This window comes from Lepisosteus platostomus, chromosome 13 (genome assembly GCF_059453375.1).
Source record: "Lepisosteus platostomus isolate fLepPlt1 chromosome 13, fLepPlt1.hap1, whole genome shotgun sequence".
NCBI lineage: Eukaryota > Metazoa > Chordata > Actinopteri > Semionotiformes > Lepisosteidae > Lepisosteus > Lepisosteus platostomus.
In genome coordinates this window covers 27153680-27225768 of record NC_142623.1, presented here as the reverse complement: position 1 = coordinate 27225768, position 72089 = coordinate 27153680, and the positions used below count along the sequence as shown (strand labels likewise).

The 72089-nt window shown below is 35.7% G+C and overlaps 2 protein-coding genes and 2 long non-coding RNA genes across 4 annotated transcripts; 1 reads left to right on the top strand and 3 right to left on the bottom strand.

Moving 5' to 3' along the window:
* Positions 1-32815: 32815 nt before the first annotated feature.
* On the bottom strand, positions 32816-40452 carry c13h5orf15 (chromosome 13 C5orf15 homolog). The gene is made up of 3 exons (XM_088603915.1): positions 40037-40452; positions 36092-36699; positions 32816-35342 (listed from the first exon to the last, which is right to left on the bottom strand). Exons 1-3 carry the CDS (start codon positions 40128-40130, stop codon positions 35211-35213), a joined length of 834 nt encoding a protein of 277 aa, XP_088460041.1. The 5' UTR covers positions 40131-40452; the 3' UTR covers positions 32816-35210.
* A 1223-nt stretch (positions 40453-41675) lies between these two features.
* On the bottom strand, positions 41676-54480 carry vdac1 (voltage-dependent anion channel 1). Its single transcript, XM_088603914.1, has 9 exons — positions 54333-54480; positions 49210-49279; positions 48699-48748; positions 47293-47445; positions 47140-47192; positions 45816-46043; positions 43750-43900; positions 43418-43475; positions 41676-42720 (listed from the first exon to the last, which is right to left on the bottom strand). The coding sequence occupies exons 2-9, from the start codon at positions 49274-49276 to the stop codon at positions 42629-42631; spliced, it is 852 nt and encodes a 283-aa protein (XP_088460040.1). The 5' UTR covers positions 49277-49279; positions 54333-54480; the 3' UTR covers positions 41676-42628.
* Positions 54481-59342: 4862 nt separating this feature from the next.
* Positions 59343-62431, bottom strand: LOC148650281 (uncharacterized). Its single transcript, XR_015926070.1, has 2 exons — positions 62331-62431; positions 59343-60074 (listed from the first exon to the last, which is right to left on the bottom strand). It is a non-coding gene; the product is annotated as an uncharacterized LOC148650281 (long non-coding RNA).
* Positions 61699-63640, top strand: LOC148650280 (uncharacterized). Its single transcript, XR_015926069.1, has 2 exons — positions 61699-62298; positions 63150-63640. It is a non-coding gene; the product is annotated as an uncharacterized LOC148650280 (long non-coding RNA).
* The last annotated feature ends 8449 nt before the right edge of the window (positions 63641-72089 follow it).

Here is a 72089-nt window from a genome sequence, read left to right as displayed (position 1 = left end):
CCCATGGAACCTCAAGGTGAATAATGAATTGAACTTCAAATCTAGAGAAAAAAAACAGGTATAAAATACCATAAAATACAAAAGGACATGTTGGGGAATCTAGCAGGGGCTTTAATATCGCAATAACTAATCTGCAACACTACGAGTAAGGTTCATTTTACGCGTGCATGGAAGTATGTGCAAGATTGTACAAAAAATCATATACTGTATAGGAACAAGTAATAGGTTTATTCCATGCTGAAAAAAAGAAGAAAGAGAACACAACGTTTCGGCCGTGGAGCCTTCTTCAGGTGTGAGAGAGACAGGGCAGTAGGCAAAGGTAAAGTAGCGGGAGAACAAAGGTTGGGAGGGAGGAGGAGTGAGAGGCGGGAGCAGGGGACAGAAAGAGAGGCCAATCAAGAGGTGTGAAGTCAGAATGGGTGCAGAGAGGTGTGAAATGAAACTTCCAATGAATGGAGAAAATTTAAAAGAACAGAGAAGGGAGAATGTGTGATCCTAGCTGCAGAATAATTTTGGTTTCGGTGGTCTTTCTGATGTATGAGTTCAGAAAACCGTCTTTGAGAACACAGACGGAGAGATTAGAGTGGTCGTGGCCGTCAGAGGTGAAATGAGAAACAATGGGCTTGGAGAGATCTTTAATCTTCACAGCCCTAACATGTTCTCTGAAGCTGTCTCCGAGTCTCCTTCCTGTTTCTCCAATGTAGATGGCTGGGCATTTACTGCAAGAGATACAGTAAATAAGGTTGCTAGAGGTACAAGATGCTGTCTGGGTGATCCGGAATTGTCCTGAGGGGCCTTGAATGAGTGTGGGCCTTGAATGAGTGTGTGAGAGAGACAGGCCTACTGCCCTGTCTCTCTCACACCTGAAGAATGCTCCATAGCCGAAACATTGTGTTCTCTTTCTTCTTTTTTTCAGCATGGAATAAACCTATTACTTGTTCCTTTGCAGCCTACACATGCTGACGCAGCTACCCACCTGATATACTGTATACAGGTACATCTCCCAGATACACAGATTGCCAGAGAGAACAAAACGCCCAAAATAATTGACTAAAGCCTGGAATGGCAACGGTTTGGTAAAAACAGCCAAGGAAATGGTTTCAAACTCTCTTTCCAAACCACAGCAAAAAAGAGCTGCAGCCTAAAAAAGTGTGGAGGAAAGCACCTTTTTTAAAGAGCTCTTGCCCACAAGGAAACAGCGCCAGATGCCTGAAGCTGTTTACAATTATTAAAGTACGTGTATAACTCCAAAAATCAGGTTTTAAAAATGCTATCCACCAACCATGTATAATCATAAGAGCTACTGTTGAATAATTTGACTGTACAATGCTGCTCTGAATGCAAAAATAAATTCATTTTCATTGCAACAATCACAGTAGCCTGAGAATTCCATTTTGTATGGAATATACAAAGCTATTTGTGAAGAGATTTGTAAAGCAATTTGCTGAACAGTGATAGGTTTTTTTGTTTTCCTATGTAAGCTCTGGCTGAAAAATGAAAGTACTCATTTGATGTGTTACAGTCTATTCACTTGAAACTGTTCCCTGGCTTCTTGACTTGGCACAACACTTTCAATAATATCCTAATTTTGAGCAATTGAAGAGCTCCAGAGCTCTGCTTAGCACTAAAATATATTCGGATTAGTAACTCACTATCACAAGTAAGTACCATAAAGTGATCTTGTTCTTGGCAGATAGTTTTGAAATTATATCTGAAGCTTCTCTCACTTTATCCAGTATGTACTCTGACCTGAATTCAGGTCTAAATGAAAGTTCAATATTAGAGTGAGATTTGAAGGACAAAGTAATAAACTATTGGACCTTTAACATGAAGTAATTTTTCTTTCAGAAACACTGGAGTAAAAATAAATACCTTAATCTCACTTTATTCTGTAAAATAAATATGCAGCCACCCATGGTTTGGCACACCAACATAACAAACAGGGAACTATCCCCATGGATATTAAAAGACTTTAGATTAATGGCAGCAATATTTTTTTGCAGCGATAACCAAAAACAAAACTGTGATCTAAGGATTATCATGAATCATTAAGTGTGATAATATGCAGATAAGCAATATTTTAATTTTTGTAAATGAAGAATATTTTTTACCAAAACAAAATTTTGTACTTTTTGTAGATGTTCCTTCTTCATTACTTCAGAGTATATATTATATGCTATACTACTGAGCTTAAGTATGTTATATACTCTGTTTTATATATTATAGTATTTTGCAATCTTACTTTATGTCTTCAATAGTATTAGCATCCAACTGTCAGTATTTTTAATGGTGGTCCTAAGGCTAAACATGCCCATGGCATCCCATTGCTATTGCTTCTGTTCTGCATATGCTTTAGTATGCATGATGTACAAAGCATATTATAAGTGACACTGCCCTTTGGTTTCATTACTTTCAAAAGACTGTTAAATAAAATCAGCTTCTTAAAATCCATTTTCTGTCTATTGTTCTCAAATCACAGATGAAAGCAATAAAAATGGAAATAAATTAAAGCATTAAAAAGACATGGCATGTTTTACTAGTCTACACAGCGACTGAAAACATATAAATAATAAAGAAATGGCATAAATTATATGCAAATACCCTCATAAAATGTTTGAGCTAAAACCAATCTGTATCTCCTGTGTGCACAAGATGACGCACATGCATATTAAAAGCAACCTCACAGTGAACGGCTAAATAGTGGCAAATACTTCTGAGCCTAACTTAACAAAATAGCTCAAAACATTTACATCAAAGAAAAAGTATAAAAGTTTAAAAGCCAAAATGAGCAATCTACCAACTGGTGAACTGTTGCACAGGTCCATACCGTACAGTAGCTGGTCTAGCAGAGAAACAACTGGAAAGGAGTTGATATACTGTAGACACACAAGGAGAGGTGTGGATGAATTCATGACTGCTTTTAGGGAAAAATGAATAAAGTAGAGCCTTTTAATTCAGTGGTCAAGCAAATTTTAGATTAAATGAAGAAATATAATTTAACTCAAGAAACAGGAGGACTTTAAGATGCACGCTTAGCTGTTTGCAAACTTACAAATCACTCCTTTACAGGTATTTTTTACTTTTAACAAAGAACTGTGCTTTAGTCCGGGAGAATGCTGGATTTCAAATGCATTTTTCATCTTAAGTGTTCCCTGCAGAAACAGGCCTGTTGTACAGTGTATAAGAATGAAATGCATGCATTAAAGCTTTAATGCACCCATATTACGAGTGTGAGGTAATGGAAAATGCCATGTTCAAAATTAATGGCTTGGTTAGGCTGATTGAAATTTGACGGTAAAGAAATAAATATTATGCATAACCCATCCCCCCATTTCATAAAAGGGACAATAACCAGCGACATTAAACTGTTATCACCTAATGCGCCCTCCTGCTGCACTTCAGTGAGAGCAAGCAAAAATGGGTTTTACAACATCACAGGCTTCCATCAGTGATTGGGGCTATTGATTGAATGCACTTAGTATTAGGAGCACCATAGGGAGTCAATGCAGCACACTCAGTATTGATGCAAAAGGCTGTAAATATACAGATTTGCTGCAACCTGAAGCAGTCAATTTGCTACATATATTATGAAAATCGAGACATTGGAAATTCACTGCTTGGTATCCACGGCTCATGATACTGCAGTGAAAACATGACAGATAATTTGCACTGCTGCCACTTTATGTGGTTCTAGAGCCATTCCCATATTGTTGTGCTGGAAACATTTACCGTCTTGTGGGGGCGTGCGTTAACAATAATATGATTATGCACAATGCATTGTAATAAAACCTGGTATCCCTTCTCATGGGAAGCATCATAACCCCCCTGAAAAAGGGTAGTTTGGGATATACCTCCTCACATGACCATTTCTGACGTCTCACATAAGTCCTCATTATTTACTTACCAAATTCATCATTTTTTTACAGATATATAATGTCCTTTGTTTGTATATATTTAGATTTATTTCAGTTATTGTGAATAGTCATTGTTCATTTAATCTGCATATTTCTATTTTTGTCTTACCTGTTGCAGGTACACCCTGTTGTCCTTGTTTGTTTGTTCTGCCGTTTTGTATCGGATGCTGACTCACTTCCCATTTAAAAGGAGTCTTACCTTTCCTTTAGGAGAAGCACTACAGTATGGGGTAGCACTCTGATTTTGGTTTACTCTTTGAAGAGTATCCTTGTCTGTGTGTTAATGTATAGCTTGGGTGATTTTATGCCCTCTTATTTGAAACTGCTAGCAGAAAATTCTTTGGGTGAACTGCAATATACTATTTTTTGAATGTTTTGTCTTTTTCTTTTGTAAATATTTTTGTTTTGTCTGGATTATATTTTTCATGTCTTCCCTGACCACCCCTGGACATACTGTCAGGGGCTTTAGTCACAACTCCTTTTTATCACTTCGAACACACCTAATGATCAAGATTAATTTTTAAAAGAACTTGAAAAACCGAATTTAGATCTGTATAGATCATTTGTTGAATCTGCTGATTTTCTACTGATTTGATGAATTAACATATTGGATGACATATTTTTTGGAGTTTTTGTTAAAAACTCAAACCTCACCACTTTCAGTTTTCAGTACACCTTAATAATATTGACTCACTAAGAATCTCCAGCAGGGATTTTTAGTTGCAGTATAGGTAAATGTATCAATGCTTTTATTAGAACTAAGACACAAAAAGATCAATAACTTATTATTTTGCTATAAATTACTTCAAGTAAGAATGTCTTTTAAATTCTTCTAACAGCTAATTCAATGAAAACTGGATTTAGTGTATCTAAAGACACTCCCACTGTTGGTAAATATGCCATTTTTGTCTCCCTTTCATTTCAATCCCATGAAAGAATTACTTGGAAAACAGATTAAAATTTAACAATCAGTTTCCACAGAAATCATCAAATACGTGGTTATCTTAAAATGCCAGGCACAATGGCAGATGATGACTGTGGGATTTTAAATGCTCCTTATCAAATATAAATAATAGTCAACTACCATTAAGGACTATTTCTGATTTAGATAGATGGGCCTATTAAAAAGGGAACTTAATGAAGTGTCTTTTTCTGTTCTCCCAAGACTCGGCAATAAAGTTAAATGAGGAACAATTTCTTTCCGTCCATTACATTAAATTACTTACTTCATTCTCTTATATTCTGTTTCAAGGTTCAGTGAGCTTTCAAGAAATTCACATGAGTGTTTTATAGCTCTTAAGAGAATGGAATTAAACTATTTTTAGAGAAAGATATATAAACATTATATTTATATTTGTTTTTCATTTCCTTTTTCCAAAGAAGGAATTAATTATGCTCGTCAGTTTTTTTACCAGTATACATTTTTCCAATTACACTAATGTCCATTGCTCTCTCTATAAGTTTAGTCCAGGCATGTGTTTATGGAAACTGTAGCTGATGGCTACATTTTATAGTAGTCCCATGCACGTGAGGTCATCACCGTCAAACAGCTTTTCCTGTCAATATACTGTATCATGCTGGAAATTATTTAAACTTTTTAATCCCCATCTGTATGGGCCATGCAAATATTTAAAGATAGATTTCTATTACTCAACATTTTAAAGTCACATTTCACTGTTATTAAGTTGAATCTGCTTAGATCTCCTTATATCACAAATCTTTTCCTAGAAATGCAAACTGTAATGATTAACTGAGTATACTGTAATAGTGAACAACATTCACAGTAGGTGTTCCTTACTAATCACCATACTTATTTCCAACCTCTGTTCTTTGTTAGGGTTAGAGCTTAAGTCAAATGAAGCTGGTAATGATATGTTTGGTATGTATAGGGACATCAATTTTTATAGGAATTCTAGGCAATAGCTTCTTGATTATTATCATTAATATTACAATTAGTATTATTCCCAGTATATGAAGTGTGATTAGTATTTTATTTGCTGTTGAGTCTGTGAAATATGAAGTTTTCTTATCAAGCGTGACCCTGTGGGTCTGGGTTTCACTTCATAAGAAGTGAGCATGAAAGCATGGACAAAGATCCAGTTTCTGGTCTCCATTATGGCTTTGCAACATTTTATATTAAATAAAAATTAGAAACATTTTGTGTGAATGTCAAATCATACTCATCAGATTACATGGCTGTGTTCTCTTCTGCTGTACATATTTAAAATAGATACCCTCCCTGGACTTTTAATTGTAATGTAGGGATGAAATCAAGGCATTATTCATACTACATCCATTATCAAACATTGCTTATTCCTGATAAGTGTCACAGCAACTTAGAATCTATCCTAGAAGCATTGGGTGTAAAAAGAAACTAAATCCTGAATGGAACACCAGTCTATCAGCAGTGCTACCCTCCAATCTATGGCCTCCTCCCTGCCATAAGAGTTCTAGGAAATGATCCTGCCTTTCAGAAATGCCAACATTTTTATTAAACTATGCATGAAAATGTCAAGCAAGTTTCTGTTTGTGAACTGTTACAGAATATAATCTCAAAGATCCAATCTTCCAAACACGTGTGGATTAATAACCTGCTGGCATTTGAAAAGTTGGGAATGAGATGTGGAGCAATTATGCCTCTCTTTCTCCCCAGTGCAGTTAGAAGAGACACAGCTTCCAGAAAGCTTTGTTCGGTGGGTAACAGGTCTTTATTGTATGTTAAACTACGCATCTAGGTACAATAACTGCAAGGAATAAACACCACAATGAAGTAATTGGATGTGTGTATCTTGGTGTGAGCGTGAAAAAAACAGGCATGGATTCATTCAGAACAATGCCTATATATTGTGACTAAAATGGAATAAAGGCCTATACCCTTTATATTTGAATTTCCTGCAAGATCTGTTGTGCACCCTCAGGACACAGAAACCAATAAGGAATGCCTTAGTGAGGGGTTTTAAACCACTGCTGTATTTAGATTTGTAGTGATTAGAATCAGTTAAATATACTGTACCCTGGAGAGTCACCACTTCATTAAACTAAAAGAAAAGGCCCAGGGACCTCATGGGGAAATGTTATATAAAAGATCTAAATCATTGTACTGTTGAAAGGGAGTGGACATTCTTCAAATCATCGATATGGAGCATCTGTGGATCAGCTTCAATCTGGAAACTCCGTGTTTCTCTAGACAGCCATGGATTTACAGCCACCTGCATGTGAAAAGGGGATAAAGGAGAAGTGAGTGCTGTGAAGCAGTATGTATGCAATACGATCCCAAGTAGACTTATCGTATTACATGAATCCTCTAAACTCAGCAACTCAGTCAGCACTGCGGCAAATTCCAGAAAGTCAATAGGTAGTGAAGTTATACAGTACATTTACTAATAATTAATTATGAGGATGACATAGTGCGTTCCGTTTAGGAGATATTCAATCATGTGAAAAAGCAGTATGTAAGTATGATATTAATCCAGGAGCAATTACTTTTTATATCAACACAAATGCAATATTTTATGTGTACAAATTAATAAGAGATAGAAATTTGGGTGGCCTGAATAAAGGATAAAGTCTAGGTTTTCAGAACAGAATATCCCCCTCATGAGACGGCTGTAATGGATTTGACAAAGACACTGCATTCTGAGAGGAGTTACACTGTTATCATTTCTTTGAATTTGACTTTAATGGCAATAGAGGAGGTGGTCAGAGGGGAGGGAATTCTAAGAAGCTATACCACTAAATGATTTATCCTGTCTGTGCGCTCTCCAGGCCAGTCTTGGCTGAACGCTTTTCCACATCTTCAAATAGCTCATCACATGTAATTGGTTTTAAATCAAGAGGAAGCAACAGTTACCCAGAGGGGAAGATCAATCATAGAAATCAATGACAAAAATGATAAGGGCCCCACAAAAATAATTGGCAGCAAATGGGATTCTGCTCAAAGATGGAAAAAGGAGTTATTTTTAATGAAAGAAGTGATTTTGTTGTGAGGTATTATTATTTTTTCTTTGATTCTTTTTCATTCAGAAGAGTAAATTAAATTTTGTGATCGATATACATGTAAGAGAGTGAACCCGAAATAAAAAATGACTTGTCCTGACTCAAATATGTTAATTCACAGCCTTTACCATTGAATTACCATGACATGTGTAATTCCATGACTTGGAGGGGAAAGACAGTAATTAGCACGTTGCCATCTATCTCAAAGAGCACAGAACATGATATAACTGAATGTGTCCAATGTACATTATGTAGCATGTGAACATAAAATATAATAAATGCCCTTGTATTATGAAGAGCAACATCAGATTTTTTTTTATTCAAAGCTGGGCTGTAATTGCTTTGATATCTGTAGCCAAGCCCATATGTAGAAGGAGGTTCTGTTGATATCAAGAAATTTGCTAAAGAATGTCAAAGACCAGGTGAAAATATCAGTGATGGCACATCCATGAGGCAAACACCTGTCTTTGTCTTTTTATAACATCTGTGTTATTGATGCCGTGGCAGATGGGAAGGAAGGATGTGAAGCCATAATTGTGCACAGCACTTAATGCCAGTCTTCCTTATTTTGAAACACTGTTTTGTCCACTGCATTTAACAATATGGAAATAGTGCTATTATGTTTTCCTCATGATGAAGTTTGGCTAACCACCCTCCAAAAGCATTAATGTTTGTGTCTAGCTCTTCTGTTGCGCTCTGGCCCAGCTGGGGCTTCTAAATCGGAACAAAGATTTGGTCATGAGTGAGCGAGGAAATCATTTTACAAGCACGTTAGTCAGTCCCTGTTAAATCTCCCTGTAACATTTTAAAATCTAATCTAATAATAAAAACAAACAATCATTAATTAGAAACCTTTCAAGCACAAAATTGAAATTGCTTACTTTAAGAAAATTGTAAAAAGTTATTGATTATTAGTTCAGGCTTGTTAACTGTTGTAATGCACCAATATGTTGTTGATCTTCACCTTGTAACTTTTACAGAATCCTGAATGTTTCTCACTCAAGCAAAACAGGAAAATAGGGTCACAGTGGGGAAGAAGTACCTTGGAAATAAAATAGAAGACTTCAGCGCGCAAACACTTTTTCATCCACATCAATCTTGTTACAAAACAGTGTTTCAGAATGAAGAAGATGGGTATTAACTACAAAGACGTAACTGGATGTTTTAGGGATCAGATAGCAAGCATAAGACTTTTCCATGATTCTTCAACCATTCTAATGTTGAGACACACTGACAATCTGTTGCAGTCAATTGTTGTCCGATCTCCAGGAAACAAAGAATCTTTAGAATATTAATATAAATAGAATATAATAGTTTTGTGCACCTTTCTTGGGTCCTTGTAAAAAAGTAATAAAAGGAACAAGAAAAGCAACAGGTTCCTTCTGAGCTGTAATTTAAAATCTTCCTAAAATCAAAACAATAGCACCTGTAATCAGAACGGATTTCATCTCCAATATTACATTTTTAATGCATTTTTAATGGTTAACAATAGTGGAACTTTAAATAGAAAATGAAAAAAAGCAATCAGTATTTGTCACCTCTGCGCTTTGCTTCAGTGCCACACAGGTCTCGTTAGTTTCCAGTGTCACAGTGATTAATTAGATGTCTGCTACTTTTATTGAACCTGCATATTTAAAGTAAGCCCACTTGTCATAGGAAGAGTAAACGAACTGCTTATATTTAAAACTGGATTTTGCGTTTTCTACCTATTTAATTCTGTTTGGGTTTCTCTTGGAGGTGACCTGTAGCTCTCCTAAATTAACAGGTGAAGAAAAACCATGTAGGCTTATCCTGGATATATCCAGGAGCAGGCCGCATGATGAATACCACAGTATTACATGTAAAGTGAGGATGAGATATAAAATAACTGTGAATGCAAACCACAAAATGCAGAAAAACACTTGTGCTTACAGTCATAGTAATAAAGAAAATAATATAATTCCACAATACATGTTGATCTTAATTAAATTACTAATACCAAAGGGGTTAACACATTTGGGTATTTAATTAGAGCTTCAAAATGTTAACAATAAATGAGGTGAGCTTCATTGTCTTGTTTTACTTCTTTGGCTAAAAAAGTGGAGGATATGACAATGTTAAAGGACTGCCATCTGCTGACAATGAAGTATTTTACATCCACAGCACTGTTATTGTATACATTTGAGAAAAGTTAATAAAGTGAAAATAATTAGTCATAGATATTACAAATATTTGGCCAGCAACTTCCAAAGCAACTTATATTTGCATCCATTTCTTCGCTAGAACAATTCAGTGGAGTACTTTGCTCATGGGTACAACAGCAGCATCACAGCTAAGATTTGAAATATAACCTATAAGTATAACCTTCCAGTTAAGAGTCCAGAACACTAACCCCTGCTCCACACTTCTCACACCTTATACAGTATGTGTTTCAGGCAGGGAGTTGTCAACATGCAGGCTACAAAGGAACAAGTAAACACACTGAAATGTAGAAGGACAGAAAGGACACAAGGTTTCAACTGCTGAACCTTCTTCTCGTATCAGGGGTAGAGAGAAAGGTTGCAGGCTTAGAAAACAAAAGAGAACAAAAGAAAGAGCATGTGAGACAGGACACAGCAGGGTGAAATAGAGCAGCCAAACTAATGGAAATCTGAGGAACGAATTCCCGAAGTGTGAAAATCTGAAATGCATAAATAAATGGGCAGAATCTGGAAAGAAATTGGCCTCTTCATTGAGAGCTGGTGCCAAGCCTGATCCTAATAGAAGAAGAAGGCTACTGATGTCTGTCTGGAATAAGGAAAAGGCTGTGGTCTTTCCTTTTCCACATTTCTTACAAAATCTCTGTCAAAGAACGAAGACAGAAAGGTCAGTGTCATCAAGTGTGGGAGAGATAAAACATTTACAAGTGGAGGAGAGTAAATGTAAAACTGAAATGGAAAACTTTGCATTAATTAATGACACAAAAAAACTATAAAATAGGGAAATAGCTATAGTTTATCCATTTATTAGCAAAAGGCCATTTATGCCTGTCAAGGGTTGTAGGAGCCCAAAACCTATCCTGGAAGAACAGTACACAAGGTGATGTTAAACCATGAATGAGTCACCATAACATTGGAGGACACACACACAATTTGGAAACACTACTGAACCTGGACAGCATGTCTTTGGATGAACACCTGCAGAAAATCCATGAAAACAGTGGGAAGAGCATGCATACTCCACCGAGAACTCCACACAAAGACTCCTTTCTATTGTGTAAAATCAATCATTTAACTGGTGTTAATGAATTTAATTAAGTCTCACCATACATTATTCTTGTCCATTTAGCTAATTGTCAATAATTAATCGCCTAATTCCTATATTTTCCTAATTCCTTTTTTAGTCACAGTTAACATAATATAATGTTGTTTCTTTTTCCAAATGATTTTTATTTTTTCAGGAAGTTTTCATTTCTAGTTCTGATTGCTGTTAATGTAACTTGAATCATAATAGTATTTACTCACAACATCAATTGTGGGGAGTCAGTGCAACATAGAGAGGACTCTCCAGTTTCATAAATGGTGGGTTATGGGTTCAAGTCCTGTTGTTGTACTTTAAGTGAGTTATCCTGCTCCAGTCCACCCCATTGTAAGAAAGGAAGCCAGCATGTTTTGGGAGAAGGCTCTGCAGAAGCCTGGCATCCAGGGGAGAGTCTTGTGTTCTTTTTTTGCTTAACACCATGGAGCTCTGTCCTGATGAGCTGTTGCAGCTCAGATATAATCTGCCTACTGATTTTGAATGACACCATTATCAACTACATAAAATACTGATGAAGGCAATTTATTCAATTCCCTTTTATCACAGATCGTACACAAATATACTGCATTTTCAACAAAAAGAGAAACAAAAAGTAACCATCTCTTTTGTATTTAAAGCCTTTGATAAACTGAAAGTGTCACACACAATGAATTATGGCTTTTCTTCACCAGTTTGGACAGGAACATACAAATGACAAGCTCTTTCCACACTGCCTCAATAAAGTGAGATTGACACCAATTAAGATCTGTAATTATTTTCTATCAATGAATTTTGGGCTGCTTTCAAAATATGAATGCGGAAAACTGACACTATTACACCAAAAGAATGAAATATGTTCTTCCATTAACCCATTGTTCACTTACTGAAAGCTGTTTTGTTCCCCGAACATGGATGGTAAATCATCTAGAGGTAATCTAATGTTGCAAATTTGTAAATCCTCCATATCTAATCTTACTTTTTTGTCATAAAAGCAATTTCTTAAATTGTCAACTTGTTTTATAGAGCATCTGTGTGGCCATCTGCAGGCTATGCAAATTTAGACAATGAATATTCAATCTAACTTCACTATAAGCATGTTTCTTCAAGCCTGTTCACACTTTGAGAAGGTAGATAGTAAGAAAAATAAATTTCCATCTGATTATTTTCCCTGGTGTAACCAGACAGATGTTAAATTAAGGATCAACCAATTCAAAACAATTAATGAATCAAAAAAATGTTTTTGTCATATTAAGGTTTCTTAATACACCCTACAAAATGAAGTTAGTGCATTTTTTATTTTTCTTTTCTTTTTATTTTGTTTGGATCAACATTGAGTAATGAATTATTTACAACACCCAGGTGAAAAGCTAATAAGTGCTGAGAAGGAAGGATAAACTGACACTCAGTATCAGTCTTGAAGTTTAAGTGCTCTTTATTCATGAGAATTATGTCAATAAATGACAGTTCAGTTTAAACTTTAGAAATGAGAAGCTAAAAATGAGTGAGCTAATGAAATGTCTAACACAAATTATTTGTCAAACTTAACAGATGGCTGTTCATTTATTTATTCTTTAGCTCGTAAACAGGTCATTTTGATAACAGATAACCTTAAAGTAATGATATACTGTACAATGCTTCGATGGTTTCACAATTTATCAGTGACTTTGCAGTGTTTAAAGTTTGAGGATAGCTAGGAAATCAAGGTAAGAAAGTGGTGGAGATGGAAGAGGATTCAGATGAGACTACCTTGAGGAGTGTCCAAGAATGGAAAAAAAAGTTGAGTCAAACCAAGAAGACAGAACAAGGACCTCCAACACACAAGCTCCATAGGGAAGCCATATCCATATTCTGAATCTTGAATTCTGAATCCTCACCTCATAGTCCTCAAAAATCTCTTTCTATCCTTAGGAGAACATCCCCCGTACTCACTGTAATGCACCATGAGTTCAGGTAAGCGGTGGTCTATTTTTGAAGGATAAACCCAAGAGCAGCTTGGAGACAGGTGTATGCTGTGAGACTAAGCAGGATAGTGCGACATGCAGTCCAGAGTCAAGTCCAAGACAAGCTGGGTAAACAGAGAAGCAAAGCACAGAGAGCCAAAGGGAAATCCAGAATCAGAGCCGAGATTAACCATAGATTAAGAAACATAGAATGAAGCACAAGGGGAGAGTCCAATAAACATGGTCAGGACAGAGTGAGTGTCCAGAATCCAGAAAACAAACAGCAAAAACAAGGAGCAGAGAGAAACTAGTGAACATAGTGAACTCTTATGACACAATTCCAGGGCACAGCCAGATCACAGATTAAGTAAATTGAACCCCCTGGAGGCTGGCATGATAGTAAATAGTCACCAGGTAGTAAAAGACTCCTGTCAAATCAGTATCCACAGTAACTGCTACTGAATGATTGAATGAGGTGATTGTAGGTGTGGCTGGCTACCACGTAAATACTAGCTTGTCCCACAAAGCACCAGGGAGGGTGAGCATAACACTCACATTGTGATCCTTGTGACTGCTGTCAGTTACTCTTCTTTAAGAAACGTAACTGACCTTACCTGCACCTGAGTGTACTTTCCACTTTAAGCCATCTAGCGCTTAAAAAAATTGTCACCCTAAGCCATCTGTACTTTTCGAGAAGACATGGAATGGAGACTAGGCAGCTGGTCTCTGCTACCTCAAAACCCCCACAGGAGCTCCAGAAATGTAAAAATCAACCTAATATACCTTTAGGCTTACTCATCCCTTTCAAAGTAAAAAATAAATTTTCTGTAAACAATTGACTGATCTTAATATCCAGGTTCATTCAGACAGAATCAGTTTCTCCTAAGGAGAGAAGGTTTTTTTTTCTCCGGTGAGGCTGCATGTCCTGTGAAGTGGTGTTTCGTTGATAAAGTGTGACAGGTGTCTGTGATTCTGTGGCCAGCCCTGAGCAAAGATCTGAACCTTGTTCACTGCCTTTGGGATTTGAAGCACAACTGCACTACACATCACATAAAGAATGTCTAATTTGGCTTAAAATATTTCACAACCTTTCAGGGTAGCTGTTCTCATCATTCTTTGCCAAAAGAAAATACTAATTGTGCTTGCCTAGATGATATTCTGACCCTGTTTCCAGACTTCCACTTTGATTACAGCAGAGAATTAAAAGGGATATTAACCCTGACACATGAGAAAACAAAGAAGCAGAGCATTCAGAGCAAAGCATTCAAAGTTATAAAAACACAACATAAAAATAGTGGACATGTAATCCAGCATTCTTAAGAGAAATCTTCAGCTGAAATTTGAAGTAACACTTTCAACTAAACGCAAAATAGAATTGTGCTGTTTTTCTAACATTAAGTAAGCAGATAAGTTTGTTATGAATAGTTAATTCATAATAATATTATGAATTAATATTAATCATATTAATTCTGACCGCTAAAATGGGTTTCACAAATGTACTGAATTTTACAGTGTGTTGCCTTTATTTGATATGAAACATATTTATGAACCACAGCAGCTTCAAACGTGAATTGTTCTGCCCATTATAATGACTGGCAAGGCAAAATGTATGCAATGTATAGTTTCTGTACACAAATAGTTTGGCCATATTTTCAAATATAATATGAAGTCCCTTTCAAATAAAATTTAAAAACATTACTGTTGTCTCTTCATATAATCACTTACTATTTATGTAGATACCACCGTAATCTATTATAATTTAAAAATGAATTAATTAATAAGGTGAACTTTCATTATCAAGCAATGCCAAGGAAAAACTCAATACATTCATTACATAAATCTGTTAAAACACACAAAATCAGAATATAAATACCAAATGCCAAGACAAACGTGACATTTGGTTAGTATCTCTTATCTTATTATTTTAGTCATGAAACATGTACTGTATATGAAAAGATTGCTTCATCTAGCTTTGATGAATGAATATTCTCTGCCCATATTGCTGTTGAAGTATAGCCATTAAATACCGGTATTAATACATTAAGCTAAAACATTTCCTTTTTGTTTTATAGATTCTGGAGTAAAACTGTGACAAAAGGCCACTTATTATTCAGTGGTTATTATTAATCATTTTACATCTTTAAAGCATTTTATGAATATAGATGAAGATCTTAGCAAAATTCAACTTAATACTATTCAGTTCTATTCAGAGAGACGTGCCAGAAGTTATTTTACACTTGACAGCGCTGTGAAATCGTTAGTGTCATAGGTCTCTCGTCAAAAATTAATGATTAAACATCATTAGCAGTTAGGGTGTTTAACCATCTATTTCATCACCCCCAACAATGATATGAATTAAATGAATACGAGTGACTGAGAATGTTTTTTTAACATTAAAACGAATCTTTCATTATTCCTCTGTGCTGCAGGATTTTCCAGTCGTTAGTATTTACTTTTGAAGATTTAAGCTATTACTGAGGTCAGAAAAAAATTAAATCCAGGCAATTAAAGAAGTTAAAGTCCCCAGTGGTGTTTATTATCTGCCTGCAGTCTTTTTTCTAGATCTCCTAAAATATACATTTACATTAAATATTTCATGGAGAGACATCAAGGAAGATCTACCTCTTGGGGAAGGAAAGAAAGAGGAAATTTTCAAGTACTGTACTAAGACCCTTAATATTTCTCGTCCAAGATCAAAGGGGGTAATTTTCCTCTGCTTCCCCACAACAGTCCTACCACCACTTCCCCCTGGCTGTCCATCAAATCTTTCAGTGGGCTCTTTGAAAGCTGGTCAGTGTTAGTCTGTAAATGTCAATCAATGGCTCTCTCATCCAGGTTGATAACTCAAGAACTGTTAATCACTCCTGACAGGTGGGCAAGTGTAGCTGTGCAGGTGCTTCCCAGCTGCAGCCCTATATCCGACAAGATTAGGAAGATACAAGATCCCAAGGACAATGTAATTCCAGGGGAATGGCTCCTCCTTGAAAAGCTCAGAAAAGAGAATAATAATAAACCAGGGCTTCAATACAGAAGATCACATAAACAGCTCAGAGCAGCCGATCCATATTTTCAACTTTTTATGATGCAGCAAAGGCTGAACGCTATTGCCTAAGAAATAGAAGTGCTTTTTCTCAACAGTCAGTTGCTCTCCTTAAAATTATAGCTCTCCTTTTCTATGCCTGAACTAAGTACTTGTGCGTGCCAGTCCTTCAGGGATGTTCTTATAGAACAGAACTATTCTTATAGAATAAACAGAAAATTATGATAATGAAATGCTTCACATCAAAATCCCAATGTTACAATTATGATTTGATTTCTGATGAACATTTATAACATGATTTCATAATGCCAAATGTGGCCTTTCTTTGTTTGCTGTCACTGAATGCTTCACAATAGATTGATTACCTCTCATTCACGTTACAGGATAATGAGAAAGGTACATGAGGTTGAGATCAGACATTTAGAGTATGCAGTAAACTGTGGTACTGTATTTAGACAATGCTCCTATTGTATTAATAGCTTACTAAATGTTATGCTCTTTTCATAAAAGACTGCTGTGATAAACAAGTGTGCTGAGCCATTCTGATCTCTCCTTGTTTTAAATATTTGAGAATATAGCCATTCACTTTCATTCTCTTTCACTTAGAAAATCCACTCTTCAAAAACATCATTATATTATGCCTTTGAAAGACATGAAAAGGCCAGAGATATCTGATCTTTCCAAGTCCAAAATCAAGGCATGTCTTACCTTAGGAATATTCTAGTGGCCAGGCAGAAGACAAGACAGTGTGACACAGAAACTCTTGATTAGAGTGACAGGTTGAAGTGTTTCAAAAACAAAACAACATTAAAAACACTAAAAAATCTCTGAAGCTTTGGAAATAAAGCAAACTGAGTTGGATGTTCCCAAATGTCCCTGTAACAAGTTCCAACAGATCCAAGAGAAGACTAGTTCAGCCCCAAGCCACCCAGTCACACAGAGTGTCTAGTATTGACTGGGACTTGCTGTGGAAAAGGGCTCACTGACGTTCTCATGATAGAGGAGGAGGAGCAGATGTTCCACTCTGCTCCACAATGAGCACCTGAGAGATTGAAAGATATCCTGCTGTGTTAGGTGACTTGGGGATATCCTTCAGCAAACTGAACAGAAGAATCACGCTTACACACAAAGAGCAGAGAAAATGTGAGCAAGGGCTTCAGGCAAAGGGGTTAAATGCTGGAAAAGGTCAGGCGTCATTTTTTTCAAAATATATATTAAAGGCACACACTTGTTTGAAGAAGAATCTCAAAACAATTTCTTCTTTTGCAAAAGGGAAGCATGATAAATTTCGACAGTACTTTGTAATGAGCACCCATCAAATGTTCACTGCTTTTTAAACTGAATATGCCTGCTATGTTATATCTTCATTACACCACCTGTATCCTACCACACACAAAAAACAAATATGCTTTAACTGTATTAGGCTCAAGGCCTAATTTACCATTAAAGCTAAATTCAGAGTCTTTAGCATAAGACATTCTGTTTATGTTAAATGTAAGACAATAGCTCAGTAATGTTTTAATCAGGCTCACAAACATAACTCGAAAATCTGCCACCTGTTCTCACAGCTCAGCTGTTCTGCTTGTTATTTTTACACAGTGTGAATTCCTCTATCTATTTAAACTCCTGTCTTTTTTCTCTATTAATTTGCATTTAGATTCAAACATGCCACAAGCTTTTACACTCATCAGTCAGTATTACTACAATAAAACAACCCACTCTTTAATGTAATTCCAGTGATTGGGTAATGATAAGATACCACAGGTTTAGTTAAGAAGAACCCACTGTTATATACTGTAGGAGAAAAAAACATTTCAATCCACTGTTGAGTGAGAACATAGATATACTCTGAAAATATGCATTCTTCCAAAATCTTTGTGTGTGTGATAGTATTCTTTCAGAATAGAAACCACTCTCAAGACAATCAAAAAAAAGAAACCATAGTAGTACAGTACAGTACAAGGTGATTAGAAGATACATTTACCACAGCAGTGTAATGTATTTCACTAGCAGTAGGTCACAGGGAGCTGAATTTGCCTATGATTGTGACAGAAACCATTAGGATATAAATACCATGGTTATTTAATTGTTAATTGATGTCACTAGGAGATGTATCTCTGAAAATAGGAAGTGTTCAATATGTCCTGTTTCATGATTCAGAATTAATGGCATCATTCCTATGGACATTATATCCATATTATGCATACCATAGAGCGTACTGGCCACCCTCCAGAAAACATGAGGTTCCCAATCATCCAAAGGTACTGTAAGGAAACTATGCTTACAGTACCTTGCTCACTTTCTATGAACCCCATAGCCTGAATTCCAATCCAATTCAATATGGGTCTGTTGAGCGAACACTGAAACAAATGGATTTTATTACATTCTTCAGCATAAGATCAGTCTTCTTTCAGAAAAGCTGCCAGTTGATTGCCTTAATTAAAAATTCATATCAAGTACCCACCAGCAATCAATAATAATTTGACAACCACTTGAATCTCTGGGTAGGAGCACACGGAGGTTTGAATGCTTTAGTTCCTCTCACCTGGTCATTTCATTAATCCTTCAAAACTAGGGCACTTCTGAAACCCATGACTTGGTGCAAGACCTCTGCTGTACAGAATCAGCACAGAGGATGAAATCCAGAGGATTAAAAAAGAAAAAAAGACCTTAACAAGAGATATTGAGTCATGAGTTATTGGGAATGAGTGGAATCATTCTGGCCTCAGGACACCATCAGCAGACCAAACTGAAACAGTGTTAAAAGTGCTTTAATCACATGGGATTTTGGTTTCATATACACAGTTGAGTTGTCCTGCTCTAGCCTTTGTGTCAATGCAGGGAAAAATGAGCTATTTTTAAAATTCCAATGGGCTCCTCAGATGGTGCTCTCTAACTTTCCTATAATCTTCATTATTATGAAGAATAAGTTCAGCAAAAAATATCATCAGTTTAATTGAGGTATGTATGTTATCATATTTTGCTTTTTGAATGAAAACTACTGCCTTGTCAATAGTGTAATTTATTAGAATCAATGGTGAGTAACTAAGCTTTTAATTTATACTTTTTTAAGCTATGATATCAACAAGATATAAAGCACCATTCCTGTGAATGGTTATTTGTGCTAATACAAACATATGGAATTTCAGAAATCATCTATCGCTCACAGAATTACACAATGTTTAAAGTTTCTGCTTAAGATAAAAATGCTGTGGTCCATAAACAACCCAGACATTTATGCAAAATCTCTTCTTTACAAAGTCACTCCTTTATCATAATCTGCAGATCAAGTAGATCGAGTACTGTATGTTTTTCTTTTAATAAAATTTTTAATAAAACCTTGAAGTAACTTAATCTCATTCTGTGATACTCAGAGATCAGTGTTGATTTGAAGTATGGTTATGATTTCATGTATTTATCTAGTGAAAATAAAGCAACTGATGTACATATTTGTCTGTGTACAGATTTTTTTATTGCCCAGTTCTGGGGTGAGTAAAGAGTGTGTGAATCCACAAATTCCACATTACAAAACATCTCGCAGAGAACAATAACACCATGGAAGAGCTGTTTACCACCTGAAAGTTGATATCTCAGATGGCGTTTCATGTGATGAAATTAATACACCAGAAATTCTGTAGCTCCTATTTTAGGATTTATAAGCCATTTCCCCCTACAAAATAGTTGGTTTATCTCAGATCTCTTTGAAATTTGTATGAAAAATACATGCATCCTTTAACAAATGATATCCTCCACTCTCTTTGAATATCAGGATAAATTCCTACCCAGGTTTACCAGAATAAGGACAACTTGCATTTGACTTGGCTGTCATGACTTATTCTGATATTTAACTAAATTTTAGCTAGAATGTGAAAATGAATGTTGTTGTTGTTGTTGTTGTTGTTGTTGTTGTTGTTGTTGTTGGTTTTTCATCTTTCAGCTCTGAATGAAATAAAAACTTAATCCGTGAAACTGTATCTAGCCAGAATAGTTCCTTTTTAAAATAATGAAGAACAATAGAGTTTGTAAATCTGGTATTTTTTCCATTGTTTGTGCTGAAGTTCATGGGAAACTGACCATGTTATGCATAGTCACAACTCAAACTATGTATTCGCCATTGAATGTTTTGGAAAAAATATTTTGTTTATACATTCTACCTCTCTGCATTGCCCAAGAGTTTACTGGAAGCTGCTATAAAATTATACAAACTTGGCTTGAATTATGCATAAAGAGATAATAAGCATAAAAACATTAATGCAGTGATTAAATTCCTGTCAGAACTAGTTAGTAGCAGAGAATTTAAGTTCTGTTTATTTATTTTCTTGCTTAATATCTCATTTAATTCTTTATTCCCAGTGGCAATTTAAAAAATATATATTTTTACTTTAGCGGGTATATTCCAGCTGCCTTATTCCTTTCTGTGTAATACACATCTCTTCTTACCAGTGACACCCTTCCTCTCTGAGGCAGTGTGAGCTGTACTGTTTGCATCAGTAATGAAGTCAATAGCAGAATAAATAAACTTCAGGGAAAGCAAATTGAAAAAGAGAAAGAACTTTCCAGTAAGCATTCTCTTCCAGTATTGATTCCATTAGCTCTTCCCCTAATAACACATTTTTATCCACAGATTTGTAATCCCAGATGCTATTAAGGAAAATTCAAAAGGCCTTTTGCATCAAGGGCTTTCAGCATTTCATACAGTCTGGAAGAAGAGGAAGAAAAAAGTTTTCAAGTTCATGGTTAAGTGAAGAAGCTTGCAACATGCGGTGTTGTGTTATGTTTCACTCAATGGACTATAATTACTTAATACAAGACTTGAGAGCTTGACAACTGAAAAAAAGTTAAAGGGGGGGGGGAATCACACCTTGCTTGACAAATGTTAGCTTCTAGTTTTAATGTTCAGACTGCAAAACTCAAGCCTTTAATGATCCTATAAGGCAGATATACTGTATGTGGCAAAGGTACTATTCTCAAGACGGCTGCCAATGGATTGAAAGCAAAGCCTATCAGGTTTATTGTGAACAGATTTTTCCTGATTTTTCAGATTTTCAAAACAGTTAAAAATGTTAGGTACTTGTTACACTAAAATAATCTATCCTCCAGCATTAACAAATTCTCATCACAATCAAGTATCTTTACAAAAGACAATTGTGGGACCAATGAAGAGAATTTGGGTAACTTGACCATTGCTCATCTGGAACCAGAACTATTAGGTGCAGAAGTACCAATTGCATTATTCACACTTGAAAAGAAAACATTAATATTTTTGCTTGTTTTTTTTTTAAAAAAGACAAAAAGACAACACTCAGCCCTCTCAAGTTAAAGCTGCAGAAAAAAACTTCCTTTCACAGCTTCACATTTGTCACTACAGTTGTTCTTCAATAACAGTCTTTACAGATACAGAATGATTGGCAACTGAGTACTAAAGAAGACTTTTCAACAGCACTCTCTCCACCACAAGGCAATTTCCTGAATCCCTTGAGTCACAAATTACACAATAAATAAACTGATTATTTAAATCAAGGCAGAGCTGTTAAACATTTTATATTTATGCAGATGAAAGCAATGCAGATATAACACCAGTCTGTTGTAAGTGTTACTGCTATTAAGCCCAGAAAATCTACGTCATCATGGAAACAGAAGCAAATCAATACACTTTAGTGCTCAGTGAATGTCCAGCCTTAACTCTTCTGCATCAATAAAAATTAAGTTCCACTCTTCTGGTGTTTTTTTTGTTTCAAATCAGCAAATAGAATGAAGTCATTCCAGGATTTCCCATTAGTTCAGAAGCTGAGAATGCAGACATTTTCAGAAGTTACCTGTAATTCAAGGATGTACCATTGTAATTTACAATTAATATGAAAACACAGGTTTGAACATAAGATTATTTTATGACCTGCATCATTTCTGACATCTGTCCATTATTCATATTAATAGATGTTTTAGATATTTACTGTACATGGAACAAATAAATAGAAAAACATGTAGGGATGCAAGGAATCACAGCGCAGTCCAGTGAAGGTCTGAGATTGACCTGACTGTGATAAAAAGGGTCATTTCCAAAGATCACTGAAGGAGACACACACAAGGTGTATTAACCACAGTGCCCCAAATTGCAACAGTGTTACAGTGTGTTTTATAGTCCAAGTCCAACCTTGTCCACCCTATGGTATTACCATGAATGAAGGGTTATGAGTGACCATTCCATTTGAGGCCTAATGGTTATTCCTGCTGTTGTTATCCCTTTCTTTCAGCTATTTCTGAGATGTCACATACAACAGCAGGTGTCTATTTAAAATTCCCTCTAACCAGGTCAGGAGTAATAACCCCAGGACTTCTGAAGAGAGACAAAACAACATTTATTCTCCTTTCTAGCTTTATTTCTAGCTTGGAATGAACCTTTACGTGTTCATTTATAGCCAACACATGCTGACAGAGCTACTCAAACATGTATGTTGATTGCCTCTTGTCTTAAAAAGAGCTGCTATTGTGGAAATAGGGTAATTTGCATACTTTCAGATGGGTTGGAGATCATTTGATGTGCTTTTACAACTCAGTGATATCTGATGACACAAGCTGTGCACAATTTTGTGGAGAAGATCAAACATTTTGACACCATTTAGCCTGTAACTGGGGGCCAGTACATGTGATCAACACTATATTTAGAAAAGAAAGCAGAATGGGAAAAGAGAGCACAAATAGGAGAAACAGGAAAGGAGTTTGAAACTTTCAACATTACCAACAATTTCTATAACCTGGATTCCCCAACAATACTCAGAACCAAAATTTGTATATTTGAATTAGAATAAAGTTAGGAAAAGGATATCTATTTTTCATATTGGTGGAAATATTTAATTTAATCTTTTAATCCACCAGGTTTTCTTTAGAATACAACAACAAGACATTTCTTGTACAGTAACAGATTGTTGCCTTTCTTAGCATCACTACAGTATATTCCTGTGGAGAATTATTTATTTTATTAAAAAGTGTTACTTTTCTGAAGTAAAGTAAGATCTACATCTGTCTGAGTGCATTAGGGTTTGTCAATGTTAGTAATTAACTGTGTGAAGATATGATAATAAACACATGTACATTAACCTATCGCTTATTTACTTTCAACCTCCCAACTGTTTACACAAAATTAAATCAGCCACATGACCTCAGTATTTCTAGCTTATGGTGCAGTTTTATTATGTAACTGTTATTTAAGCAAATCTTTTAATTTGCTTGTATATAAGCTGGTCTGAGGACTATTGTTCACCTCTATAACACCCCCAACAATGCAACTATATGTCTTTATGTATATTATCCAAACAGTTTGAAAGTATAATACTTGAAAAGTCCCACTGTTTTTTGCATCAGAAGTGTTAACGATTCTCAAGTAGTAGGCAATTTTTCTATCAAGCGTGTTTCATGGCCTCACATCACAACCAAATTAAATAGTCGAAGACATTAAGATCCGTCTTAAACTTAGCAAATAAAAGACTTTGTTTGATTGATCTCCACACATTATTTTTTAGCATTTAAGACAAAGTATAAGCTTTGTTTATTCGCATAGTATTTTGTCTGCATTTTCCTCAAAATTAATAACACCTGGTCAATTTTTGCTTCCATTTATTTTCATTGCTAAGTAACATCAGATGCTTCCAGAAGGTACCTGGGCTAGTTCACATCACCCCGGCCCTCAGCCTAGTTCTGAACAATGAAGCAGGTGAGCTGTCACATAGCAGAAGGCGTACACAGCCCACGTGCCCTCTTCATGAGACAAGCACTGAGGAAAGCTTAAAGAGACACTCATTTCCATGTTTGTGTCATGTTTGTGTCATATAAATCTGCATTTCAGAAGATGGAAAATGGGCTGCACTGAAATTGGGATGTACAAACAGAAAGAAAAGAAAATTGAGGTGAACGTTATAAATTGAAAGGGAATGAGTATCCTCCAGATATATAATACTTTTAACTATTGAGAATCATAGAGCTCCAAAGATTTAGTTTCCCTTTTGAATTAAATATCAAGAAAGCTTCAAAAAGTTTTTTAGTAACAATAACATTACTAGAACAATAATCTGAATGGAAACAGCATATTCACAGAACAACTTTAGTGCATAAAAGCACAGGAAAATAGAGAAGCTATGTTTATCAATATAAAAGTTCATATTTACAGTTGTACTGTTCGATGGATAAGCTGCAAAACTGTAAATCATGAAAATGTATAACCCATTTGATCCAAGCCCCAAAAAGCACAAGAGGGTATTAATGCATGGCTAAATGATTTTCCATTTAGAAATGTACTGCCCCCACCTCGAAATTTCATTTTCAACATCTTTAAAGCCAGGGCAAGCAAGCTGCACATACATCAAGATTTAAAACCTGTCATGTGCAGTGTAACATATTAATGGGAGTAATAATTTGAGAGCATTCTGTCTGACTCGGAGTGTCAAAAATCTTGCTTACTCAGATAACAGTATTTGTCATCACATTGAGTGTGGATGGAAAGGTCACCAATATGACAGGGAAAAAAGAAAACTGTTTTCTAGAATACAGAAGCAAATGTAAACCCTTTCTGCTGAATATTTACAAGCTTGTAAAAGGAATCACAAGAGACTGGAAAAGAAATGTTTCTCCTTCTCACTTCTATGTAAATCAGTCACATTACTGAATACACTTCTGTCTCAGCCGTGATGATTCAGAGTGTTCTGATTCAGGTGTTTTTTTACTGTTTTTGCAAAAGATGGCCTGATCCAGATACTATAGCTATGGCAGGTCCTTAAAAAGAAGGACAGAAGTTAAAAGGCCGTAGCATTGAGATATTGACCATCCATTCATTTTTTCCACTTCTTCCAACTCGGGGTTGCGGAGAGCTACCCTCACAAGCAATGGGCACAAGGCAGAGAATACTCTGGACGGGACGCCAATTTCCCCAGCAGCCAATTAGCTGACCAGTATGGTTTTTTTGTAACTGGGAGGAAACCAGAGCACCTGAAACAAGCCAACTCAAACAAAGGGAGAACATAAAAACTCTATTCAGACAGCACCTCAGGTCTGAATTTGGACCAGCACTGCAGACAGCCATGTTAACCATTTCACCGCCATGCCACCCCTTATTAACTTGATATTTATGGAAAAAGCTGGCTTTCAATCATTCTATGAGGTCCAGTAATTTCAAATGGAATTCATGTTAGTGAAAATTGAGAAAATATTTATTGCCACTAAGTCTGGATCTTTTAATGTTCCATTTTTAATCACTTAGACACATTTTCTCCTCAATGACATTGTTTTTTCTGTGCTGTTATGTCACTGCAAAGTGGTACTACTGGTGATGTTCCACAGGGGAAGCTTTTAAACATTGTCAGATTGGAAGCATTCTGTCTTTCGTTTTTGCTCAGTTCCATTGGAATGCTTTTGGAAAAACAATAATTTGATTATGGGTTACTTTTTATGTTTATGAGGGAATCAGTAATTTGTTTTCTAATGAACATGTCTTAAATGATATAACTCTTGTGCTTACACATGAAGGATTAGAACCACACTCTCTTCTGCTGTGGTATGAGGCTATTAAACATTAAAAATCAACTTTTAATGCTGCAACTCCCTCAGTGCCCACAGAAGAGATGGTATTTATTGAAGGAGTCAGGCAGTACTCATTGACAACATTTAAACTCACAGGTGCCCAGTAAGACACAGGGGTCACTACCGCTTGGCAAGCAGAGGAAACTCTAGCTAGCTCAAGCCTGTTTAACCTTTGAAATCTTGACCAGGTGTGCACTGCGGTTTAGAGAATACTAATCACAGATCATATACTCTAATCATAGGAAGAGGAATAGCCAAACATCAAAACGCTAACATCTGGGCTTCAGGATTCAACCTGCACTCTAACCGAGCGCCTGAATGATTTAATATTTACTCATGTTGTTCACGTGTAATCAATGGAACCACCAGACAATACCTTCATCAGTCTTCACACTGAAGTGTATATCTCCTGTCCCACTCAATGTCTGCATTGTGAGCAGAAATACACAGAGCATAAAATAAAAATGTTCTTGCCCTGTAAAATTTGCACATCGGCATGGATGAACCTTTCTTGGACATGTCAAAGCGTGCAATAAGTGCTTTCTCCATGAAGAATGAATTGTACCTTCTTTATCCCCACAGGTTAGGTTATACACTATGAGAGTCGTTTTCTTGGGGGACGTTAATGTTTGTGGTTTGCTTTGGGGACAGGTGGGGGGATTGTATTGTGATTATTTTTTTTTGTTGTAGTGAAAACTGCTAGATATGTTGTTTCGAAAACCAGTAGTCACCTCCCGTAATAACCCAACGAGCAGAGATAAGAGTGGCGGTCTCAACCCTAACCACCCCCCACCCCCCAACCCACTCCCAGCTCCCTGCAAAAATGCCTCCAGCTCGCACCAGCTGTGGAGAATGCACTTCACTAGCTCTGCTTTTAGTCCCACGGAGCTTCCGATCCAAGATGTCCTTTTTACTCAGCCTCCTTGACATGTTATATAAAAGAGCAACATAGAACAACAGATTGAAAAGCACTTGAACACTGTTTGATTTTAAAACCCTACCCAGATTAGCCCGATGCAGTCTCTCCTCTATCCAGCTATGCTACAAATTCTATTTACTATTAGTTTTTTGCAGGATAAATGGTATTGCCTTGCTTGCGTGTCAAGGTATTGGTACATATTTTGTTGCATTTACTCCATATTCCATTCAAAGTATTTTGGATTATTATTCAATCTGCAAAACAAACAAGCAGTTGTTTCCTCAGGTTCAAAGCAAAGTACATGAAAACACCTCAAAACTGCTGGAAACTTTCTGAAGGATTGCGTGGGAGGAAGGTGCTGGCCAAGACAACACAATGTAATTATGGCTGAGATCGCGAGATCGCCTTATGCTCATGCAAGGACTGCAGATGTACAGAGTATCAACTGGTAACACACAGTACACTCCAATGAGCGATATATCAAAGAGGATATTCTTTAAATGCAATGTCTGTACTCTGCATACCTTCTGAGTTTCCTCTGAATGCAGTTATATTTACACCATGTAATGTCTGACCAGCTCTACCTAATTTGCTTTTAAAAGAAGAAAAAAAAACATCACAGACACTGTCAAGAGTGAAGTGGTAATTTATTTAGATGTTGGGGGGATTGGATTGCCTTTGGCTAATGAATTCTTGGAGGAATTTCTTTTTGTTTTGTTAATTATAAACTACATACTCACAGTATGTACTAGGTACTGTACTCACAGTCTCTTTCACATCCTTGAACTTTCTTTTATAGAATATTTTAAGATCAACTAAATAATAATCATCTGCGGTCTGTTTCTTCATACAACCATGTTAATTTCAGTCTTCGCATTTCCAGCCTCAGATGCATCCATGGATTGAGCGATGCAGTTCTAGTGTTCCACTAAGCACTAAGCAAATGAACAACTGCAGAAACAAAAACTTAGGCCACAGTTGGCTTGCTTCCAAGTGCCTTCTGGGCTAAGCAGAACAAAAACTGCCTGCATCAACACAGACAGGGGAACAAACCCCAAAATAAAGTCCTGTACTCATCTCACTTTGCTTCAAGAAATGATTACTAGGACTCTCCCCATCTGGTGCAAAGCCAGAATCTCTTGTATTAACCACAAACTATGAGAAGAGTAAAAGTATGGAAAACGAGATGAACCTTGTTAAAATCAAAACAGTAAATGCATACTACATACATATACAGTGTATACCCAGAATAAAAAACACCTAAAATTGCCATGCTTATCTTTTTTAATATTCTGCAAAAACTGGAGCTGCAATCTGGTCTCACCCAGCCTGGGGCTCTGCAGTTCTGCGTGGCGTGTACCATCATCTGGTACAGTATCTCACCTGGTAGTTACAGCCATGGCTGGGAACACAAATCCCAGACAAGCCTATATTTGTAGGCTGTGATCCACCTTAGCAACAGAACACACTGTTAAATAGTGCGTAATGCTAATATTAACCAATTGCAAGCTGAAAAGGCATCTTTAATATACAATCAACTGCAAGGCACTGTGATTATAAATCAATCACGTTAAATACGCTTTGCATTTACTTAAATGTGTTCACTACTGCTAGGTTTAGCTAAATCCCTAAAACAGATTGTGGTAGACACCTTATCGGAAGAAGAGAAAGCACATTTGCAAAACCATTGCAACTCTGTTGACTTATCCTTCAGCAACACAATGCATTTGTCCCGAATAAAACTAGGATCAGGTTTTAGATTTCTTAAAAAGGATGTCCTTCAGCTTCCTAGTTTCAAAAATTAAAAATCCATTCATCGTGACTTTATTTTCTTAAAGGACATCATACAAAAGATTCACATCTTCAACACCGCATTAGAAAACACAGCAAACTTCTATGTTCCAAAGTGACGTAACTAAAAAAAACTCTATACTATACTACTATACAGACATTGACCTGTCAGGTCCAGCAAAAATAACATCTAGTGTAGAAATATGCAAATTTGGGTTTTATTACACAGAAAACAGCTTGTTATCTTACAGGACCTCACTTTTCTCATTAGGGTTTTAGATAAAACTTCAGGCCTACTATATGTTTCAGTTAATTGCCTTACTCTTCAGAACCACACTAACAATTTAGGTGAAGTATAGGTGGCTGCTAGTGTTGGCCAAATCTAAGCTAATTGGTATAAAAACAAGAAGAAGTCCTGGTTACTTTTTCTGCATTTACAACTATAAAGTACCTTTAACAATCCAACTTCTTCTAATGTATCATTTGTTTTCATTTACAGTCAACAAAACACCATTGTGATCAGAAATGACTTCAATCTCACACCAGGTCCTAGTTCCCTTACAAATCAGCAGTATTATTTTAAGTACCAGAGAATTGAATGAAACAATGTATTTGTTTTGCGAGTGTCTTCCATTTTTTTAAAATGTTTTTCCTGCAGGAATGCTTCTGTTAAACATGGAAGCTTTGAACTGTATTATGTATTGCATACTGTTCAAAGACTCATTATCGGCATAACCTTGCTGATCACAGTCTAAGGCACATGGTTATAGTGTACATCCAGATTACAAATCGCACTATGCACAATAAATGAGCAAAGTTAAAATACTGCGTACTCATAAAGTCAAGACATTGTTAGAAAACCACTTATGTTCAAAGTAGCTAAATGGGATTAATTTAGGTTTTTTAAATGTACCATTGTGGCTTTTTAAAGACATTAGTCCAGATTAAACAGAGTCAAATACGTTATTGGCCAAATTAGTCATAATTCGTCAGCCAAAATCCCATCATGTTTTGACTTCTGTCATTGTCTTCCACACTACATCAGTAGGTCAGAACGTGTTTAATGAATTTTGTATGACAACACTGCACTCTGCTGGCCAAAGGACGTAATACATCACCTAAAGGAACAAAAGGTGAAGTTTCGTAAGAAACAAATTCCAAATATGTAGGATCAGTATAAATTGTATAATAGCATTGTTATCAAGATGTTTAATACATTATTATGATAACATAAAAGACAATGTCCTCAAAAATCTGCTGTTACTATGTGCAGTAAAATTAAAGATGTTAACAGAAAAGACCTTCAATCACAAAAATCACGAGAACAAAACGGCAAACATTTCCACAGGATGTAAATGATTAAATCAATTAGTAAATGAAGTTATCTTTTTCTTACCAAATCATTAACAAATGAGACATGACAGAACATAAGGAAACCTGCTGCAGTGTTGATTTTATTGTCCATCACTTCTGATGTACTTTTCCAACCCAAAAGCTGCTCCTGATCAGGTGATAATGTTAAAACTGGAAGCACGGTATAAAGAATTAGTTAAATTAAGAACCAAAGAGCCGTGGTACCTAAAAAGGTCAGGGAAGACAGCAATTAAATAACGTGAATGGGATTTTGAAAAACCAATAAAGCAGTCTAAATCAATATGTACCTTTAAGATTCCTTTCTTTCAGCATTTAGGTCAATTAAAGACATTGCCTTTATCTTACATGTCATCATATACACATTTTGTTCCTAAGCCCCTTAAAATATGGAGTATGTATAGATGTCTTTAATCTCCCAAATGCAGAGGTAGATCGCATCATTATTTTCATGAGCAGATCTGCCTGTGTGCAGTGAGCAGTCAAGCAAGTATCTGAAGAATGGTCTGTGTATTACATGGAAATTATCTCTGGCCATATGTCTCTGTAGAGCTGAAAAGCTAAGTTTTTTAGAGTGGTCTCAATGCCTAGAAAACACACAAATAAACCAGCTGGCATATGCCATAAGGCAATGTGAGAAACAACTAAAAGCATCATTAAAATATCTAGACTTCTAAAGTGCTGTAACATCCAATTATAAAATTATCACTAAATAGCACAAATTATTTCTAATTCAAAAGCAAAATGGGCAGCATGGTTGTGCTGTGGTTGGCATTGATGTTTCAAGGTGTTAGGGGCCCCTGGTTCAAATCCAGACCTGGGGTGCTATCTATGTGGAGTTTGTTTGTTCTCCTGTGTAAGTGTGGGTTCCCCACCACTTGCACGGTCCAAAGACACACTCAGAATGTAATTGGTTTCTGGGAAAATTGACCCTGGTGTAAGTATGTGTATGTCTGCCCTGGAATATACTGTCATTCCATTCAGGGTGTACCCTGCCTTGCGGCCGTTACTCACCAGGATAGGCTCAGACTCTCCACTGACCCCAATTTGGATGAAGTGGTTAGAAAATGGATAGAATAGAAAACTGAGATGATGATTTTGGATTTTTTGGTATATTTAATCTTTTTAAAAAGAGCCTTTGCCTGCAATGTAGTATTCTAAGCAAAACTGAAATTGACATACTGTATATTTAACCTGAAATATCTGATTTTAAAACTGAAATAGCTGATTATGTTCTGATTTTCCTCCAAGGTTATTGCATTTACTTTTAGTACAGCGATTATGTAAGTACATGCCGGTATTTCCAGTTCACCCGTACGAAACAGCTCAACAGTCCATATATAGGAAAGAAAAAAGCTGGTAACACTCCTTCCTCATTCCACCAGCAAAATGCTGAAATGCAAAGATGCTCCAAACCACACTTTCAGATGGCAAAGCATATGCATGGTCTTCAAGAACACTATTCTTGAATATTTTTTTAAAACACCAGTTTGTTTGGATCAAGGTAGCACACTAATAAACCCAGCTTCCCCCACCTATTCCTGGAAGTGTAGTACAGATATGTAATTACCACTCCTTCACCGTGTGAAAGGTGGGGCTCAGATAAGACCAAGGCACACCTCCCCTTGTGGATCAAATGTGTTATAATCTGAACGTGCTGCTGCAGAAAGCCGTTGATCTCACTCTCCTGCTTCAGTAATGTCATCAGTGAACAGATGGTACACTACAGCTGATGCAAAAAAAAAGACTGAGGACAATTTCTGTGATATTGTGGTATTACTGTGTCCTCAGTGTACCAGTGTACCTGTCCTTACATCAACGATGCATCTAAAATAATATAAAACAGTACAAACACAACTTAATTTGTTAATCGGCAAACAATTGGGCCTATAGAATTCAATGGTTATATTGATCACCATCAGTGTGAATTTTTGTCCTACAGGAAAATGAAAAAAATCCTCACCTGCTCAAGTGTATGCATAAACACCAAACCAAGAAGACAAAGTTTGCCCTCTCAAAATCAATTCTTTCAAAAGCTGTTGATAAATGTTCAGATAGCTTTTTATTCACTTACTGTAGTCTCCAATTAGATTGTGATGCACAAAGAATTTATAGCTCAGCAGACTAAAAGTCTAATGCACATTTAGAGAATCAGGAAAGATCATTTATTGAATTGCATTCCATTAAAATATGGAGGTAATATTTAATTATTACCTACTTATGTATACTGTGAAAGTTCTGATAATTGAAGTGCAGTATTTAATCTTTGCAAAATTAAACAGGAATTTAAAACATCACACAAATCGGGCTCTGGTGAGCACATATGGATCTAATCTCACCTGTTTCTGTAAATTGTGCTGAATTCAGATTTCAGGTTTTAACTAGTGAGAAATCAAACCCACTGGTAGAAACCTGTTTATGATAAACACCAACATATTTTCATGTCTAGAAATACTATTAGGAAAAGCTTGTATATGTACAGCTTCATGTATACGAGAGAGGATCCACTTCTTCTACCTCTGAAGTGTGCCTGGGTGACTTGCGGCAGCCATTACGTATGAGCAACCCTCACTACATCACATAACAGGAGGAGAAGTAAGAAACTGCCTCATCAGCTGAATTAAGGTAGACAGTGTCTGTGTCCATGTGACCCCTGCAAAGGAATGGCATCCTATCCAGGAAGTGCCCTGCCTTGCGCGTGTTGCTTGCCGACAAGGACTCCAGCTCCCCCACAATTCTGTATTGGATGAAGTGTTTAGAAAGTGAATGGATGGATTAAGAGTTACCAGATTGTGCTGGTCCAAAGTGGAATTTAGCCTTTATTCCTCCAAAAGTTCAAAATTAATTACCAAATACCCAACAAATTAACATCTAGTCTGAAGCAAGGCACCCCCTACAGCAGTGTCCATACTGACCACATAGAGACATTGTTGTGGACATTCTTTTCCAGGGTAAAGAGTGCCCTCTAGTGGTCAGTTGGACCCACCTATAACATCTCAAGGACAAAGTTAAAAAAACAAGCCATATTTCAACAAAAATGTATTTAAAATAAAAACAGCATTTCCAGTGATAGTCCAACAAAATGTCCCATGTACATTTGAGCTTTTCTGTCAAAATAAATCGCAGCAATTTTAAAGAGCAGATCTCTAAAGCTGTGCCTATAAACAATTGGGTTTCAAAGCCTACACTTTATTACAGCACCACGCATGACAAAATTTCCCTCTCATTCTAACATGCTACAAAATATTTTATATACAAGGAAATTGAGTCATGTTTCAAATCAACTTTTACAACACCCTAGACCAGTTAGCACATACAATCCAGAAAAAAAATTAAATACATAAAGTGTATTAAAAATATAAAATCAAAAGTACATAAAACAGACGTGGCATCTTAATTTTTACTAAGGCCAATATTGTGAAATTCAAATATCTTCTATGAGTACCGTTAATTTTCTTTTACTATAAAGGTTTCCAGTAGTACAGCTGGACATTTAACTCTGAATCAAATTAGCAAGTACTCTAACAGACAGCAATAAGCACTCTCTACAATTCAAAAGCAAAACCTCTGCCCTTCTAAATCTTTTCAATGGTACTTGCACTGAGAAAGACTTCACCGAAGCCATAAAAAAGGACCCTATTTCTCTAGTGCCTCAAAGTAACATTAAAGAAAAGCTTTCAGTTTGAATCCACCAAAAGTGCCATAGCTTACCATGTATATTATTTTAATGTTTTGAGAAAAAGGCCTGAATCTGACAGAAAATGTTTACTACATGGGGCACCAGAATAAAAAACATAATTACAATTCTTTCAACGTTGCTTGCATAATGAAAGTTACAGATCCATACACCTTCCTAAAATGGTGTATTTCCAGTATTTAAGTTTTCCTTCAATGCAAGATGTCTCTAGACTTTAGTGCAGATCATCAGAAACACAACTTTCCCTTCATTCATTTGAAAATCTAAAAGAAAATGTAACAGGTAAGCAAAACATTTTTCCTCTCCTTCAGAAAGTTGATCAGCTATCAATTTATCATGTACTGTAGGGCTTATGTACAGCGCCACCACCTAACATTTCAAGACAAGCATTTTTATTAATTGCATAATATTTCTAGACTGGGTTTTAAATGCTCATTAAAATGAAACGCTTTGAAATATTACATTTTGAGGTTTTTCTTAAATCACAGTGAATTCAATTCATTGGTTCTGTTAACAGTAGTAAGAATGGTAATCATAAAGACAATAGTCATTCATGGTACAGTATGTTAGCACATGCTATACTGTAATTCCCAGCAGAGTGGCAGTTGTTAAGGCAATGCTTCAAAAACAGTTTTAAACATAAGATTATTCACTCAATGGTAAGGGAGGAAAAAATGCTACGTTTTGTCCATGGTGTTCATAAGAATTCACTGAAGCCACTCAGGGCAGACCAAAATCATTTTACCATTTAATTGGGGCATAGTAACTGTGAGCCTTTCAAGTACAATATTTAATTATTGCTGATAGCTATGATAGTAAGGAGCAATATTGGTGTAAGTTTAACTAACTTTAATTACAGAAGAATGTATAATTGAGCTTTCTGAATAAATCCCAAGTCACAACCTACAAAATATAAAGATTTAATCACTACCTATTGCTACTATTTCTTATAAAGTTCCATTTTTTCCATCTAAAAATAAACTTCCAATCAAACATGAAAACTAAGACTAACTAGCCCTTTACTGAGGTATATGAAGAAAGTTTCATTTCTACTGGGTCTGCAAAGTCCTCAATTTTTAGACTTAAATATGTATAAAGATTAGTGTATAAATGTATGTAATGTAAAAAGCAAACACACATACTACACGTGCTTAACATTTAAATGGTTTCGCAACATCTAATTTATATGAATTATTTGGGAATTTCATTTTCAGTGTTTAACACCATATATGTAATCTGTAGTTACCAGATCAGAATACCCCAAAAAACTATTTATTGTGCTTTCTAGCAAGATTAAGTAAAAACATGGCTAAAAGACGGATTTATCATATTAACAAAAACAAAGTATAGATGTGCGCTGAAATCCAGACTAAATGACATAAGGCTGCCATTACTGCTTAAGGATCACAATTTTTAATACATAATATAAAAATATTTTATAATCCTTCAAATAACAGTGTGACCATTTGAATTAAGTAGTGATTAACCAACTGAAAAAAGGATAGTTCTTTCCATTACCACTACATAACTAGAGGAAATAGTACTGCTATGACATGTTACATAGGAATAAACAGATAAGGGTACAAGTATAGTGGCACCAAAGAGTTGTCAAAGCCAAAGTATGATGCCTTTTAAGCTCAAGATAAAATGTCATTATCAACACCTCATCAGTACATTCTTTGCAGATGGAAATAAAAGGATTTGAGTTTTGACACCTGGTTTAGAAAATGTAATCATTTGTCATCTTCAAAGAAGGCATGGCTTCATTGACATTTTGGTCCAATCTGTGATATTCCACACTTCTGGAACAAAGGCCATCTCTCCATCTTCTTCTCTGAGCTAAGAGGAAAATCTGTAGCGGAAAAATAAATCACAAATCTGTCACTTACTCCAAAGGCCACTTAAAGACAAACTTCTGTAAATCGTTAGTCATATATAAAGAATGCAGTGTCTGGCAAATTACTGCCACAAATATAAATTCAATACAAACATGAAAGACAAATACCTAAATCTGGTCATCTCTGCTGCCTTCTTTCTACCAATTAGAGCAGCATAATCTAATAAGAGATACTAGAAACTTCTGAAAATAGTATGAAACTAAAATATTTTCATGAACTAAATAAATAATGAATGAAACACTCTTAAAAAAGTTCACACTGCTCAATCATGCAAGCCTTAGAGTTCTAGGTCTTCAAGTGGAATTATTCTATAAGGCCTGTGTCACAAGGCATTTTTGTTTCTTAAACACTGCAAAGATACAGCATGTTCCCATGAAAAAAACAGGTCTGTTCTTTACATGGGCAACTCAAGGAATTCTTGCTTGAGCACTCTTTAAACCCAGGTTTATTGTTATTTTGCTTAGCTACTTTTCACATGCAGTCATTTTCTTATGTTAATATATATGCAATATACAAATATTTACAGGATGAGACGATTAGAAATGCGTTTTTTTCTCATGCAGTTTCTTGTTTGGGGCGAGTCTTATATGCGCACGGTGGCTGTCAGCGGCTAACGAAAATTCAGAAACAAAAGCGTAACAAATAAAGAACGGACCGCTGGTCAGACATTTTTTTTTAAATGGTGGCAATCAAAATGACAAACCTTTCTCTTGTTGTGGTAGGTGATGTAGACGATGGCAACCAGGAAGGCGATGATCACAAGGTGGAAAAAAAAGTGGGAGTCCTCATCTTCGGGCGTGTAGATGGTGGTGTCTTTGAAACGGCTGCCCATCGCATTGGAGCCTTTAACACTGTAGATGGAATCCACCTGGTTCTCTTCTTCCCCGTCATGATCCCCCTCCTGTTCGCCATCTTGGTAACCCTCGCCATAATCTTCCGTGTCTTCCGCAGGCGAGGAGGGGGACGTGTCGTCGTTGTCGTAAATTGGCTCCTCGAGCAGCGCGTCGTCCCTCGTTCCATCGCGTCCAGCAGCGGAAGGGCTAGAGGTTGCGCCCGCCTGCGGGGTGGTGGCGGCAGAGGTCGCACTGGTGGAAGAATGCTTGTGTGCAGCCGTGGTGGTAGTTTTAGCAGCAGGAGTAGGAGTGCTGGTGGTAGAAACAGTGGTAGCAGGAGCAGGGGTAGGAAGTATACGGGGAGCAGCAGAATCAGATGAAGTGTCCTTGTTGGATCCTTGCATATTTTTCTCCGGCTCAACAGAAATTCTAGGAGGCTGTGATGTGGAATTATTAGGCATGTTCAGTCCTTGTGGATCTGTAAAAAAAGTATTTAGGTTTGCAGATATGATTAGTTATAAAATGAGATAGGGCAGCAAGCAGCAAGTATTAGAGTCCAAGATGACAAATCAAATTTCACAGACAAAAACATTTTTTGAAAGAGAATAAGAATACACTCATACCCCGTTATCCGAACCTAATTCATTCCCAAAAATCTCTTCGGAAGGCCGGAGATTCCATTATTTCTTATGGGGAAAATTCCACCCCGATACAAACCGAAGACAAGTTCACTCAAAAACCACTCTAAACATATAATACCATACAGACGATTATAGCAAGCTTGGTGAACAACGCAGTTCTACTCAAATAAACCAACTATAGCTGTAAAATAATTAATGATATCATATTTATTATTACATATTTTTCATTCTTTTGTAATAGATCACTATCCAAGCGATCGGCTAGAACGATATGAATATTGTTGTTGACTGTTACACTAAAGAATCTTTTTCTCTTCCTTAAGACCCCATAATGAACAGCAACTACAAAACAAAGGTAAAAAAACACTTTAAAAATGAGAGCATAAGCTTTCGCTGTGATCGTAAACGAAGGACTGCTGCCTCACAGCGTCCTTAACCACAATGCCTGGTGCCCGCGCAGAAACAGACAGCAGTTTGGTGGCGCTGTTCAGATGTTTGCAGAAGGTTCTCGGCCAAAAAAGTTTGGATTAGCGAAATTTCGTTCTTATTACAAGGTACAAAGGTACAAATTCTTCATGTTCGGATTAGTGAAAATTCATATACCCAATGTTCTTATACTGGGGTAGGAGTGTATATAGAATAAGCATAACTATAAATGCATGCTCTAAGGAGCTACAGTATAAGACAGTTTTGTACTGTATGTCACCTAAAGGATAGGTCAAAGGTCACAGGCACGTTCCATAATAGTCGTGGCCCCATCTGAATTTATATAAGCTAAATTTTTTATTGACCAGAAGGGCAAGTCAGGGTCTTAAATGGCTGGCAAAACAGCATTTGGCAGATCACATGTGACCAGTCAGCTGTATTCAGTTATGGACTATAATTCTCCTAGACTATTTCTCTTTGATTATTCACAACTCTAAAATCTTTTTACAATAAATGTATGTAACAACACAACGATTACTTTAGAAAACTATTTACAATAGCTAAAGAGTCTTAAAAAAGAGAGCCTTAAAAAAACTGTCTAAAACCTAACCTGAGTTTTCTTATGGATTTCAGAATATTAGGTACAGTATTGGTGGGGGAGCTTCAAGCCCCCCTATATAATGATTAAAGGCTATAATGAAAGGGTCTGCAAGAAACGTGTTCTAGCTGGTTCCACTGAACTTCTAGGATTTCTCACTATAATGTCAGCGGTTGACTAGTGTCCAGATTGGAAATACTTAAATTGCTGAACTAGTTTTAAAAATTATTATTTAAGTCAATTAAATTTTGATCTAAAAAAATATGGTTTTCTAGATTTATTCTCCTAAACGTTTCCACCAGCTTAGTACATCTATACAAATTATTCTTTTACTATGCTCTCAAAGCAAATAGTTAAAACAAACCGAGATATGTTCACAGTGTGAAATAAATACCTCCATAATGGAACCTACCATTTGACTTCTAATCAATGGAACGATTCACTCACTCCTAGGTCCCAGGAGACCCCATTCAGAGCCTGCAAAATTACAGTCTAAACGCAAGCAGGAGACCTTGAACTAAATAAACCCATTCATTCCTGAAACCACGCACTAATGAAGCTGAATAAACTCCCTCTGTGTACGTACATTGGAGCCTCCTAACTTATGCACCTATATACAGCTCCTGTTTCTTAAACTTTAATAACTGCAGACAGCTTTTTTGCAAGATCAATAAACTAATAATGATAAAACACAAGAAAGGATTATTCTACCACAGTTTTTACCATCAATTCTTTGTCTAGTGTTGGGTTATTCACTGGGTTCTTAACTGTATATCCAGTGCAGAACACTGAAGTGATGTAGCTCCAGAAGATGATTTTTATTTTTTACAGTTCCTTTCTCAAAATGTATTTCAGAATCTAGGAGCATATAAAATTTGTTAAGAAACATGGGACCTAAAATAGTGAAACAATGTGATTGTTCTTAAAGCTTTGCATTTATTCCATTGTCAGCCAGTGACTGAAAAAACGAAACGGTGGTTTTCATTACTTTGTGGAAATAAGTAACCAGCATCAACAGATGGTATAATCCTACTGTAACTGAAGAAATAATACATTAATCCGATAAAACCTTTGGACTGCTGAATAGATTAAAGTAAACGTACAAAATAGATTCATGTGAATTACCAAGTATGCAAGGTAAAATAAACTTAATATAAAACACTAATTTCTGTAAATACATATTTACAATCAACCATTGTTTTTCAATTAATATGATATAGAGTTACTCTGCAACTACTGCTTAAAATTAATTTTCTCTTGACCTAACTTTATTTCTAAATGTTTTACATTTGAGATCTATTTTCTTCTGAATCCTTCAACTAGTGTTAATGACTCGGAGTTCACTGCACAAAACATGATAGTATAATTCACCCTTTTGTTAATCAGATTAAAAACTAACCAAGAGATACTGTTGCGTTCCTTTTTTCTCAGTCTGGTGTTCACAGCACATACGACCGACGTGAATAATCCCAATTTTTTCTATTGTTTTGCACGTATTAAAGGCTAATTTACAAATGAACTGTCATCAAGACCGCAGTTACTGTTGTTTGATTTATCTCGCACTCATCTGAAATATTTCAACATTAAAATCACATTTCTTAGGAAACCCAATGGCCGACACATTAAGGAACAAGGCCATAAAACGAGAAAACAACAGCATGTCGGTACCGGCAGTTAACAACTGTCACATTTTTAGCTACTCATTGTCGCTACTCCATAACTTTGAACGTGAACTAAAAAGATACATAAATCACAATACACAGTGCACTGGGATGGCTTAGAAGCAACCAAAAAGTCCTTTTATCTCATCGACATCAAAGAAATTTAAATTTTAGAGTCTTCTTTTATATTTATATTTTTCGACTGCCCGGTGTCAACGTGCTGTAGTATAGCTACACCCCGTTTTAGTTCCTCCTGTATTCCTCACTGAGTTTAGGAATATTTCTTTAGACTGGCTGCTTTGGTGCATGTAAATTACAGCAAACAATCCACACGTTTTGCTGGGGGGGTACAGAAAAAGCTGTATAGCTGCAACTACCCAGGTGGCATCTCTAATCTAGCAGCTACAGTATTAGTCAAAACTAGCCTGAGTGCTATCTCATTTATAAGAAATGCAAATCCTGTCTTGGAAATAAACACTGATTATTTACCTGACGTATTCGAAGAACAGGTGACAGGTAAAAGAAAGAAGAACACGGAAAAGTAAAACACATATCTTCGCTCCATCTTCCTGCAAGTCGCCATCTTGGATCTATAAACTGGGGAGGCGCGGCTCCCAATTCCTCATCACCGGGCGGAGAAAGACGGCGATTGACGAACGTAAAACCGAAATGAAAGCATTTCGTCATGTATTTTTTAGTCGATGAGTCCTTTGAAAAATGACTCTTAAATCTGTTTATAATAATATGTAATAAGCACTGCTTTACACCACTTATCTGCTTTAACCAACATGTACAGTATGAAGGGTTTTTTCCCCCAACAGTAAACTGGTTTGTTTTCATGGAGAATATTATACCGTACACGTAAGCTGTACATTGATCAATCATTAAGGATTCTTAGACATTGTATAATATTGTGTTCATCCTTCGTGGTATAACTGAAAAACTCTAAACTCTATAGTATAGTAACAGCTGTTTAAAAGAACATCCACATACTGTGATAAACAAACGCTAAATTTAAATCTTTTTTTTTTTAATGTGGTTTGTACATCTGTGTCACATGTCGCAACATTCCTATATGACTGGCTGAAATGCATACCAAACACACCCAGTTCCATTCTCTCTTTGTAATTCATAGGCTGTCTGCCTGGGACTCTGTGCTACAGGAAAGGTACAGATGAGTAACTGCATTGCCATTAATGTTTGAACATTTGAAGGTGGTTGTAGATTCGTACTTGTTAAACATTAATGTGAATTGACTTGAACGTCATTGAACAGAGATGGAGGGTCAACCTGCTGAACACCTTAAAAAGACAAGAAAAAATTCCGGCACCATGGATGTAACACGGATATTTACGTTGGCTTGGAAAGCTTAACAAATATTTAATTTATGGATTGTCAGGAGACGTTTTTTCCATTACGATGTTTGGCCAGCATTTGGATTAATGCTGTTTATTCACAAAACTCATGCTCTTTGCTCCAGACAGAACGTTGTCAAAAAACCTTAAGCTTTTTTACCAGCATCAAAGGGACATTTAGTGCAAAACAGTTCTTGTTTTTTATATGAATTCAACAATCATACATTGATATGAATTTAATGGGAAAATAATACATGCCCACAGATGATCTACATTTAGCAATCACTATATATGAACTGTTAAAATAAAAATCTACATAATAAAGCAGAGGTGTCAAATATCCTCAGAATCTGTAATCATAAAATGTTACCATCAGTGATACAACAGATCACTGCTCATATGTGTATTACAGTACATCTTTACTTAGATCCTCATATAACTCCTTAAAAAGAGGGTACAGTTAAAGAGTGAATTTGGGAAAGAATGCTAGTGGGCAACATTTCTGAAATTACTCAATTTAATTTTAAAAATGCTATTTTTACTTTCGGTAGGCATTAATACCGAAATTTCCTTTTTCCAAAATCTTCAGATTTTAGATAGTGTAGAATTTCCCAGTATGTACTGTACCATCAGCTGGGTGTTTCAGTATTTCACCCACATTTTGTGCAAACCCACCACCCATCTGCAGCAATAGTGCTGAAACTGGTAAATGAACTATAGCCTTATGACTTGTCTTTAAAAATGATGTGTAAAAAAAACAGGCCACATAAAGATTAAGTTAATAATTTAATTTTAGGGGCTGACAGTACTGTCAAGTACAGCTGGGTTTTGCACCTAGGTTAACATCAAAATTGGAAGACTAAATCTCCTATCAAAATGCATCAATTTTAAGAACCAAAATATTTTTTTTGTTTTAAGGTTGACAGAATATAGGGCATTAATTACTATGATCCAGCCCTTTACATGGGTCACTAAACAGATTTTGTCTTTATAAGCAAGTGGAAGAAAACATTAAAATGCTATTGTAAACTTGTATGTAATAAAATATTCACACCAAAATATTGCACACACAAATACTAGTGAAACATATGCATTGAATGTGTATAACAGACAAGTTTAGTGCCTTTTTTAAAACTACACTTGCATAAGTGAAGGACAACTAAACCTACCCACTACATTAAAGTTGAAACAGATACTTCCCTTATTAGTCAGAGATTTTTGGCTGAAAGAAACACTACAGTAACTTAAATCAGCAACACCAAATGGCAGCATTGGTCATACATGAAATGCGTGTTATCGCAGCCCCACCTAGTGGCCAATCCGTAACAGATTTTGTCCTGCCCCTACTCACCACGAGCCTTTAAAGCAAGTTTTTTTACACCAGATTTTCTCCTCTGAATACAGAAAAAATAAATATACATATATAGCTCAAAAGACTACAAAAATGCAGTGGAATTCAATGCATTTCCAAGATGAAAAGTCTTAAGGACTAATTGCATCTAAATTTTGCAAATTATCATCTACAGTCTTATACTGAGATTGGGCCCATAATTCCTGTTTTTTTTAGGTTAAATTGTCCTTTAGAATTTGCAGATTATCAGTAGTATAATTGACAGTACAATAATACTCGTATCCCACTTGGTTACACATACAAGGTAAACACCAGGTTGTGAAGGTAGCTATTCATTAAAATATTTGGAAGTTTAGGATTGTGCATATCAGTCTTCTATGCTTCAAACTCCAGTCCTAGACCCAATTTATGGCCTCCTGCGTTGATGTTTTTACCATCCAGAAGAGCCGAGAGAGTCAGTTTGATGCCTGGGGAGAAAATCACACTGGTAAATATCATTTAAACATACTAACATATATGTCATTAACATCTGTGATATTATCTTGAAACACTATTGTAGACTATAAATCCATTTAAAACAAGTCAGTGAAACACTAAAAGTCATACATGTTTTTGCCCAGTAATACAGGCATCTTCCAAAAGTTTGTAGTATCAAAGTTACTTGCATTCCTCTAACAAGTAAAAATAATATTAAAATACAGTAGAAAATACAGTTAATGCAGCAGATCTACAAATAAGCAAAACATGTTTCCAGCAGAAATGCATGAAAAAGACTGCATCTGATGAAGGAGATTCAGTACCAAGGCACTGTAAAGAACAGCGATATACATCCACATAGATGTATACACATAGAATGAAACTTACAGATTCTCTAAGTCTTGATATTACTCTGTACAATGCCATCAGTGACTTTGGGAAAATGAACGTAGGTTTTCATTGTGATTGGTTGATGTCAAAAGACTTTGAAATTCCAGTCATTGAGCTTAAATTGTAGTGTGAATTTGTTCATTTAGTTTACACAAGTATGTACTTCAGGTCTTCATGGAACTTTGAAGTCTGTTTGCAGGTACACATAATGCCAATATTACATTAACATCAGTAATGCAATACATTATCTAATGAGAAAACTGTCAATGTCTTCCACTTTCTCTCAGAAATACTCACCTGGCTTTAAGGTTTGAGTGTATCCTAATCCAATTAGGCTTGAATTGTTCACTTTAGCCTGAAGGTTTTAAAAGAAGATTGTCGTTATTGTAAGAACCAATAATAAATCAAAACAAGAACTTGACACTTCAAAACACCAAGAGTACAAAATACTTCTAATACAGGAACACTGCAACAGGAGTTACATTTTGTATTGTGTTATGATGATTAGGCTAACAAGTGGAGTCAAGTCAAGTCTTAATGTTAGCAAAAACACACAAAGTGATGTTACTGCAGGTAAAGATGTGTCATGCCTGTGTCAGCAAACCAGTAAAACACAAAGCTGTCCATACCGAGAATGATGCATCTGCATCTATTTGATATTTTGCTGCAATTCCAAAGCGGGTGTTGCTGTTCCCAGCTGTCCATGCTAGATTGACAGCAGTTTCCAGATTGTCGTTCACCTTTTGATAAATTGAGCCTCCAAACTCTGTCCCATCATTCCTGCAAAGGGAAAACAAACAATGTACAAACAGGGTCTACAGACAACTGTCCCGCATTGCCACGCCATAACCGGGAAAAACTGAAAAAAGACCACCTCCCACCTCCACAGATTACAATTCCATGATTGTAGATGGAAGGTGAGGGAGGAAAAATACCAGATAGCTCTCAAGTGCGGAAGAATTCAGTTCCAGAAACCATTACACATTAGTGGAATTTTAGTGAAGTCAGATTTCACTCCTGTACCATAGATTTTCATCCTATTCTTATTCTTATCTGAGCCATTTCAGTGGTAGTTCCCTGGAATACATCTCCCAATCACAAATAAAAACGCACACTCCAATGATGTTTTTAAATCTATAATTGATTTACTGATTGTTTGATTATCCTATTCTATGTACTGCTTCACCTACATGAACATATATTATTTGTAATATAATTAATACATTACCTGGATTGATGGATTACAAACTTGAGAAATACAAATAAAAACTCAGATTTAATATCTTAATTATTTCAATCTTGATAGTTATTTAAGGAATCATCACTTATGAAAATCCAAATTGGCTCTACTGTATGTAGTTCCCACGTCTATGTATGTATCCCTAAAAAATTACACAAATTGGTATTTTTAAATTCATTCCCAGTGGTTTTTGCATCAGATTTGGTCAAATTTATAGTTTTAGTTATAGTGATTGTTTGACTTTAACCCTCTTTTAACATTGCAATCTTTAAAAAAATGTGCTTAAAATCCATCTAAGTGTACAAAGTGTATATACTGTTTTCTTTCATTCTTTTCCTTCATCGCACACAACACTTAGAAAGCAGGGAACTGTGAAATAAAGACCTAATCCTACTTTAAATCAATGCTGTGGTTTCTCTTCACAACCAATATGCCCAAAGACAGTCTATCTAAAAATAAAATCATTTCTCTTTTTGTCACTTCTATTAAGCAATAAAATACTGAGATACTGAATGGAAATGACCAATTTGCAAATAATTTCTCCATGCTTTTATGTCTGACATCAGTCTTTAAACAAGGCTTACATGAACGCAGCACATTCTCTTTACTATCTCACTTGATTTATTTTATGATACTACAGGATATGAAACTGCTTGATGCAGTGAGCCAAGAAGACCATATAACATGTTTGAGTAGTTAAAGTTATTACATTTTTGCACGGCTGTCTGGCACATTAATACAGTGCAAGTCAACAGCATGAAATAACTTCACTGCTAGGAATCTCAAAAACAGTGGCAATAATTCTTTTGTGGTTCACGTCAAAGACTCCACAAACCATGTTCAATTTTCCTAAGCTGCAACTTCATCTCAGCATTACCATGAAACAAATGTTCCCTTTCTGGTGATTTGCAGCATCAACAGCAAATAAAAAGAGTTAGAAAACTGTAAAAAGCAGAACAACATACGAAGATATGAGGCAACACACAATAAAAAATAAATGCCTCTTTAAAATAAGTACAAAGAGCAATCACCGTTTGTAAAAAAACGTATTTGTTAGTTCATTAATTTTTCAGTAGCTTACATGTAGAATACAATCAAATGACGGAGATACCTGCTGGTTTCTTTTCAATTTACCAAGGAAATACTACATTGCAAACCGTTCAAATAATGGGTTAGTTTAAGCACATTCAGCTGTCTAGTTATCAAAGAAATACGTCCCAGAAAAGCAGCTGCAAGTGACAAGGAACTGCATTAGGACCATAATATAAGGTGCCTTTGTGCCTCTTGATGAACCGTATGTATGCTGTGCACTTTGATACTGGTATTAACTGCAAAAATGAAACAGCAGCATTCACCTCCAAGCTCTGGTGTAGTCCAAGATGAACATAAAATCAATCAAAAGGCAGCACTCGTCGCTAAACAAGGCGCCTCCATATTTCAGACTGGCACACTTACACATTCGTGTGAAGCTGGAACTCGTCTGTCTTGTAGCCAACAGCAAAGTTGCTCTGAGTGACCCTGGATTTCCCTGCTTCAAAGGTCATCTGGTAGCCAGCAAGCCAGCCCTCGAAGACAAGCACCACCGCTCCACGCACAGAGGGTCCGGCAATGTCGAAGTCCACATCACAACCCAGGTTGATATGCTCCCTTTTATAACCAGTCTTAATCTTACCACTCTTTTTGCTATAGTCAAACAAAACACAATAGGGAAACACAAAAGAGCTTCTTTTTAATGCCAGTAACATGCAAAGTTAAATCATATGACAAATCCTTTATTCTTACAGCTATTAACCTGCTTAATTAATAAATTGTATATTTTACATATTTTATTTATATATTTATTTTTTCATCATGCTTGTATATTTCTTATCTGTTAATGGGTTTAGGTTGTACATAGAATACAAATTGAATATATGATTCTAACTAGACAATGAAGTGATTTCTTCTGGAACTACTAAAAGTAATACCACTGCATTGTTTTGATCAACAACCACCAAGCATTAAGCTAAAATTATTATACATGGAATTTCTCAAACACTTCTAATTAATATTGTTAAAATAGTAACACTGTTTTTGTTTAGGTGCAGCTTGTAAACACATTTCAATATAGTCATTGTTTTATAAAGTACTGCTGAAGCAACCTAAAAATAGGTAAAAGTGCACTGTAACACGATTGTGGTTTTAAAATTTAAAAGTCTATAACCTAGTAATTTTAATCGAAGACCTTTCACATCAACTGTAATTCTCTTTACTTATGGCTTTAAAATAATTCAACTTAATATAATTATGAAGTAGTTCAGGTGGGTAGCTGCGTCAGCATGCGCAGTCTTCAAAGCAACAAGTAATAGGTTTATTCCATGCTGAAAAGAGAAGAGTGAAAACAACGTTTCGGCTGTGAAGTCTTCTTGAAGAAGGCTTCACAGCCTAAACATTGTGTTTTGTCTCTTCTCTTTTCAGCATGGAATAAACCTATTACTTGTTCCTTCATATAATTATGCAAAACACAAATCATTACTTAAAACCTTGTTTCTTGGAAAAAAGAAAAGCAACAATGTCTATAAATTTCACCTTAGTAAATACTGTACTACTGCGGTGAAATTAATTGTGAAACTAAAACACTGTGTTGTAAAAAGTGTTTGCTATTTGACAATGTAGAAATGCTTCAACACAGCACAGTTCGGAAAGCACACAACTAAAGCACCTGACCACACTTTTAATCAGGCACTGAAGTCCTTTCCACAGTACTGTCATCATCATTTAAAGCACTGTCACTTCTTACCCAGTGTTTGGTGAAAACGAGGAGTCGAAAGTCAGCTTCAATCCTTTGGCAAGCTGAACAGAAAGGAGATCCAAGTTTTGCATTTAAGGGTTATTTTTATCAATGAACACTTGACAGCAATTCCAAATCACTCTCCTGTGTTTGGAGCATTACCTGATCTTCGATGGTTATCTCGGTTCCCAAGGTGTTATCTGTGTTCCACTTCTCAGTGAATGTCAGGCCATGCTCGGCCCACTTATACTTGGTTTCAAGACTCCCGGTCACTTTGCTAGTCTCAGTATTTGCAGACCCAGAGCTTGTGAATTCCTGGACACAAACAAAACAATAGCCAGGTCAAAACTGAAAGGTATTTAAATTTCATGCAAAACTCCATCCATCCATTTTCTAAACCACTTCATCCAGTACAGGATCACAGGGGTGGAACCGGAGTCTATCCCAGCACGCAAATGGCACAAGGGCCTGGACAGGATGCCAGCCCATCACAAGGCACACAAAGACACAATCAAACACACTCACAAAGGGCCAAATGTTCCCCGAAGCCCATTAACCTACCACCATGTTTTTGGACTGCAGGAGGAAACCAAAGCACCCCTAGAAAACCCATGTGAACACAGGGAGAACATATAAACTCCACACATATAGTACTCCAGGAACTCAATCCAAGGTCGCTGTGAGGCAGTGCTGCGAGGCAGCAAAGCTACCCACTGTGTCACTGTGACACCATCATACAAATCTTTTTCCTGCAAATGACTGGTGAAATTGGTATACTATTTTTACCCTGTGGACCGTGGTTGTAGTTCAAAAGTTTTCAATGTGAGAAAAAGAATGATGGGATCCTATAAGAACTCTTGCATCTTTACAATTGCCTCGTTTTAGAGAATCTTTCTCCTTTAGTAGTTCAGGTGGGTAGCTGCGTCAGCATGCGTAGGCTGCAAAGGAACAAGTAATAGGTTTATTCCATGCTGAAAAAAAGAAGAAAGAAAACACAACGTTTCAGCCGTGGAGTCCCCTGCTCCCGCCTCTCGCTCCTCCTCTCTCCCAGCCTTTGTTCTCCCGCTACATTACCTTTGCTCTCTGCCTTGTCTTTCTCACACCTGAAGAAGGCTACATGGCCGAAACATTGTGTTTTCTTTCTGCTTTTTTTCCAGCATTGAATAAACCTATTACTTCTTTCTCTGTTGTGTGAACCTGCGACAAAAACTGGTTAAAAATGGCTGACTAGAACAATATAACAGTTCCAGGGGCATATTACTGTACATTTCTGCTGTTCTGACAAGCTTTTCACAACTATAACCTGTTCTGGTTTTCAGTCACCACATGTTGAATACACACCCTTTAGCAATTAGCTACTGTGATAACAGCAACTTCATATAGGAATGTTCAGTCAAGTATACACTTGAAGCTGGCTTGCTATAACAGCACTCAAGAATCCACTTAGATGATCATATATTTCACCTATCTGTGTGCAGAAAACAAATATCTACAAGCTCATAAATGTTCCCAGTGCAAATCAGTTGTCTCTGCAGTACAATCTCTTCACAGCTCAAAGTAAAACCTACCAATCCATTTTCTGACTTTGTCTTCAAATCCAGTTTGATAAGGCCAAAACCTGTAATAAAATTAATATTATCTTTAATAAAATAATATTATCTTTTAAGAAAAAAGCATATTATCAAAAAACGTTATTATGATGAAGCAGAACAAAAACACCACTAAATGTAATCATACTTAAGGCTTTACTCTTCATGTGTCTATTTCCTTGTTTTTTGGTTTGAGAAAAAAAACTAAAGTTTGGATTAGAATGAGTAAACTGAACACCAAAATATCTGCAATGTTACCAGAGAAAGAAAAATATTTACTTTATTTAAACAAGTTAGCCAATTGTGATCAAATTCTTATTTACAAAGGTGGGTTGTAAAGCAGGGCATTTACTGGAGCAATTTGAGCAAAGAATCTTGCTCAAGAGTACCACAGCTAGTCCTACCCATGATCTGAGTCCAGAGCGAACTACTGCGCACCTTATTACACAGAGAGCCACACGATCAAGACGTGATCTCGGACTTAACTCACCGTATCCCTTGGTGAACACATCCCGAGCTGACTTGCCAAGGTCAACATAAGCTGGTGGAACTGCCATTATCTGCCAAACAGTAAAAATGTTTGGTTACAATGCAGAAAAGCCATGAGCAATATCATTTAAAGACTCAAAGGGGTAAATATATAAGCTGCATCTTTCCTTTGTTAAAAAAAAAATCAGTCACTGAAAAGACATAACATGATTGCATCACATTTCAAAAAGGGGGTCTCCGACCACCAACCTGGAGAGTCCCAGGTTAGACTTCCTAGAGCTAATTAGGTTGTTGCTTTAAAACATTTTTACAGACCTCTAGGTGCAGGTTTAAAAGAGAAACATGTACTTGACTTTCTCCCTGTCTTAATTCATCTGGTATTCAGCTCCTATCTACCTGGCTCCACAGGGAATCATACAGGCACACCTTGTTAAGGAACAATAAAAAATAATATCCCAAAGATAAAATGTTCGTCACTGAGCTAGGCTGTGAAGATTAAATGCTTAGTCCTGCTATCAGATTAACACTGTTAAAACATAACACAATCCATTTGGTTTTCTATTAATTAATCTAACATTTAGACAAAAACGTCTTCCATATGCTTCGTACAAAACTATGCCAAAGAGCAGTTGGTGCAGTATGTATTAAGTCAGAAATCATACTAGGTCATGCATGAGCTGGAGTAAATTCAAGTATTTAAGACATAGGCGAGCTCTCATACAGAAATTAGTCATTTTGACAAGGAGATTGTGTGTTCTGCGTGTTTCCTCCTGGTGTTCTTACCAGTCCAAAAACATACTGGTAGACTAATTAGCTTGTGAGAAAATTGGCCTTGGTGTGAGTGAGTGGATGTCTGTGTCTTTCCGTCTGTCTGCCCTTGGAAGGACTGGCATCACATCCAGGGTGTACCCTGCCTTGCGCCTGTTGCTTGCTGGGATAGACTCTGGCTCCCCTGCAACCCTGTACTGGATAAAGTGGTCAGAAAATGAATGGATGTTTTCTGGCTCATCTACTAAATGTTCATTTTGTCCAAGTATATATGGTGCATAAAGATCAATTAAATTCATAACTGATGAGTCACTGCAGCCAAAACACAAAATGTTAAAATCAAATAAATAACGGTATTATCTCAGGACATTTCAGATAAATACTTTTTTGGCTGTTTGGAGAGAGCAGCAACTTAAGGTACTTGTTAGTAAGTAGTAAGTTAAGAGTATTTCCCATCCTTATTTGTTAAAGGACTATGGACCTGATCTCAATGCACTTCTGTAACATCAGAACGATTCTGCAGATGATGGTGGGGATTTAGAGTCTCTTTATGAAGTCAAATGGCTTTTAATAAGGAGAACAAAAAGTCACAAAAATGTCACGATATTACAATCAGTAAAGAGGTACAGTAAGGTTTTCTTATACATCTTACAGCAAAATATTGGTTTTGCTCTGAACCTTCAACATACTACAGGAAGCAAAAAGTCCATAATCTTTTTAGCAGGATAAACTCCTCTATAGCTTGTTACAAGTCACTATTTATGTATAATGGCTTCTTGTTCTTGCACAGAAAGTAGCTACTAAGAATGCTGCCAAACCCAGTCTGCAGAATATTAACTGACACTAATACAACAGGAGACAAATCTGCTAAGTGGAGCGTAAGTAGGGCATGTGAATCCACCTATCATTTGGAAGTCAAATGCCTTCTGTACACTTTTCAAAAATGTGGCAAAGTAAGACACATTCCAGACAGTTTTGAGCACATTTATCATCTTACCTACTGAATGACATTAACATAATATCTTTATTTCAGGATATTGTTTTTTATGAAAATGAATTATGAAAATTCAGTACGTTTGTACAATTAATAAAACGGAGAACAAACTGGGAAAAGAAACTTGTTTGTTGTAGAAGGACATTAAGGGTTAGCAACCCTGCCCAAGTGACACAATCCGGTAGGATGCTTATTGATCTGTGTGCCCCTTGGACAGCTCACTTCTCAAACAAAGGGAAGCAGACGCTCTATCCAAACTTCAAACTGCTCATGTAGTGATTCAGGCAAAATCTGCATTTACTACTTGCATGCAGCACTCACAAACTAAATAATCTCAAGTGTCCTTCCTCGGAGATTGTATTTCCATTTATGTGTATATCACAGTCTAATTTAACAACACTTTGAGCTGCTGAAATACCTCAAAGATAAGATAACCCAAAAGGCATCTAGAATTTTACAAGGTTTGCAAAACAAAGTTAGTTATGCCATTCAGCATTCTTTAAATGATGCCCAAGCTACACTAGTACGGAAAGCCTGTGGTTTATGCCAGTAGTCTAAATCAATGCCAATAGTGACCCTGCCTGCTGAAATGATTTGGAAGCTCCAAACAGCTCTCTCACTTTGATATCTAAAAATCATGCTGATTTTTTATTAGGAATCACATTTTTAAATATCATCATGATTTATTGCTGACAGAACCACATTGACACACTCTTTTAATAATAATTAATTAATCATTGCTTACACTTATATAGCACTTTTCTGGACACTCCACTCAAAGCGCTTTACAGGTAATGGGGACTCCCCTCCACCACCACCACCAATGTGCAGCATCCACCTGGATGATGCAATGGCAGCCATAGTGCCCCAGAAGGCTCACCACCCATCAGCTATCAGTGGGGAGGAGAGCAGAGTAATGAAGCCAATTCATAGATGGGGATTATTAGGAGGCCATGATTGGTAAGGGCCAATGGGAAATTTGGCCAGGATGCCGGGGTTACACCCCTACTCTTTTTGAGAAACGCCCTGGGATTTTTAATGACCACAGAGAGTCAGGACCTCGGTTTTACGTCTCATCCGAAGGACGGATTTTTACACTTTTACAACACTTTTGTGCTGTAACACACTAACAGCTATATAAACTAATCAATAGAAAAATATGGATATTTCAAACACTTTTTCCAGCTCTTTACTGTGATAGTTTCAGTTTGGTATTTTTTCTGGCATCATTCTAATGCTCTTGTCTTCCAAGGAAAACCTGCACAACCCAAAGGAAAACACACATAAAGGACAATATCTCACGAGTCCTAAAACTGCTGGAGAGTGAAAAAAATGGAAAGGGAAAGAAGTCGATTCATTTCAAAAAGAAAGAACAACAGGAAATTTGTTCTTAAAATACAGAAACAATAATAAGAAAATAGCTTTTTCCAGCTGAATAACACTTCCCATCCCAACAGATCTCAAAGTATCTCACATATAGGATTAACTGATATGTAGACCTGGGTGATATACAGAAGCCACTCTACACCTACAGCCCCACAACACAGCAGCTAAGATGAGGAAGATAATTATTTAATCAATTAAACTACAGGAGAAGTTAAGCCAGGAGGTCAGAATGTGCAAGCCCAAAGTAGAATTTCTCCAGGACACTGGAATTAACACTCATTATTCGTTTAATGTGTTATCCAAAGGACACATTCTTTTGAAAGCATCTCCTACACCACAGTACCCCGTCACCATACTGGGGCATTGGTTTGAAAGGAAATTCTGGTTCAGAAAGAAGAGTGCCACCTAATGATCCACCAAAACCACTTACAGCGACCATCTTGTTTTCCCCAGATACCTCCCATCTCAGTACTGATCAGGCCTAACCATGCTTAGCTTCTAAGATCTTACAAGGTACATCTCTTGTATCTTGGCTCAAGAGGTGATCTCTTCTGAGATTACTACAAAGTGGTAAAACTGCAAAGGAATTAAGTTTTGCTCATTAGGGACAGGATACAAACTTCAAAAGAAGACAGAACCAATTATTGATGCATTTTGTGCACCCCAGTACTAACTCTAAAACGAGTCCATTGGCATGCTTAAAACTCAATTAAATGAAGTGGATGGCAAATCAACTGCAGTGTGATGTGAAATATTCTATATATTCCATATAGATTCTTCCTCTTCATAGCAGACCTACACATATCCTCCAAGAGGTTTTAGTTAAGAAACCAACACACAATATCCTTGAAATTTTACGTTTTAGAAGTACAAAATTCACAATATCACTTAAATAAAAACACCATGATGAGAGTAAAACACAGTACATGAAAGTCCCCTCACCCTTCATCTGTTTTTTATCTCATTAAGGCTCAATGAAAGTACAGCAATATATAAAAAGCCACAAGTCTGAAATGCCAAATGATGGTTTCTGAGCAGCAAATTGCCCTTTGATTCTCCATTTCTAAAGCTGTGCAACCGTCCTTTCCAAACCAGTCTGTGAAGGATGCAATGTGTGCACAACCTTCTCAATGCTGAATAGAGGTCACCTGCTGTACCATCCAGCCGAGCGAGCGAGACACGAAGAACAGGCCCGACACATATCACCGTCTCAGACCAACCGGTGCTCACTTTGAAGATGACACTTCACATAATCGACTTCAGATTCAAAAAAGTCACGTTATTGTTTTTATGCACGGTGTACATGAATAACTTATTCTACTTTTACAGAGACGTAAGTTAACCAGCCATTGTATTATACTTAGTAAAACCAACGAAGCAATGCTTGAAGTGAATATAAAATTATGTTCGGACTACCGACTGCGATTAATGCTGTACATTAAACGAAGAGTCACTTTGAGGGCTTTCAAAACAAACTTCCATAATAAAACATTTTTTTCACTAGAAGGTGTCACGTTTTATTCTATTATACATTTTTCAGCAATAAAAACACACATTAAATAATGATTTACAAATGGTGCTTTGACAGACATACGGATATACAGTATTTCTGCTTCAAGAGCATTTACATATAAGCGTGAGTTACTCGACCTTATTTCTATCAATCTCAACGCATTTGTGCACAAACTGAAAAGCTAAATATACTATCATTGTTGCAATGACGCTTCCAATTATTGCTGACCACCAGCCTGATCACAGGAATTATCTAAGCCTTACTACCATTCCGAGGCCTGGCACGCACAAACGATCTACTTATCTGCAGTGCAGCATCAGCATCTTGTGAGCAACGCTTTTTACGGCAGGTTTTGCACGTTTGCAAGCGATATTATTTATGTTCCTTCAAGGTCGGTATCCAGTAGATACCAAGCCATCGTCGCGGTACATAAATGGCCTTTCTGGATTAAATTTCGACATACCTTAACTAGTGCTGTCTGATCCTGTTGGGATCCAACCCTCGTCAGTCGAACATCAGGAGGAGAAAGGGGAGGCGCTTCCGTCTTTGGCTTGAAGCATAGATACGCAGACGCGCATTGTGAAGACACGCCTCCGGCTCAGAGTGCATGGGAGGCAGATGGCTATATCTTTGTAAACCATGTGACACAACAAAAAGAATTACACCAATATAATAATATGCAACATTATAGCCATACGTGCAGAAAGTAAAATATGTTCTAGCAACATGAGGGCACGCTTGTGGCTTGCAAGAATAACAGACTTTACTGATAACAGGGCATGCTGTTGAGTTTTTGTACCAGATTATATACACGCTGATTTCTTAGAAAACCCTGATGTTGTATTTTTTATATGTTCGAAGTGTTCAAAATCTTGAAAAACGTAACTTTTACTTATTAATGAATAGCAGCTGTTAATTCAATTTTCTTTCAAATTCTGTGCTCACGGATGCAATAATCTGTTTAATACAAAGGAACAAGTAAAGATGTAATCCATGCTGAAAAGAGGAGAAAAGAAACACAACGTTTCGGCTGTGGAGCCTTCTTCAGGTGTGTGCCTAAAGGTTCTGTTTCTTTTCTTCTCTTTTCAGTATGGAATACACCTTTAGTTGTTCCTTTGCAGTTTCCGCATGCTGACGCAGCTACCTACTTGAACTATTTACAACTATCCTATTGTAATAGAACAAAGTTCTCAGTTCTTATTCGACAGATAATATGGTAACCAGGAATAGAATATATAGTTTATGTAAACTACATGTACTTAAACAGGTTAGTATAAATATGTCTAACTTTAAAAATCTTATGTGGTGTCACCACTGCTATAAATGATAAACTTGTAGTTGTTGATTTTTTTATCTGGTGAGGTGCAGCCTTGGGCTATGTTAATATTATGTATATATTTATATAATAAATACTATTAATATGATTTATAAGACAATCTTTAACATACCAGACGAGACCTGTGTGTAATTAATTTTAAGATTTCAGGATTTTCAATCACAGTTACCTTTTATTTCAGATATTGAAACTTAGTCTTTCAACAGGTAAATGTGTATGTCTTTGCTCTAATAGTGGAATTTAACAGTGAAATTGATATTTATTTAGTACAATTTTGAATGAAAATATTTTTATTATATTAATTTCAACTGATTTTCATAGACTGTTAAATATTTCAGTTTCTTTAAAAACACACTTATATACCTGCCAGGTGTTCTTCGTTCCTAACAAGGAACTCTGGGTCTCAGCGATGCGTCATTACTTCAGTGACAATTTTGTCCAAGGGCGTTACCTAGAGGTAGGACAGCATGTTTGGTTGGAGCTGTGCAATGGCATAAATGTTTTAATTGGTATTTTAGAAAATAAATGTATATAAAAACACAGTCTTTTCTATCACAAGTCTATAATCAAATCTTTATAACATTTTGTAATGATATTTTTTGTAATTATGGTCTCTCCCTTTTCTGTGATAGTCTTCTTCTGTACGAGCATTTTGGTTTATTCATGTGACTGGAAATCCTGGTGAGAATCAAAAATCATGGTAATATGGTAATTGCTTTTAGAAGTTGGCTTCACCATCGTAGGCTTTTACATCATGTGTGCAGTCATTAGCTGAGTGACAGCAACAGTGTCATTTTACTATACAGTGTATCTTCAAACAGAAAACATTTACAACATTTGCCTCATAGTCTGTGGAAGGTTAAATTGTGTAAAACATTTTAAAAACGCTGATGTGCATCCAGGGTGGCATAGTCATGCAGTGATTAGCACTACTGCCTCACAGTGCTGGGGCCCTGGGTTCGATTCCAGACCTAGGATGTTCTCTGTAGAGAGTTTGTTTGTTCTCCCCAAATTCTTCTGGGTTTCCTCACACAATCCAAAGACATACTGGTAGGTTAATTGGCTTCTTTGTCAAACTGACTCTCTAAGTGAGTGTGTTTGTGTGTATGTCCTGTGGTGGGCTGGCACATCACACCCAGGGTGTACCCTACCTTGTGCCCTTTGCTTGCTGGGATAAACTCTGACTTCCCCATGATCCATAATAGGAAGAGGCAGTTAGAAAATGTTTGGGTGTGCATGTTGTGAATTTATAATAAAAGTAAAATGGACTTGTTGCTTACTTTTGTTTTTCTTGCTTTGCACTATATCAGTTTTGAGATGACTGCTAAGGAAACTCTTACAAGAAGGCACAGCTTTAAAATGTGATCAAAAAAGGTGATTGTCTGTTGAACACATTGTTGTAAGCAGCGGTGAATCCATTACTTAAAAACCTTAAAATCTATTACTTAAAAAAAGAGGCAAGGGTATTGTCCAAGTATCCCAACAGTCCTGAAGTAAACAATACAAACAGGAACTCAGGGCTCATTGTAATTCAAATATATTTTTCCCATAAAAGAGATTAATGACAAAATACCACTAGCGTGGATGTTGCGTGATTTTTAATTATGTTGTCTTTCTTTGCATTGTTCTTTTTAAATAAGATCCAAACATCTTATTTAAAATGCATTGAGTTAATCATTTCTTCTGATTAACTCAGTGTCACATGTAATTTTTATCCTCAGTTCTCAACACCCATTTTTACTCTTGCTGTCCACACTGTATGGTGATTTTAAAACCTCTGTTTTGTGTGCTTTCAACACAACTTCCTTCCCGCCTTCTGAATGTAACTGGAAAAGGAGAAACCATAGCTTAATCACTATTTTCACTCAGATTTCATTTTGCAACGCTAATAAGCTAGCCTAAAATGTTAAAATTGAGCATTGTTTGCACTGAAATAGAAAAAACTCTTTATTGTTTTTTATAAGCATTTTTTTAGCTGTGGCATGAATTAGAATATGTATATTTATACAAACCGTGTGAGTTTTATACTGGATTTATTCCTTAAGGATATCTGTATTTTAGTATATTTATAATAATAAAGTGGGAAATGAAACTCAACATTTGTTTGTGATATTTAATATAAGAAACGATGAACTCTATGAAACAAGTCTAGTTTTGTTCTATGGCTTCTTTTTATTGTTCCCTTCACACCTCTTCTTCTCGACTTCCATCATTATCATCATCATCATCATCATATTCTCTTAATTCTTAGTATTGCTATCACCGGATTTATCAAGTTTCATTTTTCTTTTATCAGAATTATTTTTATTCATAATCTGTTAAAATATGTAAAACACCACCTCTATTGTCTCAGAAGAACTGCGTTACACGAATATTTTTTTACTTTTTCGTTAAATGCAACATGTTTTGACAAAATAGCAGGGATGTGGTAAGCATAGTATATCTGGAAGAAAGCCAAACCCCTGACTTCCTTTAATATACTACATCTCATGCAACTAACAATATTCTTATCACTGAGTGCCAAGACCCACTTTTACTATATTTAAAGAAAACTGGATGATAACATTCAGAAGTGGATAAAGAACTCATCACATGAATAACAAGGGAAAAAGAAAACAAAAGGAAAGGTAAGTCACGTCTTTTCACGATCCTCACGCTGTAACGTGAAAAAAAAACTAAAGGTACTGTATTGAACTCAATGTGTCACAAGATGGCGCTGGAAGCAGATTAATGCTCTTGGAAGCAATACGTTCTTGTTTTTCCTTTACATTTACTAGCGCGTGAAATTAGTTTATAAATATTAGTCTTTCTTTCAATATTATATTACAATGATCAGATTAGTTATCAAATCAATCAATTTGTCGATTTACGTTGAGCTCGTTTTAATTGCACAGATCCGAAGGATATTTACACAGACAAGCTTGAATTTTATCTGGTTTACAGAACATTTGTAACGGCTTTCTTTCTACATTACTTACAAATACTTTTGGAAACATGGCTTCTTGTTTGTGCTTCTTGCTAGTTATCATAAAAGTACATTTTAAAAAGAATCAAAACACAAGTGAGAGGATTAGCACTTAAGACATTAATAGAGAATTAGGTTTCCTTTATTTTCCACATTTTTAATTCGAAAGTTCGCTAGATTTAATACTAGAAAATGTGTGCTCTAATTGATAAACACATTGCTCTTAGAGCGTGTTTTGCAAAGCATGAAGTACTTAGAAATACATTAAGTTTACGCAAAACGTTGAAACAAGAAACAATTTTTTGATTTGTCTGTTCTGACACAGATTTGTGTTAATAAGATTATCATTGCATTATTGTCTTTAACACATTTAATTACTACTGAAGCACAAGTGTATGTTCTTTTCCATTGTATAACTTTTGTGTTACTGAAAAAACACGAGTGAATCCAGTTGCGAGCTCTAGATTCTTGATTAGAAAATGCAGAACAATTATTGCACTTTTAAAAAAATGTAAATTTTAATAGATGTATTAATTGCCTATGACTAATGTAATAATTTTATAAATATGATTACTGCGTGATTAAAGTATTTCATTATAAGGTCTTAATATATCCTGTCAGGCCAATGAAAACTAGGCAAACATCAAGGCATACCATATCAAAGTCAGAAACAATGATCATCAAATGAGCACACATTTTAAGATATTGGCTGCAGAATGAGAAATCATACAATAAAACAGAAGCAACAGGTGGACAGATAAATTATACATTTGTATTCATGTTATAAAACATAATAAAGGATTGTTTTTCATAAAATTCTATGCTTTGAAATTTCTTTAAAGGATTAAACTGTAATGTAGTATTATAGATATTTGATTTTTATGCTATATAAAATATATTTGTTAAATTATATTTTTGTCTTACTAATACGATTACTGTATTATTTTAGTTGTTCTTATATTCTTAGAATTTTTTAATATTGCATTATTTTTGGGAATATGTTATGCTACAAAATAACATGTGGAAATACTGTTTTCTACAATTAGATGTTCCTATCACCAGTAATAGTTTGCTGTCCTATTTTAAACATAGTAACGAATAGAACATTTTCTTAATGAAGTGCTGACCAGCAGATTCCATTAAAATCTGGTTAAAATTTAATTCACACAGTGTTTAAATATGCAAGTTATTTATTGTACAAAATGTTGATTTAATAAACAATAAGTATATGGATCATAAAAAATTAACTTACCCTGAACAATATCACATTAGTGGTAAAATTATAATTAATAAAAAATGTTTTAAGGATATGGCCTCTTTTTATTTTCTTTCAGAATTTGATGTCTTCAATCATTTACAGTCAATTATCACTCTTTTTGGGTAAAAAAAGTGCATTATAAATAAGTAGGACTGTATCTTTACAGTTACATGGTGGAAATTATTATTTTATTCTTTGGTTTTATCTCAAGCAAAGATAAAAGTCTAATTAAACATTTTCACATTTACTGATATGTAATTTTGTTTTCCTCTAAAATAATCATAAAGTAAATTTATGGTGAACTAGGAACAGATGTCTCTAAATGCTAGTTTGAGCTGCTGATTTTGTTGGATGTTGTAGTTTTATGTACAGTATGTTTAGCAGTATCAGTGAAACATAATAGTTATAGCTTTCCTTATATGTTTTATTCTTTATTTCATAAAAATGTATACATTCTTTAATTCAACTTGCTTAATTCTTTTATTTTAAGCAGAAGCATTACCACCTTGTAACTCAATCTTGTCAAGTCTCAGAAGCTAAGCAAGGCTGCGTCTGGTCCGTACTAGAATGGGAGACCTCCAAGGAAATCAGGTCGCTACTGCTCTTGGTTTTGGTGGACCAGTAGGTGGTGTTCCTCCTTCTTGACCTGAATTTCCAAACAAATGGACCAATATGGTAACAGGGGACACTGTGCCATAGAAGGTGCTATCATTCAGATGAGACATTCAGATTAAGTCCTGACTTCTTGTTCATTTACTTCCAATTGGCAGTTCAATTAGTTTAGTTTAAACTGGTATACCCCATAGGGGGGTTAAACTGTGGTATACCGCTTAGGGGTACTAAACTTGGTGTACTGGTTAAATGTCACCCTGGGTTTACACAACCTAGCCTTCTTAAATTTACCAAAATAAATTGTTAGTGAAACGATTTCGCCCTTCTCCACCTGATCTGCTCTGTAGTGGTGATGCTGTCTTATTATGACTGCCATCTGACACCTGGATGGGAGTTGTACTTCAGTGGTGGATGACTTGGGGACAGTATATGAAGTCAATTAAGTATCTGGAATCCTTTAGGATAAAAAAGCATTATATAAAAGCAACCTATTGTTATTATAATTTATTAAAGACTCCAAATTATTTACAAACCCGAAATGTTTCATAAGTCTCAACACTGGCTGTGTGTGAGGACTCTCCTACACTCACTACTTCCCTTTAAAATGACTGGACATTTGCTTTTAAGTTGCAGGCACTGGAAAAAGCAAACTGCATTTAATGATTGTATTGCAATCCTTGTTTTGAAGAAGAGGAAAACTGCAATTGAAAACAAGGCATTAACCTAAGACTGGGGGAAACCAAGAAAACTATTTTTATACCATTATATTTCAGTCCTTTTAACTGGAAGAATTTCTTTTTAGGAAGTCAAGAGAGTTAAAAAATGTATTTAGGGGAGTTCAGGTCTTTAAAGAACACAATACTATTATATTGATGTCATTGGGTAAATAACAGTTTATTTGTAATCTCTACATGTCCCTTTGCAGATATCACTGATTTTATTCTAAGATCCTCTTCAAGTAATATTTGGATGCTCCTTTCATCTCCAAGCTTCAAAGACCTCCAACATTTACTTCAAACAACCATCATGAAATGTCAATCAAGTTCCAAAAGAAAACCAACTAAATAAAATGCTAATCAACTGAAGCAGAATATACAAAGTAAATAAAGAAATTATAAGCAGATGCTGTAATTTGTAACATGTGGATAAATAAAACACCAAGCCATCATTTAATCTCAGGGGTTCAAATGAGGTCCAAACCCCACCCATCCACCAGTTTTCATTTCAGTGACATCACTTTAAACTCTTGTGTTGACTTTCTGCCCTTGTGCTTCAACGTGTATTGACCTGCTCTTGTTTAATAACTGGAAGAAATGGGGCTAAGGTTGATTCAAAACCCACCTTTTTTTGAAGCGCAAAAACTTTTACGAGAGTTTCCACCTGACATTCATTGTGTCAGAGACGTTGTGGTAAAGTGAGTGGGCTTTGGGCTTTTATCTTAAAAACTGCCTGCTTCATGTCTTTTTATCCAGCAAATGTGACCATCTACAGTAACTGACAAGACCTTCTGAATCTTCCAGTAATCATTCACCTATCTCATAACCACGTTTTTAGTTTCAGGTAAACCTAAAAGAAAACATCTGTCAGTGATTGAATAGATCCTGGTTTTGCATGATCGCACTGATCAGCTATTATTAAGGCACCAAACAGAGCAAGTGGAATTTCTGCTGTTGCCAGCAGAGGAGCACTGTGAAACAAAGCACGTTTTGTAAAACAAGTGCAGCCTACCTGCACTGTGAATGAGTGAAACAATACGAAACAGATAATGCAGAAAGATAGAAACTGATAGTTTTGACTTAGACGGCATTAGTTAGTTGAAATTACAGCCATGATTTATATCTTCTAAAACTGAACACAAACAGTGATTCCGCTGTGTAAAGTTTGGACTTCAAAGTGCAGGATGGAGGGGTAACTCCCTCTAACACATAATGCATGGAGTTATTTTTTCTATTGCTATCATTCGGAAAAACAATGACAAAAAAACTTTTATGGAGCCTCCCTAACTGTTTGCCTCCTAAATATCTATACATACATTTAAAAAAAAAAACTTCTCCTAGACTCCCCTTCTCTTTCAACAACACAGACTCTCCTCTACCTTCATTGAAACACACCGGAAATGATGTAACACATGAGAGAAAACAATCTCTAAATGTTTTGAAGGGTTTTGGTTTTCTTCTCCGGTTCGTCTCACCTTAAACATCACAGAACTTGTTGACATTATAGGAAAAAAAAGAAGCTTGTTTCCTGTCTGAACTTTAGTAAGTACTGGAAGGTATGAGTAATGTCAAACCTTGGTCTTTAGCGACGGCCTGTGGTCAAGGGTTTCTCACATTATTTGTGCAGCTTCAGCTTTGAATCATTCTTGCTATGGCTTCTTTTTTTCAGAGAGTGTGAGATCCTTATCAGAATGGAGAGGTTGTTATGAAATCTAGATTATGAGGAGGGTAAGAAAATGGGGAGGGGAGAGGGAGATCAAAATGATAGGTGCGTTTTTGACACGATTCTCGGCGCGTGCAGTTAGTGTGGTAAGATGCCTGTGAGATACATGTCGTAATGCCTATTACCTCTTCAGCTCCTTCATGGGATATTTATATCGACTGACAAACTGTCATTTTTACAAGTGTTTTAAAAAAAAACAATTTGCTACCTGGACATGTTCAACTTCCGAAATCACTTAGATGTCTGCATTCTGCCATTCTCAGTTTGGTTTTTCAGATAGCCTTTCACAGATTTTTAAGTTTTAGAACTTAAAGAAACTTATTATAGTTAGAATTAGTTTACAGAATAATTATAGGAATCTTTATTTTGCAAATATATTAATAAAACTTTACTCTGGCAATACATAGTAGTGCATGGTAGTACAATGACTGCAACAATGATGCAGTTACTCTTAGAGAGCATAATGAAAAGTCTATTATATGCTGGTATTTAGCATTAACTTTTTCTTTTACTAATAATATATTTCTAATATATAAACTTATGTCAAGCCATTATAACCCAGGGTATCTGAATCTCTAAATCACAAATACAAAGTTAGATTAATTGTGATGTATGTATAATCACACTTAGAAAGGGTAAAGCTCTTTTTTTTTCTTTTTTTTTCTCCTAGGCTGCAATGAGATAATATTGATGCAAGACATGAAATCTGCCATCATGTGTTTTGTCTGCAATATTGTACCTGTCAGCAGTGTAGCTTTTTTACATGATAAATGCCCTTCCAGACCTGAGTAGGATTTCTTCCAACTCTTTATACTGTATATATCTATAAAATTAGAATTGTCTACAACTTTAAAATATGCTAAAACTAACATTTAAAGTTCAATCAGGTCCAGAATGTTCAAGAAGAATAAAAACTAAAACAAATTGTAACATATAAACCTATATACCATAGGTTTCTTGGATTATAATATTTTGCAACATAGTGATTGATTGAATATGTGTGCTTCATGTATGTTTTGTCACAGAGAAACACTACAACAAATTCCTTACCTAGTGTTCTTGGAAAGCTGTAATAATACTTTGAATACTTTGAATCCTTCTGGTAGCTTTTTCTTTTGCTATTCTGTATGATGCTCCACATAAATCTTTTGAAAAATGGAATAGATTTTGACACTGTTTCTTGATTGATCTATATGAAACACACTTTCGTTCTGTTTTATTTATTAGATTTATTTAATGTAAAAAGTCAAATTTTTGACAAGCGCAGTTCTATTCTTGAAAGTCTCAGATTGAAAAGTTAGATGCTTAAATTCCATTGCTTCCTGAAAGGATTAAGTATTTACATGTTTTAAATTTAGGATATCAAATACTTATTTTTATATAAAGATTTTAATGATTAATAAATAAAACATTTTTTACTGCAGTAGAACTACTGAGACATGTTTATAAAAGAAATGGTATGAGCAATGTCAGCAAATCATTTCTGATTTTAGAAATGGTTATCTGAATTTAGGTATTAAATGTTAAAATATTCTGCATTAAGTTTTTATTTTTGTAAAAGTAAAGGGCTTCTGGTTATCTTTGCATAGTGAGGGTAAAATCTTTTGCAATTAGTATAAGCATTAAAAGCATCAAACATCTGTTTATAATCCATTATTATGCAAATGTTACAACACATCTCACACATAAAAGAAATAGCATTATCTTCTTAATTGGTCACAGAGTTCAATATTAGTTACCATTTCTTGACTTTTATTTATTTAATTCAGTATAATATTCAATATCTATTCAATTCAGTATAAAGATAAAAATCTTCAAGTGCTGAAATTCCAGTATTATAATATGTAGTAAACATTTTTACTTATACTATTTTGTGTGAAAAATAGTATTATGTACAACCAATCAGTGCAAATTACATGTTAATTGAGTATTTAATATTTGTTTTACCAGGACCGGCACCTGTAACAATAACAAAAATGGTGTTCATTAAATATTTTGGTCATTATTGACCCAAATGTTTTTATTATTTTATTTTATTACTTTTTAATTTATTTTTGAAATAATTAATATTATATTTAAATAATTTTAGTAAAGTAAAACAAATTTAGTAAATAGATATTCCAAACATTTTTATTAAATAAATTCATCATTTCAAATTAATGCTGATTTGTGTCAACATTGTCTTCCTCTTTAAAATCTATTTAAGTTACAGCATGTCAATCTTATCCTTGTATAATTTCATAAATCAATAAGTCATTAGCAGGCACAATTACTGGATGAAACAAGACTATTTGATTGCAATGTTGTTCCTCAAGCAAGAAGTACAATTGTAACATTCACGTTTTTTTAATTTTATTTTTTTTATTGAGTCAAAGGTGTATAAGAATGTCAACAGAATAATAGTCTTCTGTTATTCAGTCTCATACTGTACATTCAGTCTCGAATTAGAAGAGGTGAATGCTATTTATTTCATTTTGTGGAATGTTTCTTAACTTAGTATAAGCAAAAAAACATTTGAATAACTTGTACTTTGTCAGGGGAAGCACATTTCTGTCGTTTTGTGATCTATTAGCTTGAATTCTGTTTAAAATTAAATCACATATTATATTTCCAAAAATTAAGAATTAGTAGAATGTAATGGGGCACCATTATAATGCAGTGTTGTGCTGGCACTACTGAGGAAACCCAAAATGAAGATCAGCCCTTTCAGATTGTCATTCCAATTCCTCCTCAAGTGAGTGTTGAATATATAAACCTCTAATCAACAGCTTCTCTTTTTTGTAGCTCCAAGCAACTATACTTCAAAGAGGAATTGAAACTATGGTGTTTTTAAGCCTCCATGGGATAACACACCTTATAAAGAGTGCTATGAAGGAGAGGAAAAATGTATAGTGCTTAATTTACATTGCAAAGGGGTGATGGGAACAACATTACAATCCTGTACCTGCATGATTTTCTTAGTTGGATATGTACGAATATGTACTCTTGATCAGCATTAAGGCAGCTTACATTACTCCCAGGTCTCCGATGGAACCAGAGGAGCATACAGTTCAGTCTCATACTGTACATTCAGTCTCGAATCTCATAACCTCAATTAAAGAAAATCCCACCACAAGAATGAAATAGTTTCAGGGTCTAAATATTTCAAAACCTTTTCAGAATGCTTGCCACTTGCCACCCTCTCTGCTCACCAGGAACCAGCATATTATCTTATGAATGTTCCTAATATATTGGTCAGTGATTTGCAATATGTGCATGTTAACGCTGAGCCAAAATTAAACACAGTATTGAACATAAGAATTCTGAGAAATTTATGCTGACCATTAAAAAAGCCAGTACCAAGCACCAACATAGCCCTAAATCTATCAACTAAACATTCCATTAAGCTTTGGAAAATTGTAAGAACATTATTCTGTATCCTGCTTTGAAGATATTTAGATGTTAGCGTGCCAGAGGAATTCTGTGGAATGGCTCCACCATGAGACCAACCTTAGTTTGACTTTTAAGTCTGGAAGTTGAAGCTACTTTAGAATATAACCACTGACATTCTAAAGTTTGTAGATATCGTCTTTTTCAGACAGTACATTTGTAAAATTAGTCTTCTGAATACTCGAATCTCTGTTGTTTAAGACGTGTTAGTGCTGAAAACAATGGAAAAAATGGTTACTTGGATTTAAATGCTGCATGAAGCAGATCACAATAAATTAAGAATTTGACAAAATACTGAGCCAAGATATAAAGTTGCTTGAGCTACAGTTGCATTATTTGAATTAATATTTACTTTACTGACATTAATTTCAAATGCCTTTTAAATCCAACCCTCCAGAGAAAAACTCATATAATGTGGTAGAATTATAAAGGCCTGTGACAAGTTGTGTCAGTTATGCTAGCGGATACATAGTTTAGTTACCATACTGGATTTTTGGCAAAAGATGAGGAATATTGAAAAACATTTTTCTCTTGAATTAAACGCTGCAGAGGCTTAAAAAGTTGGTAGACCATATTATGCCTTGTCCATAAAATTATTTTCATGATAAGGTGGTTTGGCTGCCATTTTGGATTTGTCAAAAAAAACTTTAATAGCACCTTCCCAGAAATCGTGAAGCTGAACAAAGCAAATACTTGGAATATATCACGAAGCTTGCATTATCTACTAAGGTTGTTCACAGTAATTTGCTCCCTTGAGAAACACGGCCTCACGAGCCAATATGAAAGTTTGGGTAATTTATGTATATTGCATTTTATTTGTAGGCCAGACATGAATTTTCCTATAGTTCCAGAACTCACAAAGCCTACCAGTAAATTAAGCCAACTGGTCACTTGATTTAGTCACATGATTTGGCCAAAAACAAAGATTCAAGATTCTTTAACAATTTTCAGACATTTTGTAAAAAGAAAAACGTATTAAATTTTTTTTAGACCAATGAAAATATAAATCCAAAATTTGGTGCATAAAGTTCCCTCCTTTACAAGAATCAGGCTTGTTCAGAAAAGGTAGACTGGTCATATTACCGCCGGAGCGGTGGCTCTGTGGCTAAGGATCGGTGCCTGTAACTGGAAGGTTGCTGGTTCAAATCCTGCGGCTGGCAGAGGAATCCTACTCTATTAGGCCCCTGAGCAAGGCCCTTAACCCTAACTGCTCCAGGGGTGCTGTACAATAGCAGACCCTGCGCTCTGACCCCAAGCTTCTCTCCCTGTCTGTGTGTCTGTGTCTCCATGGAGAAAAGCTGGGGTATGTGAAAAGATGAATTCCTGATGCAAGAAATTGTACAGGGCTAATAAAGAAACATTACATTGTGTTTGAAATCATTCAATATTTTCTCTGAATGCATTTGACATTTGTCAGATGCAAAATCTTCCTATATCTCTTTTCATGAGTGCAAATGAGGTCAAGGTTATTATGGAACATACACAAAAGCAATATATGCTTTATCAAAATTTTGATTTTCAGGACCTTTGACCCCTCTTAAAGTTGAAGGGGAAATCTGGTATAACTCTTCAGGGTTCCAGAGAGGATTATGGTTAAGGGCTACATTGGCTTGGCCACTAATGATTGCTGCTTGCAACTATGTATATTAGGCATCCACAAAATTAAGTTTCTAGAGGAAACCTATTGCTTATTTAGTTTTTTTTATTTTAAAAAAAGTGTAAAATATCTACTATCTAATATCTACTATATCTGCTATATCTACTATTTTATAAATCTCATGAAGCCTCATAAGATGTTTCATAGTGAATAGCTGGATAGGTCACATGGTTTGGCTTGTTATCATATAGGATTGTTCACAAGCTTTTGCAGTTTAAAAAAGGTCTTCATGAAACCAATAGAAATACAGGTCTTGCTACACATTGTCAGGTCACATAAAAGATTTAAATTTGCTCAGACTAGATGGAGTGGTCACATGGCTTAGTAAGTATATTGAATTGGAACAAAATTTGGTGTACAAAGACTACTTATAATAAATAAATAATCACAGAGGACTAGTGTTCAGAGAAGATTAAAGTACATATCTGAATTATAGCAGCCATAAAAGACCTTTGGCTTGTCCTTCTGGTAAACTGAATAATTAGTGTAGAAAAAAATAATGTCACGGATGTCGGAAGGAATGAACCGTGGAATGGGAGGAGAGCGAAAAAGACCCTATGCGTAGCGGAGAGACGGCGGTTAGCCCGTTAGTTCAGGAAATGCTGTATAGAAACCAATGCCCTCAGGCAGCAGACGTGGGGTGACCTGGATGATAGGTGGGTGTCTCAGGACATCTGAACGTCGATGCTGAGCAAAGGAGAATGAGTGACCTGGAAATATATAGCCCCAGACAGAGAGACACTGGAAGGACAGCAAAGCCCAGGAATCTAGGGACAGGAGAGAGTAGTAGCACCCTCTGGCTGCAGAGGGTGTGAAAAGTAATAAGTGCAGATAGATTCATGGTAGTGATGGAACACAAATAGAACCTTGTCTATGCTTTGTGTGCTCTTGTAGAAAATACCTTTCCCATGATTTCTGATCACTCTAAAGGTCAAACGCAATATCTTCTCATAACTCTTTGCAGAGTGCACAATGGGTCACACACAGAGTTATTGTGGAACTCATATAGAGAACCATATGTGTTCAATTAAAAAATGCACTTACAGACAACCTTTGACCTCTCATGAAGGTCAAATGAAAAACAGCATCATAAGGTTTTTTAAATAAACAGCTATGTTTACTTTTTATCACATCTAGGAACTCATATAATATCAATCCAATATTGTTGCTCAGTGATTTTTGACCATTCCTTAATGTTAAGAGCTACTTAGAGACTGCTGATATGATCATGGTTAATCTAGAATATATGGAGTAAACCTTATATACACTTATAAAAATGTGCTTGTACATGAAAAGGGATTTGTAAGCTTTGTCAATGACAATCACTGCTTGTAGTTATATTGCTTAAGTTTTTGTTTGTTTTTTCTAAATGAAACACTGAGGTACACTACTGAATAGTAGAGATTTATTTGATAAATTTAAAATGTTATACTGTATACAGTATATATGAATCAGGTGATGTCCATAAAATTAATAAAACTCTCATGATCAGATAACATGAAAATGGCAGCAGCAAGCTCCCAAGATATACTTTGTTACAACAGTATTTCCCCAATACCTTCAAAAGTTCTTTTTTTAGTAAGAACATAAGACTAAGTATGAAACATAATTCAGCTCACATCTTCAAAATGAGTCATTGGCAGTTCAAGATATCACATTTATTTATAACCTTATTCAAGAAAATCAAATTATGAACACTAAAAAAGTGTTCTAGATTTTCTAATTATGATAATGCCAGTTTTGTATGCATAATCTCTGGAATTTTCAAACATCTAAAGAGCCCAGGTGCAGATAATGTCTTTGTAGTTCATGCATTTCATCCAGTGGGCTAACATTAGTGCACCCAAGTGACGTACAATTTCCTGTTCCACATGTTTATTCATGTGTTCTCGTGAGGTATGACTGAAGTAAATAAAATGTTGCATAGCAACAATCCACTTCTCAGTGGCTGTCATGAAAGAGATAACTGTGACATTGTTCGCTGCTGTGATTGTCTTTCTGGGTACTGTTGCTGTCACAGCTGTATGTGTGTATATATGACTATACTATTAGATGCACATGGATCTAAAAATCCCCTCTTGGATGTGTTTCAAAATGTGAGAAAGGCCATTGTTTTGTAACTAATAAATAGGTACAAAATCTATGAATAAAAGATTTCATACATTTTGCAGAAAGATTATCCCAAGACCTTAAAAATATATGTTCTGCATGAATGGTGACAATAAATACCTGTTCATAGGCTGGTTTACATCCTGTCTATGGAATTAAAAGGTGACTGTGTAACAGGCAGAAAATAAAGTAACCTGTATACCTATATTTCATTTTAAAAAATCAAAACTGAAAGCTACCCAAAGTATCAGCAACATTTTAAAGCGTAAAATCAGATGAAATGACCTCATATGTGAAAAAGAAACAATAAATTCAAAAATCCCTTTTTACTTTTCATGTATCAGTAAATTCACAGAGAAATTTCTCGTGCCTTTTTGAATGGGCCACCATTGAATATTTTAAATGGCAACAATTGGAATTAATCTTTGGTTGATTGTACATATTCTTCTTTTAGGTCATCACAAGTTCATGATAAGTTTAGTTTCATCTTTTCAATCCCTCTCTCAGATGGTGAAAGATACGAAACAGATTGTAATAAAATTATGGGGAATTGAATGTGAAAAATATTCACCTTTTTTCTGGTATTATTAAATATTTAAAACACCGTTTAACAGTTTTGTTATGCTGAACATCAAATAAATCTTATAACTAAAACAAATTTACAAAATTATTATAAGGAAGAAGTCCAAATCTTTTTTAGTGTCAGGTATACTTTAGTGACCAGACAAGACACAGGTAAATTTATTATTGTAATTAACATTTGTCAGGGTTGATCAAAGAGTGGTCTATTGTGAAAATCACAGGCTAGTAGTGTGTGCACCCACCAGTGACAGCAGTACAAGGCATGTGTCTGTGATGCCTGCTGTGCTCCAAGCTGCAGATGCTATCTTGTGTGTTTCTCGCCCATTCTTCTCAAAGAGGCTAGACAAGCATGTGCCTCCAAGCTCTGGATGACATATCACAATTACAATTGTTAAATTCTAATCTTGCAAGAAAGCCATTGTTACATCCATTGTGCTGCATTGTCAGGTCAGGATGAGCCCAGGAAGAGCAAAGAGTCAAGACTGTCAGACATGATCAATGGAGTACAGTGCAGTCAAATTGCCATCACTGGCAAAGTGGAGCATTGTGGTAACTAGTCACAAATCCCCAAACCATCACAGTTGGATGTCCCTATCAATTAGTCGGGTGTACCCAGCGATTATCATTCATTAGCATGTTCACGACACCTCACTGATGTCCATTGGGATGATCTACACAGAAGTTTGTTTTTTCACTAAAGATGTTTTTCCATTGCTAGGGTGTTCACATCCTGAGTTGATTTAGTCGTCAAAATGCCAGTGATACAAAGATGTTTTTTTAAAACATAGCACATTGGTTCCTTTCTCTGTTCCTCTTTTTTTATTTTCACCAGGCTTGACGTTCAACAGCCTGGTAATGGTATCAAATCACAATTTAAATTGTGCCAAATCAATTTTCACAACAGCCTTAGTACAACATGGGAACTCATGAATGATCAATCAGCATAATACTATCATTTGGTTATCTAGACCAAAAGTACCCAAATCTGTCCCTGGATTATTGTATTTTAACAGGTTTTCTAATTCCTTTTAAATAATCAGTACATTAAGAACCGAGAAAAAGATTTAATTTGTGTGGTAACTGTTTTGTGTGGTCCTAACACATTCTGATTTCTAAGGGCCCTACACAGCGTAGTCACCAGTGTACATTAACTATCAAAATACGATACAATATTACCCTATTGCCTGATTTTTCAGAAATTTGTCTTGCGTCAAAGCAGCTATGTTTTACACACAGAAACTTAGAAAGTATACAAACAGTACAAGTAAACATTACATTACAAAGAAATATAATATAACATTACATAAGTTACAATAACTCTGTCTGACATCATTGAAAACTGATGATTTCCAGAACTAGCTGGACAATGGTTCACCAGGAACCAGAGATGGAGACCCTGATCAAACATGTGGTGTTGATAATCCACAGTTTTGAGGTCATTTTTCCCTCTGTCTAAAGATGAATTTCATATCTGTTGAGCAGGAGTGAAGGTTCCTGAGCTTTGTGTATGATTTAAATGCAAGCAATGAAACACCATTTATGATTAAGTTTGATTCCTTTCCTTGCATGAGTAACAAACCAGAAAATATGCCGGCCTGATTCTTGCTCTTTAAGTGGAAAGTCTTTGTTTTTCTTTTAAACACGATTAAAAACATCAGAAAAAAACATTGTTGTTTATGTGCCCTGCGCCACATGAAAAACATGTGATTGCTCAACATAGTTATCAACTGGAAACTTTCAAATGCCATGTAGGCAACAGAGTGGCAGGCACTTACAATTTCAAAAAAAGAGTTACATCCTGTTAATCATTCAAAGAGGCAATGTTGTTTGACA

What these genes read in the sequence shown, in the direction of transcription:
- vdac1 (XM_088603914.1), bottom strand. Translation starts at nt 49,276, where the DNA reads ATGGCAGTTCCACCAGCTTATGTTGACCTTGGCAAGTCAGCTCGGGAT. An exon ending in TCGTTTTCACCAAACACTGG is followed by an intron (nt 46,044 to 47,139) that starts GTAAGAAGTGAC and finishes GTTTGACTATAG; the next exon opens with CAAAAAGAGTGGTAAGATTA. An exon ending in ATGCAGATGCATCATTCTCG is followed by an intron (nt 43,476 to 43,749) that starts GTATGGACAGCT and finishes TAAAACCTTCAG; the next exon opens with GCTAAAGTGAACAATTCAAG.
- c13h5orf15 (XM_088603915.1), bottom strand. Translation starts at nt 40,130, where the DNA reads ATGGCGACTTGCAGGAAGATGGAGCGAAGATATGTGTTTTACTTTTCC. An exon ending in CTGTTCTTCGAATACGTCAG is followed by an intron (nt 36,700 to 40,036) that starts GTAAATAATCAG and finishes CTTTTTTTACAG; the next exon opens with ATCCACAAGGACTGAACATG. An exon ending in CCTACCACAACAAGAGAAAG is followed by an intron (nt 35,343 to 36,091) that starts GTTTGTCATTTT and finishes TTTCCGCTACAG; the next exon opens with ATTTTCCTCTTAGCTCAGAG.